The sequence below is a fragment of the Henckelia pumila genome, chromosome 3 (assembly GCF_033568475.1).
Source record: "Henckelia pumila isolate YLH828 chromosome 3, ASM3356847v2, whole genome shotgun sequence".
NCBI lineage: Eukaryota > Viridiplantae > Streptophyta > Magnoliopsida > Lamiales > Gesneriaceae > Henckelia > Henckelia pumila.
Genome location: NC_133122.1, coordinates 144,406,273 through 144,478,361, shown reverse-complemented (window position 1 = coordinate 144,478,361; position 72,089 = coordinate 144,406,273). Strand labels below are relative to the sequence as shown.

The following is a 72,089-nucleotide window of genomic DNA, read 5'->3' as shown; positions in this document are numbered from 1 at the left end:
AGATCACATAGGAGATGACTATGCCAGAAACTAAGGAATCAATCTTAGCAGGAGAATCCCTCAGCGAGATTGGAGAAAGAATGACCACCCTATTTAAAGCACAATTTATAGGGGTAGACTATTTCAATAATCAAGATAAAGAGAAAAAGAGAAGATATACTCAAGCTCTTTATAGCCTCGAGTTACATGATATCTGCTTAGTTGATGAATACATTATGTTATTCACTAAATACAGATGGAATTCGGGAGTCGAGAAAAATATAGCTATTCAGCTATTTTTTGCAAAAATGTCAAGTCTCTGGAGAGAAATGCTGATTCAAGAATATGTTCCAGGCAATCTTGATACATTGGCAAGACGTGCCTCCTTTTTGAAAGGAAAATTAGCAGAATGGTGTCATATGGCAGCATTACAGAAGAACTACAAGAAAATAAGGGGTATAGATAAGTGTACACCTTTGTGTTGTAGAGAAAATGATCTTCCAACGATCATTGAAAACAGATCACAGAGATTTAAAAGGAAAAAATTCAGAAATAATCCCTATAATAAAAGAATGAAAAGTTCTTGGAAACCAAGAACATTTTGGTTCAAACAAAAGGCCAGATCCTATAGATCAGGTAGAAGAAGTGGACCTACAAGAACATCCCAGCAACAGGCTCATCACAAAGCATGGGAAGAACACCATCAAGAAGAACTTTCAGAAGAACTCATACAAGAGCAAGTGAAAGTTTCAAGGATTGCAACTGCTGGACATGTGGAGCAAGAGGACATATATCTACAAATTGTCCAGAAAACGAGAAAAAATGAGTTAAACTCTTTGAAGCAACACCAGATATGGATGATGTGGTCTTCTTTCAAGATCTAGTCCAAGTATATCAATTTGAGGATATCCCCTCAGATGAAAGCATATACGAAGAAAAGATATTGTTTAGTCGAGAAGTTTCTGAAGATGAATCAGAATCAGAATCAGAGTAAAGAGGAAGTGTTTCGCCATGAAACACATGAAAGTTTGGCTGAGTTCTTTAGTCAAACTACGATATCTCATAATATGGTCCAAATGATTATGAGAGAAAATCCAACATTACAGAAGTACCAAGGATTTTTGGTAGGACAAGTTGAAAGAGTCTTAGGAAACCTAGGGCTAAGACAAAGAAGACATAATTTGATTTATAAGGTATCCAGAAGGAAAATGGCGATCCCTATGGAACTAACCAGTAATCAAATTGAAATGCAGTTAATTCCCTTTGAAGAAATTCGAGAAGAATTACAGAAATTAAAAGTAGAAGTAGCAAAGACAATGTCTTGGATTCATATTGGAAAAATCCAGATTATGATCAAGGCTACTTTTAAAGAGGGAATAGATTCACTCATAGATATCGTAGTATGCGATAAAAGAATGGGGAATATACAAGATGCGGTTCTAGGAACTATCTCGGGAAATTTATGTGCAGGAAAAATTGTGGGAGTTATTTATCCAAGAATAGCCTACAATTTAGCTGATAGAGATTTTAGTCGAGCCTTGACTTTGCATCAAAATTTCAAGGAAAAAAGACTAATGAAGGAAGGTAATAGGCCATATTCTATTACGTATCAAATTTCATATGTTCTTTCTAATACTCACCATTTTGAATTATTTATTAGAAATGAGTTCATTGAAATTTCAGAGATCTTTGGGAAAGTTTCTCAAGCAATATACCTAGAAAGAATCGAGTTTCCTTTAATTCAGAAAACAGACATTCAAATTCAAGACAGACCGGTTCTATACAGAGACCTTAAAATAGAACCCCGAAGGTTATCTTTCCAATGAGACAGAATGACAAGCAGGAGATGGGACAAATCACCTATTCAAGAAATTCCACCAGAAAAAAAAAGAGTTTTCTATAATAGGAAAACTTAGATCTCCAGAAGGATGGAAAGAAGTGAAAATTGTAACACCCGGTATTTTTAATTACATAAATCCGCCTGCATAATTAGGATATTTAATTATTTAAATTTATGATTTATGGGTTAAATAATTCTGTGAATTATTTATGCATGATTTAATTTATTTTTAAGCATTTAACCCATAATTAGTGATTTTTATAATTTTTAGTATTTTTATTATTTGATCGCGTAGACGGGACCGTGGACGGACGAGATGACAACTTTCTAGCCAAATTATTTTATGAGTCTTTTTGGAGCCTTAAAATATTATTTTGAGTTTTATTATCTCAAAATCTTAAATATTTAATTTTATATAATTTTAGGAATCCTTTTTATCCAAAATTAGCCAAAATATTGACTTTTTAGTATTTTTAAAATTTCCTTAAATTAATATTTCGAGATTTTCTTTTTGTTATCAGATTTTTAAAGTTTTAATTAGGATTTTAAGTTGTATATTTAATATTTAAAACTTTTATCCTTATTTATTTAACCTATATTTTTAATTAACACAAAATTAAACCTATTCTACCCAAACCCTATTGCCGATCGTTCCACCATCAGCCGCCCACCTCCACTATCCATTCTCCATCTCCTTCTTCACCGAACCAACCTCCAAGAAGACTCCATAGCCGGTTTTCAAGGTTCCAAGCAAGCCAAAGTCGTCCCGTCGTCCCGAAGTCCTTCCTACACGTGTTAAATCCATATCTACGGTGAAAGGCATGAATTCTTTCATATTTTTGTACAATATCAGTATATATTATATGGATTATAGTAAGCATCGAAATTCCTTTAAATTATTTTCAGAAAAACGATTTCTATGTTGTTGTTGGTGCCTTGTGTTTCGATTTCATATGCATAACTCACGTTTTTCCTCTCCATGCTTGGTTCGGGGCTGAGGGTTCGGTCAAGAGGGGTCCTAGGGTGCCTAAGGATCGAACCATGGAGGGGCTTGGGTCTGAGAAGGGCTAGGCCGATCGGTTTAGGGGTGAAGAGTCCAGCTGCGCGCAGGTTAGGGTTGGAAGGGAAGAGCCGTCGGGTTCCAGTTTCCGGGCTGCATGGGGGCTGGGGTTCGGACAGGTTAGGTCCGCCCGGACGTGGGCTACGTCCGGGCGGCGGCGCTCCGGCCAGGGGCGGCCGGAGCCGGCCGGCAGCAGCCATGGAATGGCTGCTGCTCACGGCCGCGGCCATGGGGAAGTAAGGGGGTTCGGGTTTTAGGGTTTCAGGGTACCGGGTCGGGTCGTGGGGGCTCGGGTCGGGTCAGTAGATTAGTGGGTCGGGTTAAGTGGGTCCGGGTCCGGGTTAGGTGAGCCGGGCTCGAGTCTTTTTATTTTTAAAATATTTTATGAAATAATGGGTTTTTGAGTCAATTTAATTGAAATAAAATTATTTGGACTCCCAAATAATTTTATTTGGACTTTTAAAATTTTAATTAAGTTAGTCCATTAATTTTGTGGGCTTTTGGGCCCATAAAAGTTAATGGGCCAGTCTTTGGGTTTTTGGGCCCAATGGGCCAGTTTAAGTGTTATTGGGCTTAGTGTAATTTTAATGGGCTTAATTAATTTAATTGGGCTTAGATTAATTAATTGGACTTAAAGATTAAGATATTGGGCTTAAGTATGTTAATGGGCCAGATTTAAGTTAATGGGCTTGAATGTAAGGCCAGCAGTCCAGAACCATCCATGAGAAAATTGCATGTGTCCTGATTATATATTTAATTATTTTTATGCATTTAAGTTATTTTAATATTTATATGTTAGTAAAAAAATTAAATTAAATATATATGAAGGACACACAATTTATTTAAGTACATGCATTCATGAAATCAATTTTTATGCTATGATTGAACTTCTATGGTTGAGCAAATAAAATATTTTAGGTGGAAATTGAAGTAGTGTGGCCATTTATGTATGGACAGTTTCTGTCATTTATGTATGGGCAGTTTTCTGCCATTTATGTATGGGTGGTTCGCCACCAGCCTCGTACGATGGTTTCTTAGACTGATCAGTCGCACTATGGGTCACACTTACGGATAGGACCACTCGATGTTCAGAAAATAAATGCTCAACAACTTATGTATGTATGATATTATGTATGTTATGTATGTTTATTTATGTAATTTATGTTATGTAATTTTTAAGCATGCTCATTCATGTATATGTATGTATTAGTATTAAATTGATTTAAATTATTTTAAACCCTTGTTAGTATGCATGTTGGGCCTCTAGGCTCACTACACTGATATGGTGCAGGTGAGTACGTAGAGGAACAGGTTACTCCTACCGGTGGTGAGGACGTATGAGCAGCGCTGCAGTAGCCCCGTGACCGTGACAGCTTCTGAGTCACCATGTTTGAGTGTCATGATACATTTTAATATTTTTATTGGTTGAGGTTTATTGGAATATTTTATTAAATATTTTTAGTGCATGACACATTTTATTATTTTATTTATGCAGTATATTTTTAATTCTAGGGTTGACTCAAATGTTTAATTATTTTAAGGATTGCATTTTTCTTAAGTATTTAATTATTTATTTATTTAGTCATGTATTTATTTTAAGTATTTTAATTCAGTGCATATATGTATGGGCATATATGTACATATTTTATTTAGTAGTATAAAAAAAAAAAAAAAAATTTCCGCATATTTATTTATTAGAGAGTTAGGGTCGTTTCAGTTGGTATTAGAGCACGGTCCTTGGAGGGGTCACTACTGCTATGCTAGCTCAGAAATTCACGCTACCGATCTGTAAGTTTTAAATGTTTATAGTATGATTTAATTTCTAGAATTTAAGTTAGCCTTAATTTTAAACACTTAGTTATGCATGGCGATTTACGTAAAGTAATATGTGGTGGTGCAGAATGCCTCCCAGACCAGTGAACCGACGTGGGAGACCTCCACCTCCACCTCCACCGCCACCTCAGCAGCACCCCATGACAGCACTGGAGCAGGCCAGTGCCACGATGATGGCGGGTATTACTGCCTTGCTGGAGCAGCAGGCTGCCCGTCCCAGACTGTCCCACGAGGAGGACGTCGCAGAGAGGTTCCAGAAGAAGGGGCCTAAGGAGTTTGTGGGGACCACCGATCCGTTGGTGGCTGAGGGATGGATTCGCTCTCTTGAGTCCATTTTCGATTATATGGGGATCACAGACACCGACAGGGTGAGCTGTGCGACGTACATGATGCGAGGCGATGCAGCCCTTTGGTGGGAGGGTGCAGTTAGAGGGGTCCATCTACCTACACTGACGTGGGCCGAGTTCAGGCGTATCTTCTACGCCAAGTACTTCACCGAGGATGTGCGCAGTCGCATGATCCGTGAGTTCATGAGTCTCCGTCAGGGGGACAGGTCGGTTGTGGAGTATGTGAGCCAGTTTGAGAGGGGCTGTCACTTTGTGCCCATGATTGCTGATAGTCCGCAGGAGAAGCTGCGACAGTTTGTGGAGGGCCTGAAGGCTGAGATCAGGCATGACGTACGTATGGCAGACGTCTTTACATATGAGTCTGCAGTCAGCAGGGCCTTGCGTTCCGAGGAGGGACGGAGGGAGATACAGAGAGAGCAGCAGGGTAAGAGGCAGTTTGTGCAGACAGGGTATCAGCGACCATCTTCGCAGCCACCTGCGAAGAAACAGTCTACAGGGCCATCTAAGGGCCCGAATCAGCAGAGGCCTCAGGGGAAGCCACAGCAGCAGACTAGGGGCGGGGCCCCTACTCCAGGGAGATATCCAGTGTGTCCGAAGTGTCAGAAGATGCATTCCGGGCAGTGTCTTATGGGAGCAGGAGTCTGCTATCGTTGCAAGGAGCCAGGGCATCAGATTGCCAACTGCCCGCAGAGGCAGAATGTCAGTGGGCGAGTTTATGTGATGCAGGCTGAGGAGGCAGACCCAGATACCTCCTTGATCACCGGTATACCTAACCCCTAGAACTTTTTCAATTCTTTGCTTTTGTTTAATTGCGATTATAACTGAATGCCTGTTACATGAGTTTAATTATCAGCATGCTAGAATAAGAATTTTGTTTCTTTGTGATTAGAATTAAGGATTTTAGTATTTTAACCTTGGGAGCATAGTGGTATGAATTGTTGGGAATCTTCTGCGTGCAGGGAGAATTCTAGTTGGAGGCAACTCCACGTTTGCGTTGCTAGATTCAGGAGCCACGCATTCGTTTATCTCCCGAGATTTTATCAGACGGATAGGCATTTCACCGGAGGTTGTAGACAGTGGTTACGATGTTACCATGCCATCCGAACAGATTATCACTACCACTAGTGTCATCAGGGATCTGGCATTGGAGTTGCAGGGACACTCCATTCGAGCAGATCTAGTGGTTATTCCATTGACTGGGTTTGACTTGATTTTGGGTATGGACTGGCTATCAGTTAATGGAGCTTCGATTGATTTCCGACGTAGGACAGTGTCAGTGAAGCCAGCAGGAGGTGAGATGTTTACTTTCTTTGCATCTCAGTCTAGCAGTATTCCTCAGATGATATCACTTGTTCGTGCGAGGAAACTGTTGCGCCATGGATGTCAGGGTTTTCTTGCTAGTGTGGTCACTACCTCGGATGTTTCTAGCAGATCTTTATCAGACATAGAGGTGGTACGTGACTATCCAGATGTTTTTCCTGACGATGTGGCAGGAGTTCCACCAGTGAGAGAGGTGGAGTTCAGTATTGAGTTGTTGCCAGATACTGTGCCTATCTCTAAGGCACCGTATCGACTTGCTCCTACAGAGATGAGAGAGTTGAAGGAGCAGATTCAGGAGCTGTTGGAGAAGGGCTTTGTTCGTCCTAGCTTTTCTCCATGGGGAGCTCCAGTGTTGTTTGTGAAGAAGAAGGACGGCAGCATGAGATTGTGTATTGACTACCGAGAGCTCAACAGAGTCACAGTGAAGAATAAGTATCCGCTACCGAGGATAGAGGATTTATTCGATCAGTTGCAGGGAGCTTCGGTATTCTCCAAGATCGATCTGCGATCTGGTTACCATCAGCTGAGAGTCAGAGATTCAGACGTGTCTAAGACTGCCTTTAGGACACGATATGGGCACTATGAGTTCTTGGTGATGCCCTTTGGGTTGACCAATGCTCCAGCAGTTTTTATGGATCTCATGCATCGTGTCTTCCAGCCGTATCTAGATCAGTTTGTCATTGTATTCATTGATGACATATTGATCTACTCGAGGAGCATTGAGGAGCATACACAGCATTTGCATACAGCCTTGCAGACTTTGAGGGAGCATCGACTGTTTGCAAAGTTCAGTAAGTGTGAGTTTTGGTTGGAGCAGGTGGCGTTTCTAGGCCACATTATTTCTAGGGATGGGATCGCAGTGGATCAGTCCAAGGTGCAGGCAGTGAGGGATTGGGGGATTCCAAAGAATGCTTCGGAGATTCGTAGCTTCTTGGGTTTGGCAGGATACTATAGGAAGTTCATCAAGGGTTTTTCCTCTATTGCAGTACCCTTGACTTCCTTAACCAAGAAGAACGCGAAGTATAGTTGGAGTCCAGATTGTCAGAGGAGCTTTGATCAGCTGAAGGATGCACTTACTTCAGCACCTGTGTTAGCTATGACAGTGCCACATGAGGAGTTAGTGGTGTACACCGACGCGTCCAAGCTTGGTTTGGGCGCAGTACTTATGCAGAGTGGCAGAGTTATCGCATATGCGTCGCGACAGTTGAAGATTCATGAGCAGAACTATCCGACGCATGATTTGGAGCTTGCAGCAGTGGTATTTGCGTTAAAAATCTGGAGGCACTATCTTTACGGCGAGAAGTGCAAGATTTTCACCGACCACAAGAGCCTCAAGTACTTCTTCACCCAGAAGGAGTTGAGCATGAGGCAGCGCAGATGGCTTGAGCTTGTTAAGGACTATGACTGTGACATTAGCTACCATCCGGGTAAGGCTAATGTAGTGGCAGATGCTTTGAGTCGGAAGTCGTCAGTGATATCATGTTTGACTGTACAGTTACCACTACAGACCGAGATTCAGAGATTTGGTTTGGAGTGCTATCCGAGCGGCCATGCACCGAGCTTGTCAGTGTTGACGGTGCAGCCAGTTTTGAGAGATCGGATTAGAGAGGGACAGTCCACTGATGAGGAGCTACAGCGATGGAGACAGAGAGATGAGGCCAGAGGTAGTCTCTTGTATACAGTGGAGGATGGCATCGTTCAGTACCGTGGGAGGATGTGGGTACCGAACGTTGATCAGTTGAGAGCCGAGATTCTAGCAGAGGCTCATGCATCTCCGTACTCCATTCACCCCGGAAGTACGAAGATGTACCGAGATTTGCAGTTATTGTATTGGTGGCCCGGGATGAAGAGTGACATCGGGAGAGTGGTGTCAGAGTGCTTGACTTGTCAGCAAGTCAAAGCAGAGCATCAGCGTCCAGCGGGACTTCTTAGACCTCTCCCTATTCCGGAATGGAAGTGGGAGAATATTACGATGGACTTTGTGGTTGGCTTGCCGAGGAGTGCCAGAGGGTGCACAGCGATTTGGGTGATTGTGGATAGACTCACCAAGTCAGCTCATTTCTTGCCGGTGAGGACTAACTATACTTTGACACAGTATGCATAGCTTTACATTAGAGAGATTGTTAGACTGCATGGCATACCAGTGTCTATTGTGTCAGACAGAGATCCGAGATTCACATCTGCGTTTTGGAAGAGTCTGCACACGGCTATGGGGACTAGGCTTCTGTTCAGTACAGCATTTCATCCCCAGACAGATGGTCAGTCCGAGAGAGTGATCCAGGTTCTCGAGGATCTTTTGAGAGCTTGTGTCATCGATTTTCGAGGATCTTGGGAGACTAGACTGCCATTAGTGGAGTTTACCTATAACAACAGTTTTCAGTCGTCTATAGGTATGGCTCCTTATGCAGCACTTTATGGGAGGAGATGCAGATCTCCAGTGCATTGGGATGAGGTTGGTGAGAGGATTTTGTTGGGTCCAAAGATTGTGCAGCAGACAGCTGACATCGTGACGCAGATTCGAGATAGGATGAGGACTGCGCAGAGTCGGCAGAAGAGTTATGCAGATGCCAGACGACGCGATTTGGAGTTCGCAGTAGGTGATCACGTATTCTTGAAGGTGTCACCTATGAAGGGAGTAGCGCGTTTTGGACGGAGAGGCAAGCTTAATCCGAGATATATAGGGCCATTCGAGATCTTGGAGCGAGTTGGCACGTTGGCCTATCGTTTAGCTCTACCTCCAGGGCTAGCGGCAGTGCACAACGTTTTCCATGTATCCATGCTTCGGAGATATGTCTCCAACCCGTCGCATGTGTTGGATTTCGAGCCCTTACAGTTGCCACCAGATCTTGTGTACGAGGAGAGACCAGTGCGGATCTTGGCTAGGGAGGAGCGGAGGCTTAGGACGCGGGTCATACCGATGGTCAGAGTCCAGTGGCTGAATCACTCGGAGGAGGAAGCTACTTGGGAGACCGAGGAGGATATGAGGACTCGCTACCCGGAGTTGTTCGGGTAAGTACTTTAATTTCGAGGACGAAATTCAATTTAAGGGGGGGAGAATTGTAACACCCGGTATTTTTAATTACATAAATCCGCCTGCATAATTAGGATATTTAATTATTTAAATTTATGATTTATGGGTTAAATAATTCTGTGAATTATTTATGCATGATTTAATTTATTTTTAAGCATTTAACCCATAATTAGTGATTTTTATAATTTTTAGTATTTTTATTATTTGATCGCGTAGACGGGACCGTGGACGGACGAGATGACAACTTTCTAGCCAAATTATTTTATGAGTCTTTTTGGAGCCTTAAAATATTATTTTGAGTTTTATTATCTCAAAATCTTAAGTATTTAATTTTATATAATTTTAGGAATCCTTTTTATCCAAAATTAGCCAAAATATTGACTTTTTAGTATTTTTAAAATTTCCTTAAATTAATATTTCGAGATTTTCTTTTTGTTATCAGATTTTTAAAGTTTTAATTAGGAGTTTAAGTTGTATATTTAATATTTAAAACTTTTATCCTTATTTATTTAACCTATATTTTTAATTAACACAAAATTAAACCTATTCTACCCAAACCCTATTGCCGATCGTTCCACCATCAGCCGCCCACCTCCACTATCCATTCTCCATCTCCTTCTTCACCGAACCAACCTCCAAGAAGACTCCATAGCCGGTTTTCAAGGTTCCAAGCAAGCCAAAGTCGTCCCGTCGTCCCGAAGTCCTTCCTACACGTGTTAAATCCATATCTACGGTGAAAGGCATGAATTCTTTCATATTTTCGTACAATATCAGTATATATTATATGGATTATAGTAAGCATCGAAATTCCTTTAAATTATTTTCAGAAAAACGATTTCTATGTTGTTGTTGGTGCCTTGTGTTTCGATTTCATATGCATAACTCACGTTTTTCCTCTCCATGCTTGGTTCGGGGCTGAGGGTTCGGTCAAGAGGGGTCCTAGGGTGCCTAAGGATCGAACCATGGAGGGGCTTGGGTCTGAGAAGGGCTAGGCCGATCGGTTTAGGGGTGAAGAGTCCAGCTGCGCGCAGGTTAGGGTTGGAAGGGAAGAGCCGTCGGGTTCCAGTTTCCGGGCTGCATGGGGGCTGGGGTTCGGACAGGTTAGGTCCGCCCGGACGTGGGCTACGTCCGAGCGGCGGCGCTCCGGCCAGGGGCGGCCGGAGCCGGCCGGCAGCAGCCATGGAATGGCTGCTGCTCACGGCCGCGGCCATGGGGAAGTAAGGGGGTTCGGGTTTTAGGGTTTCAGGGTACCGGGTCGGGTCGTGGGGGCTCGGGTCGGGTCAGTAGATTAGTGGGTCGGGTTAAGTGGGTCCGGGTCCGGGTTAGGTGGGCCGGGCTCGAGTCTTTTTATTTTTAAAATATTTTATGAAATAATGGGTTTTTGAGTCAATTTAATTGAAATAAAATTATTTGGACTCCCAAATAATTTTATTTGGACTTTTAAAATTTTAATTAAGTTAGTCCATTAATTTTGTGGGCTTTTGGGCCCATAAAAGTTAATGGGCCAGTCTTTGGGTTTTTGGGCCCAATGGGCCAGTTTAAGTGTTATTGGGCTTAGTGTAATTTTAATGGGCTTAATTAATTTAATTGGGCTTAGATTAATTAATTGGGCTTAAAGATTAAGATATTGGGCTTAAGTATGTTAATGGGCCAGATTTAAGTTAATGGGCTTGAATGTAAGGCCAGCAGTCCAGAACCATCCATGAGAAAATTGCATGTGTCCTGATTATATATTTAATTATTTTTATGCATTTAAGTTATTTTAATATTTATATGTTAGTAAGAAAATTAAATTAAATATATATGAAGGACACACAATTTATTTAAGTACATGCATTCATGAAATCAATTTTTATGCTATGATTGAACTTCTATGGTTGAGCAAATAAAATATTTTAGGTGGAAATTGAAGTAGTGTGACCATTTATGTATGGACAGTTTCTGTCATTTATGTATGGGCAGTTTTCTGCCATTTATGTATGGGTGGTTCGCCACCAGCCTCGTACGATGGTTTCTTAGACTGATCAGTCGCACTATGGGTCACACTTACGGATAGGACCACTCGATGTTCAGAAAATAAATGCTCAACAACTTATGTATGTATGATATTATGTATGTTATGTATGTTTATTTATGTAATTTATGTTATGTAATTTTTAAGCATGCTCATTCATGTATATGTATGTATTAGTATTAAATTGATTTAAATTATTTTAAACCCTTGTTAGTATGCATGTTGGGCCTCTAGGCTCACTACACTGATATGGTGCAGGTGAGTACGTAGAGGAACAGGTTACTCCTACCGGTGGTGAGGACGTATGAGCAGCGCTGCAGTAGCCCCGTGACCGTGACAGCTTCTGAGTCACCATGTTTGAGTGTCATGATACATTTTAATATTTTTATTGGTTGAGGTTTATTGGAATATTTTATTAAATATTTTTAGTGCATGACACATTTTATTATTTTATTTATGCAGTATATTTTTAATTCTAGGGTTGACTCAAATGTTTAATTATTTTAAGGATTGCATTTTTCTTAAGTATTTAATTATTTATTTATTTAGTCATGTATTTATTTTAAGTATTTTAATTCAGTGCATATATGTATGGGCATATATGTACATATTTTATTTAGTAGTATAAAAAAAAAAAAAATTTCCGCATATTTATTTATTAGAGAGTTAGGGTCGTTTCAAAAATAGTATTCGAAATTGCAAGTCATCGGAACTTGTTCCCTTGTAACTCGATTTACTATTTGGAATAACAGGAAAAAAGAACTTACCAAGGAGTGATAAATATTGGAGAATTGGAAGTTCAAATCTGGGGAATTCCAGGAAAAGAAATGGATCAACTCATTCTTGGTCTAGAATTCCTGGAGGACCATAAACCATGAAAACGCCTTGAAAAAGGAATAGAGTTCATGGTAAAAGAAAATACTTGGAAAATTCAATAAGAATTCTACGAAATGGATAACCAAGAGAATTGGATAAGGGAAATCCCTTAATCAGATTCGAGAACTCTGTTCACGGACAGAGGAAGAAGCAACAGTTGAAATTAGTAATTCATGAACATGATTTACTAGAACGCATTGATGAAGTAGAAAGGAGTAACCATACTCTACCTTCTGAGGCCTTACGAAAACTAAAGGTAAATAGTCTTAATCGAATTACTGAGTTACAACACAGTCTGTTAAAAATGGCGGGGCCATTTAGTAATCTCTTTAAAAAATGACAACAAGTCCTTTCTCCATATACATTCCGATAGAGATGTTATATGAACAATATAAGGCTGAGTATTTTGCAGCTTATATTGACTCAGGAGCAGGAATTTGTACAGCAAAAAGAGGAGTCTTCCCTGAAGAATGTGAAGAGGAATTGCCAAAATTTGATGGACGAGATTTCTCTCGAAGAATTTTAATTCTTTGCAAAGGAATAAAACAAGCAGAGATCCTTATGGGAGGTGCAGGTCAAACACCTTGGTACAAGGTAAAAACACCACCAATCTATTTCCATGATACATGAGCTAATATCCTGTTAGGAAATAACTTCTTACAAATGTTTAAGAAGTACACACAAGACAATGAGTCAAGAAGACTTATGTTCACTACAATTTGTGATCATAAAATTATCGTTCAAAGACTCAAGGTTGCTTTTTATCGACAATTATCGATAATATTTCGCAGCCAGTGTGGTGATAAAGGATAATTTTTCACCCAAAAATGAAAGATCCAAGAAGGTTTGGAGAAACCATGTTGAAAATAATAACAGAACAAGAACTTCAAACAGAGGATATAGAGCTTCTCAAGGTAATTCTAAATCACAGAGATATAGAGTTAGAGAATAAAGTATCCCTTGAAGATGTCAAAAAGAGGCTCAAAGAAAGTTACAACGAGCATCCTTTGGCATGGTGGGATAGAAATCAACTCAAAGTCAGTCTTACTCTAAAGGAAAGCAAAGAGTATGAATTCGTCAGATATAAGTCTATCCCGATGAACATAACAGATCAAAAGGATATGAGAATAATTATCAAGGAACATTTGGACCTTGGTTTAATCAAAGAAGGAGTTTCACCATGTAGCAGCCCAGGTTTTCTGGTTAGAAATCATGGTGAAATAAAAATAGGGAAACCCAGGCTAGTTATTAACTACCAAGGTATTAATAAAATCCTGGAGTTTGATGGGTACTTCATACCGAGTAGAGAACACCTAATTAGCTGTGTACGAAATGCTAGATTGTTCTCAAAATTTGATTGTAAGTCTGTATTTTACCAGATTCGAATGAAAGAAGGAAGTAAGAAATTCACAGCCTTCTCTACTCCACAAGGACACTATATTTGGGAAGTTATGCCTATGGGATTAGCTAATGCACCCCAGATATTTCAAAGAAATATGGATAACCTTTTTAAAGATTATTTCAACTTTATGTTTGTTTATATTGATGATATTCTTATAGCATCAAAAAATATAGACGAACACGTTAAACACTTAGAGATTTTCTCTAAAATTTGTAAACAAGAAGGACTGGTTTTATCTGAAAAGAAAGCAGTCATAGCAACGAGGAAAATTGAATTCCTCGGTATTGAGATTGATGAAACTGGAATAATTCTACAACCCCATATTGTGGAAAAGGTAAAGAATTTTTCAGATAAACTCAAAGATGTAAAACAACTCCATAGTTTTCTTGGAGTAGTTAATTTTGCAGGGATGTCATTAACAATCTAGCAATGTACAGAAAGGTGTTCAGTCCTTTGTTAAAAAAGGATGCTAGGTTTATATGGGCCGATGACCATACTAAAGGGGTAAACCAATTAAAAGATATATGTAAGAATCTCCCAAAAATGGCTATACCCATAGATGAAGATGATCTGGTATTATTTACGGATGCCAGTGACGATTGGTGGGCAGCAGTCCTTACCAAGATCACTCCAGATGGGGAAATACCATGCAGATACTGTAGCGATTTTTTTTCAGAATCTGAGGCCATTAGATGACATATCAACGAGAAGGAATTTTATGCAGTTAAAAGGGCTTTTGAAAAATGGCCATTATTTTTACTTGCTAAAAAATTCACTCTGAAGGTTGATAACACCCAGGTAAAAGATTTCCTAAAAAATAAGATTGAATCTAAACCTGAGAAAGCTAGGTTATTAAGATGGCAAGCATTATGTCAAAATTATATTTTTGATATTGTTATTATTAAATCTCATGAAAATATTCTTGCAGATTTATTAACAAGAGATGGAAGGCAGTGACATGGATTCCATCATGAAAATGCAGAGACATCTCAGGGAACACCTTGGGTTGCTTCAAAACGAGTTCAACCAGTTAGCCATTAATGCTGAAATGGCCGGAAGGTTACAACAAGCTGATCGGATCTAAGTATCTAATCGAATTACAGGATATATGCAAGCTCAAACACAACTATGGGCTGCTATTCAAGGGCCAATTATGAAGGCTATAGAGAAACCATTGGTTTCTCATAAACAAGATATGCTAAAACCATTGGTTTTACAAGAACAAGAAATACAACCACCGGTTGTGAAACAAGATGTTGAGGAATCTAAAACTCAAGAAACAAGTGCTAATCTATCATCAGCCTTTGATGATCTGGATGAAGCAACAATTGATGAGGATAACTCATCAAGTCAACCCTCCGCCTCTGGGGTAAAAGAGGAAGAGATCAATCTTAGGCCCAACACTGGCAAGGGAAAATCTAAGATTGATACTAATTCATCTATTATTTCTCCATTTCAGGTTTATCAACAAAGGTGGGAGAAATTGAATACAAGGAGTGAAATCAACCCGAACACTTACAGGGTTGATGTTGCAGGAATATATCCAAAGGTTTGGCTAAAAAACAATGTCAATCCTAAAGATGTAAAACTCTGGTATGAATTTGGGGCTTTGGCCTCAGTTTATACAACATCACCAAGCTTCCCGAAGATATCACAGTTACCAAAATGGATCCAGGAAGCAGTCCAAGAAACATGGGCAAATAATGATCATTTGGCCAGAGGAGATGTGCTTGAGTTATACTTTTTCAGTGCAGCTCCAAAACCAACAGTGAAAGGATCACACGAACCCTTTCATTTTATCAAGCTGAGGAGACCTGATATAAACAGTCATAAATTTATCAAGGATCCTAAAACTGAAGAAATACCCTTGGTGTCCACTTTCGGAGAAAATGAGATCTCAACCAGAAGGACATGGGGTATTTGGGTCTGTCTTACTGAGATGTATAAAGTCAAGTTTCCATTCAAATTTTATCAGAATTTTGTGAATGGATCGTTCCTGTTAAACACAATGACAGGAAAAACTACAGCATTTGCGGAAGAACTCTTCGAAAAAAAAAGAAATTTTTTGTGGAACAACAAGCTGCCGGGGAGTAAAGAAACTCGCCGAAAATTCTGTAACATGGCTCATATTGGACGATGGTCAAAGAATATCTGCCCAGAATGCCCAAATCAGAAGGAGCCAGAATTTGGAAAAACCTTTAGACCCCGAACGATCGTAAGGATTTTTTCGAGACAAGCAAAGGTAGATAAGGACCACCGAAGATGCGTTTTCACAGGGGCCTACTTCAAAAGCAAAAGATGCCCCGACAACAATAAAGCAGACATGTGAGGAGAATAAAGCCAAAAGAAAGTGGCAGACATGTGATTCCTCCACTAGTAAAAGATGTCATCAATAATGGCATAAAAAATTCAAGACAGCTGCCTCCTCCACTAGTAAAAGATGTCATCAATAATGGCATAAAGAAATACAAGACAGCTGTGAGATTCCCTGAAGTTTCTCGGTGAAACGAGTGGAACTACAGCTATAAATACATGCATTTGAGGAAGCTGAAGATATCAATCATTCCCTTCAGTTTTCTTACAAATAAATTGTTGTAATATTTTTCTCTCTTTGTATTAAGTTTTCTTTTATGTATTTCAAGAACAAGGCTACTATGAGTAGCTAAACAAGTTGTCTTCTCCTCTTCAAATGAGTTGATTTATGTAATAATATTATGTCTGAATAAATTTCCTAAATCTCTCGTTCTTTCATGTTCATATTTTATAATTAAATTTATATATCATACGCCTTAAGGTAGAAAACGAATTAAGGCTGTGCTGGGTGTCGTTGAAGGAGCTTGTGCAGAAACCATCTGTTGTGACTGCGTGGTTGGAGTGTGAGGAGCACTTCGTAAAACTCGGCAGGTATGACCCGACGACATTATGGTCAAAAAGGTATTTAAATTTAATTCATCTTACGAAAGCATGTTGGACACAAATCTGGAGTATATCGGCTGGAAACCTTGCGTAACTAATAGTCTTGCATGGCCGGGACTGGTTCGATAGGTATAACAAAGCCACGTACAAAGGATTAGTTTTAATTATATTTTAATTCAAATATGAGGACCATTAGGGAGTAAAAATAAAGAAAGGGGTGGGTAGGGAGTTATTAAAAGAAAAGTTTGGTAATGGGGAGTTTAAAATAATTTGTCATTTATTTAATTTATTTGTTTATCATTTAACAATGATAAACTTAGTGAACTTAAGATAAACTGAAAAAGAAAATATCTCACTCGAAGTGAGAGAACCTTATCTAGTTGGCTCCTCCGTTCGTTACTTGCTGCAATCGACCATTTGCCGCCTCGAGCCATTCTCTGCAAAAATCGAAGATTGTCAAGAAATGGCAAACTCCCTTTGTTTTTCACCTCTCGTTTCCTTGAATACTGTCGAAAAACCTGGTACCCTTTGTCTCAATCTGTCTCTTATTGCGTGTGCTTGTATCTTTTCATGAATTTATTGCTCCTGGTTCTTCAGTCCAATGAACTAGTTTTCTGTAAATGAAGGCGTATTCTTTATGTTTTTTGTGCTGCTTCTGATTCTGGTGTAGATTCATCACTCTGTTTTATGTGAAATTTTCATTATTTTTTAAGGACTTATTGGTCCCAGCTACACTAGTAGGAAGGTGAATTGGACGAGAGACACAGGTTACAGCTCGAAGAAAAATGCTGATTTTGAGTCTTTAAAGGTTAAGGTGAGTGAGTGTCCGTTTATATTTCGAATTTCAGCAATGAAATGATACTTTGAGATGAATGGAGTCTTGTTATCTAGCTGTTTTTGTTAAAAAAATGATGATACTTATATGATAACAACTCACAACTGGCAAGTGGCATCTACATCTACATCTATGTGCGCATTGAGGGGATGATATGTCAAGTAGTCAACTTTTTCAAAAGATTTTAGTTATTCAAAGAGGGTTTTTTAAGCCGTTTATTCCCATTGGCTTGGACATCTTACGTCCGGAAAAATTGTGAAACACAGTTTAGAAAGGCTGAAACAAGATGAGAGAAACAATGGTGGAGCATCTATAAATATGGTGATAGTTTTGGTGTTTGGAATAGATGACCAAGCAAAATACAGATTCCAAGACTTGAGCCTTGTTCTTGTCTCCAAACCTCCATAACGCACTAAAGTGACAAAGAACAGCTTTGCTACCAAGAATCATATTCGTCTTACGGACCATTGTTGCAGCCATATTGGAAACATCTTGTTTACTTTGGGAATTTAAAAATTAAGGCCCATGGTCCTTCAGTAAACGTTTGTTGGCATTAATATAAGAGTGTTCATTGTTAAAAGTTTTTGTTTAATATTTCCTACTACTTCACGCTTTCCTTTTAAGCCATCATTCTGTTGTTAACGCAGGTCACTTGGTCTTTTTCTTTTTTGCAGGCTACAGGCAGTGAACCAAGCACCAAAACGAATAGCATACTTTGCACTGAGTGTGAAGGGAATGGTTAGTGAAACTTTTGTGGTGTTTTAATGAGTTTTAGTTCCTAGAATGGTACGTGAAATGAAAGTAACAAACTTATGTCCTAAATCTAGAGTGACCTATTCATCAGCAGTTCTAATCAAGCTGGAAATGAAAGTATGAAACTCGAGATTAGTTGAGTGAATAGTCAGCTAACTGGAATGGTGTTTCATCAGCTCTTCACTTCTCTCCTTTTGCAGCTCTTCTCTTCCATTTTTGGTCCTCCTAATATCTTCTTGGGCGCATGATACTATTTACATATTTGTAAAGTTTGGGTATAGGTCCATGTTTTGGTTATTTTTTTTAAACATCACTGTGCCACATGGAGAAGCTTTCTCAACACAATTCTGTCACTTAAGCATATCTTTGTCGTTACTTCAATTTGTGGGGGAGCGAAATTTAATTAAGCTTTTCATCTTCTTCTTCTTTCCGAATCCAATCATCGTATAAGCTTAAAGTTTTTCTGTTCTCTGTCTCAGACTATTGATCTTTTTTTCTGAAAATTGAGTAGGTGCTAAACAATGTACCCAGTGTGAGGGTACTGGAATCAATTCTGTTGATCACTTTAATGGGCAGTTCAAAGCTGGTGGATTATGTTGGCTTTGCAGGTATGGTGCCCTTAACTTTTACTGCATTAATCAAGACTGGATAATGAATTTTTGCTTAAAATATCCATATCTATCTGTAGTTCTATTATCATGGTTCAGTCGATGAAGTCGCCAACTTATACATTCGAAGTATTGGACCAAGTTTCGCTGCAAAACTACTGATAATAAGATAAATTTGCTTTTTTAACTGCAAAAGGGAAATTGAATTTTATCATATATTGTGTCGGCCTGCAGATCCTATGTAGAACTTTTTCATCATTGTTGATTTTGAGTAAGCAAAGATGTTTGAAATAATGTCAATAATGAAATATGATTCTTGGATCCCTCAAGCTATCATATTGAATTGTGAAATGAGTGGCTAGTAAAGGAGATATTAATATATTTTGGGCTACAACTCACGCGTTGCAGTGGGAGCAGAACATGAGATTTGTGCCAGGCTCATTGCAAAGGTCGGAAACCGATGTGTTTACTGAGCCTAGGATACAAGGAGAAGAAAGGGTACCGATTTAAGAGCAGGATTAACTTGTAAAGTATGACAATTTGTGTGGCATCATTAACTACCAAAGAAATCCTCTCTGTCTCATATTTATTTTGTCCAAATCGCAGTAATACTCATGTAAACTCGTCTATCTATGTTGATCAATCATGACAGGTTCAAACTTTCTGATATGGTTAAACAAGACTAGTCAAAACATTACCATGTTTTTAGTCCCTTGTTATCATATCTTGTCTTGCAAATGGTCCTCCCAACTTCTTACGTGATGTTTTCTTAACTTACTTCTTGTCGGTAATTCGACTCAACTTTTCAACAGGGGTAAAAAGGAGATCCTCTGTGGCAGTTGCAATGGTGCTGGCTTCCTTGGCGGTTTCATGAGCTCGTTTGACAGTTAGTACCCTTGCAGCTTGGATCATCAGCAAATGCCAATACCTTAATTTTGTCATATAAATTTTGTGAACAAGAATTTTTTTATGAACTTGCTGCTTTGCACAAGTATTTGGAGGGATGTAGTGCAATATTTGTACTTAATTTAACATCTGAATTCTGATATACAAGATGATTTGCTTGAATCAGTAGCCAATGAATGTTTTTGTATGTTCTCAAGATATTTAATTCTACAGTTCAAACGGAGTTCTGTTTTTTTTATTTTTTTATTTTTTTAAGTGAGTTCTAACACACACAAACACACACACACACACACACACATATATATATATATAGAAGAAAAAAAAGCAATACACAAATCAGACACAAATAATCAGATTAAATGTTATCAATTAAATGTATACAAGACACTAGACAGACATTCATGCATATAATAAATAAAATATAAATAAATAAATAAATAATCTGATTATTTGTGTCTGATTTGTGTGTTGCTTTTTTTTTTCGTGTATGCTGAGATCAAAAATTTATTGGTTCAACTTGAAAGAAGGATCATCAAGCATGATTTGTGTCTGATTTGTGTGTTGCTTTTTTTTCGTGTATGCTGAGATCAAAAATTTATTTGTTAATTTGACAAACTTTGCTTTTTAGTCAAAAGTACTATTTTTTCTTTGAAAAATATTATTTTTTATGATACAAGTATTAGATGTATTCTAACGTGACATAAAAAGTATTATTTTTTTTGTATAAAATATTTTTATATGAAAAATATTACTTTTAACGAACGCAAATTTAAATATTTTTTACGTCAAAAATATTAATTTTTTTATAAAAAATATTAGTTTTTATAATAAAATTATTAGTTTTCACGTGAAAATTATTATTTCTAATGAATGCAAATTTAAATACTTTATACATCAAAATATTACTTTTTTATGAAAAAAATATATTAATTTTTATGATAAAATTATTGTTTTTTATATTAAAAGTATTAGTTTTTTCTGTTAAAAGTATTAATTCCACCGTTTGCTAAATTGACATAAAAAATTATGTTTTTGTATTCAAAATTATTACTTTTCATTGAAAAATAATAGTTTTATGTGAAAAATAATATATAGTTATAAATGTATGCAACTCTGACATAAACAATAAGTTTTTTGTTAATCCTATTACTTTTAGGTCAAAAATATTAGTATTTTTTTAAAAGTATTACTTATAATACACGATAATTTGACATAAAAAAATATTATTGTTCCAATCAAAAGTATTACTTTTTTATTAAAAGTAATAATATTTCTATTAAAAGCGCTAATTTGAGATAAAATTATTACTTTCTTAGTTAGATTTTTCGAATCTCTCGTGTTTGGTAACGACGTTCACCCTTAATTCCATTCTGGTCTGTGTGTTTTTGTTTTTGAGTTCATAATATATATTGTTGAATTGTTAATTTATAGGAAAATATATAATATGCGAGGAAAAATTATTTTAATGATGAAGGATCCTGCTGCGCTCAGAAATTCATTATCGGTTTTCCGGCAAGATTGAAGCAAACTAAGTCTCTAACCAATGGAATCAAAATTAAGAAAGCAAGAACCCTTTTTCGACAACGAACGTTTTAACAAGATATGCTCAAGTAAACGAGTAAAGCAAGATAATAAATCACAAACTTGAGTGATTTGGGTCTAAACTATGGGTGCAAATCTCAATCGTCATACTTATATTTTCTGTTTTGTATCTATTGTTGTCGTACATCTATTAGAAACACAAAAACTCATACGAAATTGTCTCGCATGTCAATTTGTAAAAGAGATGTTCTACCCGATCCAACTAAGAAAAAGTAATGTTTTTTTTATGCAATGACATGCATAATCATGCAACAGTGACAGTCATATGCATGATTTCAATATGCATTATCTATCTTGCTCATACTCATTTTCCAATCCTCAACAATATAAATGAGAACTATGCATTGAAAAATATATACAAATTATAGAATTCATGTATCATAAAGCCTGTAAAAATACATCTTCATATGAAATTTAAACTCTTGCACTCATAGATCAAGAGCTAGAGATGTTTTGGCAACATTCCAAATAACTCCATACATGGATAAGAAAACGGGCTACGATTGAATCGAGCTAAGCATATCTCTGATTCTTTTATACAGCTGGAAAGTTGATCTAAAAACAAATTTTGTTATCATAAATATTTACAGGTAACTCAGAAGAACACAGGAAGAAACATGAAAACATAACCTTAGGAAATGGAAAGCTAGAAAAGGGTTACATAAATCACATCAAAACCACGAAGACCGTAAATTACTAAACATCGGACAATTCTTATACCCCTTGTAGCAAGTAGGGGTAACATTATGAGGACTGAAGATAACATTCCCTTTTATCTTAAAAACTACCAATCACCATATCTATTACAAGTCTCATAAATTGTCAGTAATAAGAAAAATGCTATATTCATACACTCGGACGTACTTTACAAAACTATCCAATGAAGAGATCTTTTCATTGATGTACATAGGATAATTTGTAATTTCAAAATTAAAGTATAACCATGTTTCTAACCGAACGTGTACTCATGACATACTCTGGTAATAAAACATAAAAAAAAGTAATTGTTTTTACAATAACCATAGCAAAGGAGCATCTAAGAATCTTTTGTGATGGGTGACCACTGACCATGGATTTCTTCTTCCAAATGAAAAATAATCAAATTATTTAGTAAACTTATTTTAAATACCCAAATCCAAACATAATTTGGTCACTGTCAAAAAAAAAATATATGTTTGAACTCTCTGAATCATAGCAAAATATTTCTGCAATTTCTGAGCCCTCATGTTTCCGCATGTTCTTATCGGATGAAAGTCGATACAAAACATTGAAAATACAGTACTAATACATGATATTTGAACATAAATTATTCCAAATTTGGTTCTAATACATGTTTTTTGAGTACTCAAATATGAAATATTTGTCTTTTTTAATAAAACAACGATACAAAATATTGAAAATATGATACTAATATATGATATTGGAGTATCAATTGTTTTTAGATCTGGTAGTAATACATGATTATTAAATATCCAAATATGTGTTGCAAGTGTGGACATAACCATTTAGTACTCATATATCATATATTAGTACTAGATTTTCAATGTTTTGTATTGATTTTCACGCATAAAAAACATTTGAACTCAAGAAGTGCAATATTTTTGTGTGAATCAATGAGTTCAAACATACTTTTTTTTTCTGACAAAGATCGAATGCAAAAATATGTTTAAGTTTGGAGATTTAAAGCAAACTTGCCCCAAATTATTTTTCCTATCTGTATATTTTCCAGTGTTGGGAAAAATGAAGTAATATTAATTTTTTTTTAAAGCGAAATATTAATTATATTTTAAGTTACACTTGATAGTAGATTCTTAAAGTTCACTTCAATTTCTTCCAACACTACGTTTTCACCTTCAGTGAGCTTAGTTCGCTAATATTATAAGGCAGTATTTGATTCAATTGATGAGATTATTGAATAATTAGTAAATAAATGATAAAAGATCTGATAAATAAGAATTAATAATTTGTGCTGAAAATAATATTGTGTTTGGTTTTATTTTTAGGAATAAAATTAAATAATGGTTTAAAATATCTTTGCCAATAATACCCCTTTATTTTTTATTGAATAATTAAATTAACAGACTACTTTTTTTTACTTCTTCCCCAACGTTTCCTCCATGTACTTCAGAAAAACCTAGCCTATTGTGCAGAAGATTGAATTCCACATATAACACAGCAATTTCAAATCTGATAATGAAATTTAATGAGATTTTCATTTGCACAGAGCGACACAATAAATTAAGCAAAGCAATAACAAACAGATATTTCAGGAAAAAAAAAACAGATAAACGCATTGAATCCAATCAAATGAAGTGAAAAAGGGAGAAAAACGAAATCATGGTTCCTCCGTCAAAACCCAAGAACCAAATTTCATGTTTGCAACACCATATGAAAATAAATTAAATAGAGTTTTTCACAATGATTTGCCGAGACAGAGAGAATTAATGTGTGAGTTTTAGCCGGATGAGGACTCCTCCGATTTCTGAAGATTTAGCAGTTGTTAGAGGAGAAATTTCAACATACACAATTTTTTTTGGTCCATCAATTAGATGTTAGCGGAGAGAACAGCTGAACAGGGGTTTTTTTGGGTTAGGGTAAGGTACATACTTGGAATTAACGTAGATGATTAATAGTAGAAGGGTTTATTTTATCTAGTTGAGTACACCCTTATCCTTCCCGCGACAGATTCAGTTGGTTTAATTAAAATTGTACAAAACGTGAGTTTATTTTTAAAAAAGCCCACAATCACAGTCAATCACTAGTACCAAACACAGCCTAATAGGTTTCTTCAATGCTAACCCAAGGACAAAATCTTTTAGCCCCTCAAATCTAGGGGAATACCAAAATCACACAGATTTTACCCTTATGCCAACATCAAACAAACCTGTTACAACAAAGTGGAACTAGACTTGGTTTTGCCTTTTCCAACATAAACGGGAAACTTGGCCATTATCCTACCATATTGCAACGAGATATCATTCATGAGAAGATGAAATCAAACTCTAATGTTGAAAGTTGCTAATATTGATCAATTTCTGTCATTTGATCCACAACAACAAATTTCTCAATATTTTAAATAATGTTTTCACTTCATCAACAGTGATACTTCTATCCAACAAGATGACCATCAACATTCCCCATGTTACAAAAATCGCATTTTGTTTACGAATTGTATCATTTGAAACAAAACGCCTATGAACAACTACTCCATGTATTGGTACAACAGAGTGAAACTTACAATTAGAAAACAGGAAAAAAAGTCCGGGTCACACCCTACACAGTAAGAATAGGAGCATGACCTCGATCAACAAAATTAGTAATAAATTAGGAGCAACTAAAAAAGGTTCAAGACATCTTTTAAGAAACATTAGGAGGAAAAACAACATATAAGAATAACACAAATGGTAATTAAGACTTTAGTTTTCCAAAATTTGAACTCTATAAAATCAACACACAAATGTAACCACAACAAAGAATTAGTTATTTGGAGAGATACAAATAAAAGAAATTCTAAGACAATGAACAAATAAAAGGGAAAACAAAAGCTTGGTATCACAAATTATTCATAAAAGCCCTCAGAACACAGATGGTTATGGTAACATCTAATGATTTTGAGAAAGCCAATCCCACATCATCAACACCACCAATATGGTAAATTCTTAACAATAATAACAACAACAACAACAATAATAATAACAAGAAGAGTGTTGCTGATAATGATGATGACTATGATGATGACGATGACTACGATTGGTTAAGATGATGCGGGAGGCAATCAACCAAAATAAGAGCTATACTCATAACCTTGTAATATACCATCATTGGGCTTTGATAAAAGTTAATAATCTTCAGGATGTTTAGGGTAAACATAAACTGGTACTCAAATACAACTCAAAACCATCACCATCAAAAAAAGAAAGGACCACAAGTGTCTTTTCCTTAGCCAAATGTGAATAAAAATTATCAACTCCAAAGATTTGAAGGGGTAGAAAAGATGTCAATCTAACGACCTCAGTTCTAATAATTTATGATAAACATTATAGAGTGGAAGAATACTAAATCTTTTTTTTGGTCTGGGTGTATCGATTTCAAGCTAGATTAAACCTATACCGCGAAAGAAGGTCAACTCAAAAGTGGATGACCCAGACAAGGTTAAACATATCGAAAAAATTAGTTCTATTAATCATCTCCAAAACCTTTTGAGTTGCCCTCATCAGCCCTAAGTTGTGGGCAGCTGCCGGAATCGTGATCAAATTAAACCAATGAAATTTTGAACAAATCTAAAAATGTTATGTTTGAAATACCTATGCAATAAATGCTAAAAAGGACTATGTCATTAAAACAAGAAGATAGGCAGGGATGGGAACCTAATCCATACATCTGGAATGTTAACAGTTATATTTTCAATTCTCAGCAATGAGAAATTAATTGTCGTGAAGAGAACCACAACACACAAGCCTTTATCCCACTAAGAAAGGTCAGCTTGGACTTAAAATTCTATCTAAAGCGAGCCATAAAAATCCTAATTACAAATAATCCAAAAATTAAAATAATATAAACAGCCTATAAACATTAATTAAACCCCTAATTTATTTAATAAATTAAACCTAGTGGTTCATTTAATAATTAACTCTAGCATGATGTCATGGTACACCTTGAATCTTCATCTTTCAATATATCAGTGTTCGAGTAAATCTGATTCTAGGAAAGAGTAAATCAATTTTTTTTTAAATGCAACCTTTGAACTATTCACCAAAAGAAATGCTAAAAAGGACTAAATTGTGATTTTTCCAAAAATTAGAAAGCACCATAAAACGAACACTAGCATGCATTTCCAAATCTCAGCAAGTGGGAATAAATTCTTCAAGAGAACGATAAAATGTAAAGCCCTCAGAGCTCATAGCTTTTGGCAAATCACGAGCGGCTAAGAATACTGACGGAGAATCATCAAAGGCCTTCCGCACACCTCCACGAGCAAACAGCCAACCATCACGCAAAAGGACGGGAATTTTTCAAAATAATTAAGGAAAAAGTGGAGGGGGAGGGGGACGCGATGGCGGCTGCTTACTCCGGCGATCCACAAAGGCCATTGATGATTCAGAACCGTCATACCACTTCAATGTGTTAATTTTTTCCATCATTGGGCTTATTTATCATTGTTGTTCCAGCTGTAGATAGAACTCGACAAAGAAAATAGGAGCAAGACTTCTAAAATGTATTATATATAAATTAACAAAATTTTTGGATTATGATCGAGACAGAAAGGGAGTTCGTTAAGAGTAACCACGTTTATGAAATAATTTTAACTTAAAATGACTGCTAGGCGTGCCACATGGACAACTTTTTAAGTGACATTTGAGAAGCTGATACCTCCCTTTGCCGGTCCAGTTATGAAACACAGAAAAAGCACTTAACAAAGCAAATGGAAACAAGACTTCTCTTATGTAGCATAACTAAATTATCAAATCATAAAAGCCAACTAAAGCAAAAGCTCACCCCTCGCAATGGGCTATCTTTAGGTAAAAAGGAACCAATCGTTTTCCATAGATTTCACAGGTGGAGAAATGTATGAGACGCTTGCCATTCTCTGAGCAGTATTTCACCTACAATCCAAACCAATATCATGGTCAAGCAGGTGAAAACAGTAATGAAATCTACTACCTATCCTGAAAAAAGGACCAAAATATTAGGCTAAGTAGCCAATTAGTATTTAGTACTAGTTAAGTCTTCAAGGTATAGATTATGTCCCAACATTGCACAAGTAATCAATCACCTAGCAACCTTGAAAGAACACAAAAAATGGCATGGCTAGCACAAAATAACCAAATTATAAGCATACTGCTCTTTTCATTAGATCAATTTGCCACTGCATAGCATGCCACCCTTCAGTTCCAAATTACAACTAAAAATTATCTAATTCAAGTATTCAACAACAAAAATCAGTATAAACATCGGAGTGCTCCATATTTCCATTGACAAAGCCGTATAGACATATCTGGGCACTAATCCTTTCAGATAATGTAAGAATTTGATTTGAATTTAAGGTTCTATACCTCCTGCACGATTTCATGGCCGAAAGTGTGACTCTGAATTGGATTTGAATTTAAGAAGAAATCGGTGGAAAGAATTTGAATTTGTTAACCATTTTATACCTTCAATTCAACTCCAGCGCCATCCATTAGCCTCTTCCCCATCATCTATCGCATCTGAAGCTAACGTCAATCCACACACCATCCTAATTGCTGACACGAGCTCAGGAGATACAAGTATCAGGCCCTTGAACACACAAGGATACAACAGAGATTGTCTTCGAATTCAAAAGATACCCATGGAGTTGGGGCGAATCAAAAATTCAAGATGCCCAAAGTGGAAAGAAGAGTTTGTGTGTTTTTTCTTTTACGGTGAGGGAAGGAGAGTTAGGGCTTGTGAATTAGGATCTTAATTAAGATCCGGGTAAGTCATAACCGGGTATTTGTTTTTAATTTGGTTCATCCGGCTTGGTCGACCCAGGCTTGGGTCAACCCAAACCATTGTTTATATATTTTATTGTGTAGTATTATTATCAAAAATATTGATGGTTTAGTGGTTAAAGTCTAGGAGGAGAGAGGAGAAAGGAGTGTCAGGTTCGAATCTGGAGAGGGAAGAAAGGAGGGAAAATGAGAGTTGAGAAGAAGGAGGAGAGAGAAAATATTTAAAGCAGGGGTAATATATAGTCTATATCCCTTATTTTTCCATAGCAAAATAGAAAAAAACTCCTGTGAGACGGTCTCAATCATTTTTTTGAGACGGATTTTGTATATGGTTTATTTATTAAAAAGTATTATATTTTATGTTAAAATTAATACTTATTATTATAAATATGGGTAGGGTTGACTCGTCTCACAAATGAAACCGTCTCACATGAGTGTTACTCATTAAATAAATACGTTAAAAAGCAATAAAAAAAACTCATACAAACTTAATAAGAACACGATTAAGAAGATTAAAGATCCAATAACAAATCATAAAATCCATTCTAATCTTGTATAAATCAACGTACATAGACAGAGATAAGAAAGAAAATAAGAATCGTCATACCAAAAAAATACACAACAGTAAAGTACAAAAAGGTGAATTGTAAATGATTTATAAACTCTTTGGAAACATTTGGGTCCTCAGTCCTCATTACTTAAAAAAAAAAGGGGTGAGCCCCACCCCCAAGGGCACCACACACAGCCGCACTACTAAGCCAGCAAATAAAGTGGCCTTCAACCTGCACATGTATCAGTATTTGTAAATTCAGAAAACTATATTCTCATATTTCACAATTTTCACAACAAATGTACAAAAAAAAAGATAGAAGATAAGAAATTAAAAAAAAAATCACTATAATCAGGCATACAAATCGACTGAGAAACAGAAGAGGAAAAAAAATCACCATTTTCGCCTTGCATTCGAATAGAAACTTTCGATCTTTGTTTTGTATTTTGTCTTTCAGAATTGAAAGATAAATAAGAAGGTTGGAAGTTATTAAAAAATTTATCATGCCCTTCGCCGTAACATCGGTGTGTAGTTTGGGGAGAAAACATTTGTTTAGAGACGTAGGAGAGATAAAGAATCGAAGAGACTGAGAATAAATAAGGTTGGGAGTTATTAAAATTTTTACTGTCCTTTGCCATGACAACAGTGTGTAGGGAATAATCATGGGAGAAGAGAGTAAAAAAAAAAAAAAAAAAAAAGAGGAAAGAAAACTTGGTGTCTTCTCGCCATAGTAGAGATAGTAGAGAAGCATAGATTTAAATTGAATAAAAATCAACACTCCAAAATACCCAACGGTGAAAACATTCTATTGAATTAATACTATGAATTCATATAAAGTATTACAATTTAAAATTATATAAGAACGCCATTTCTTACAATTACACATCCGCAGGAGACAAACAACAAAGTGAACGTTACTTCAAAATTTAAATTTGTTGTTTTATTTTTAAATTCAAATTTGTTTATAGTTAGATCCGATTATTACACAGTTTGAATGGCATTAATTTGTCATCGAAAGTGGGTCAAGAAAATGGCTTGATTAGGTAACCACGCTTAAGTTTTTCATACACCAGCATACTTATAACACATGTATACAAGCAGAGTGAATCTTGAAATACCAGAGACTGGAATTGCAAGTTCCCACATCAAGATAGTATTAATCGGAGAATCGTCCCCGAAAATTTAAATGATTTTTCTGTTTCTTCAAGGCAATGATCCTTCTCCTCCCTCGTCCAGTTCTGCAAGAATTTCCGAAGAAAAAACATTGATAAGATGAAATGATATGGTCTCTTAGAAGCTGAAAAATTTTGCGACAAAATTATGAACAAGACTTTACTTGGGCAACATTATTTAGGTTGTCGCGAACATTCTGCAATAGTTGGGAGAGGTCCCCATCCCATTTGTAGAACTCCAATTCTTTGCCATCAAGGATCTTCTCCGCCACCTGATAAGGAAGAAAATAGATAAAAGCGTATGTCAAATGGATACAACATAACAAGAAGTTGTGTTCGAGATGAATCACATCCTCGGCCTCTTATTTTTTATCTTCTTGTAGACCTTTGGACTAATTTTTGTGTTGTGCAGACCAAAGGGAATGATGACGTTGGGTTGTACCAAGTCTGTAACCAAGTGGATTTATTTTGTCTCATACTCCTCCCGAATATCTAACATCATATATCCGTGAATCGATTTGTTCATATTCAGCATTTAGATCTATCTATATACTCCACAACTACTTAGAGAATGACCCTCAAGCATGCGGACCAATGGCACGACAAGCTCCATCATGAACTATTATCCATTAGGACCATTTACAATGGATTTATAAATATCCATCTTTGATTTCACTCTCAACATTCTCAAACTTTAACTCCTAAAGGTTAACAATGGAAGCCAACTTACAATCCTTTAATTTTCATTCCGAAGCTGATCCAATCAGTCCTCTTCTTTTTATAGAGGTTCAACAGGTGTAATTTGCTAGATAATGGTTAAAATGTAGTGTTGTTAAGGTATGACGTGAGGAAGTATAATATCGAACGATGGAAAAGCTAAAATGAATGATAAGATCGTTTTTAAGGTGGTAGTAAAGGGATGCATAGGCTCATATTAAGCACCAAGTTCATCTTATTTTCCCCTTGTTTGAGTCAAGTTATTTACTGATCGATCAACTAATTTAGTCAACAAACATAATGTACAACATATAGAAACGTGCATAACTTGGAACGAAAGAGCATCGTTAGGGACAGACTAGCATTTTGAAGTTCAGGAAATTATAATAATTCACGAATAACCTTTACCTTTCTTCCTATCATCCTGCCACCAGCAGAGTGAGCAAAGTATGTGTTGTAGAAATGGCAAAGGAATGCCTGAGGATCTTTTTCCGATAATTCCTGAAGATACTCAGCATAAGTAACACCTGGGGAGGATGGTTCTGGTATAATATGGCCTTGCTGCCTAAACCATTCCAAGTCTTTTGCAAGGCATTCTGATCTTTCTAGGCCTGTGTTACGGAATTCTGCATCTGAAAATTAAAAGTAATTGCATTTGACTTAGAAATTACACAACACATACAAATTTTAAGCAACTAAAGCTCTCTATCATTATTATAACTACAGAAAAATCAGCCAAGAACATTTTAAAACTAAAGTGCAGTTCGATTTGTTAACTTTTATGCAAACAATTTTTTTTCTTGGAACAGGTTGAGTAACACAGTGCATATTCTTTCTTCAACACAACAAGTACAACCGAAGTTGACAAACAACTATGTAGCTGCAATGATGAAATCACATATTCGGATTGACAAATAAAAAAGTTACGAAATTTGCCCCATTTCAAGAACTCCATAATGTGTTTCTTCCAAATTCTTAATGATTGCCCTATTACAAGCAACCAACTCATATTCTCTCCTCTTAATCTTTAAATTCACTTGAATTACTTGAATGTCAGCAAAGAAACACACGGTTAAGCCATTGGTTACAAAGCTTTCCCCTTTATCAATTATGAAAGTCAAATGCTTAGGCCCTCTCCTATATCATAGAAACAAGAAGAAAATATTAGAATTAATGAGAAAAGTAAGCAACACAGAAGCAGGACATAGCGAAAATGTACACACATCACAAACATCAAACGAGAACAATTGGCACTGATCAGATGTATGAAACATCAATGATCATTCATTTTCCTTCGGACAAGCCACCATTTCTTAAGTTTAAAAGATAAAATTCACCTACTAAAAAGGTTAATACATACATCAAAACTTCCATATCCTAATTCCTCAAGCATCAGCAAATTCAAACTAATAAGACAAGCACAAAATACCACGACAGGCCAAGAAGCAAACAAATGCACAAATAAAAAAACTTGACAGAACATACTCACATTCCGGGAACGAAGCTCTCTCCACAATCTTCTCGAGAGTATCATAAACATACTTACTATCCACCAAGAACTTCAGGTACCCTTCGATGGTGGGGTCCCATTTAGCCACAGGCTGCCCCTCTGGCTCCTTCTCCCCTTCCTTAGCTTGGTCCCTAGTGTGCAGTTTCATAGCCACAAATCTCATTTCCTCCACAAACCCCTTAGCCTCGCCCGGGTATCTTTTCTTATGCTTCTCCGCAGCCGCCGTTGCTGAAATAACCACCATCCTAGCCTTCTTCACGGAAAAAATGGAGATGGGCAGCGACAAAAGTTGAGCGGGAGGTTGTTTGGAGATTGAAATCTGAGTTTTCTTGAAAAACTGGGATTGCGAGGTGGGTGTTATGGAAGCCATCGCAAGAAAAATTAACGGAGTATGGGTGAAAGAAAATGGAAATGGATGTATCTAATTATGCTGTATATATGTATGGACAACAATAGGTAAATGGAATGAATGTATGGTATTAGCTAGCACAAAACCATGTTCTTCCATGGAAATGGATAGAATTCTCCATTTTCTTTCTTGGGGTGGGAGAAGGAGTTATACGACGTCGTTCTGACTTCTGACCATTAGGTTTCCCTTTTAATTAATTAACAAAGTTTAAAATGATTGTATTGTATATTGTATATCAATAAATAAAAAAGTTGGGGAGAAAAAAAAAATAGTTAAATTAAAAATTAAAAAAATCATATTTGAGGGAAAAAAATTGAGATAGTTGAGAGATTTTTTTTTTTCAATTTATTGGTCCTACCAAGAGATCACTCTTACATAATATACAGTGATAGATAATAGATTATAATTAATTAATTATGAATTAATTCGATGTCGAATTTTTGTGAACCGTGCCAAGGATGATGTGTCAGTTTGTGATTGGCTACTCATATGGGTCCCACATATGAGACCCACAAATATAGCCAATCACAAACTGACAGGCCTACCCAGTACCCTCAAGGTGACATCGACTTTTCCAAAAATGAAAATGTCGATGCCCTCAAGGTGGCGTGTCAGTTTGTGATTGGCTATATTTGTGTCACAAACTGACACGCCACCTTGAGGGCATCGACATTTCCAAAATGGAAATATCGATCCCTCAAGGTGGTGTGTCAGTTTGTGATTGACTACTCATGTGGGCAGGGGCGGAGCCATCCTTGGGCTAGAGTGGGCTCCATCCCAACCAATTTTTCAAAAAAAAAAATTTAGTACTTCTAAATTTAAAAAAAAAAAATCAGCCCCATGTAAAAAAAATTAAAAATAAAACAATCAATTATATTTTTTTGGTTGATTTACTGTAGTAGGTTTTGAAATTATGTGATTTGAGATAAATTCGATAATTCTAAAATTTTATCGAATATTTAATTGCGATAATATTGATTTATGATACATATGAATTTTCAAGTTTGAATTTTTACCCTAAAAACTATTGTTTCGAAATTTAGGAAAAAAATTAATTGGTTGAAAATTGAAATATTTGAGCTCTTATTGACTTTGCAATTATTATTGAGTTTGTATTACGATTTTTCTAATTAGAAAAAACTAAAAATTCGATAATTATGAGATTTGAAAAATGACCGTATATAGTAAGTGAAATGATATTTTCGTAAGTGAATTAATCCGATAATTAATTTACGATATATACTTCCCAATTTAGCATAATTTACACCGGCCATAACTTATTCTATTTCTACCGTATATTTTATTTTGGTTAATTATAATTCAGTCCCCAAATCTAAATAAAAATTAATGATCAGTCCCTGTCAGAAAAAAACTTTGTTTAAACTCTCTGGGCCCACATGTTTTGTTTCGGATAAAATTCGGTACAAAACATGAAAAATATGATACAAATACATGATATTTGAGTATCAAATGTGTTAGATCTAGTATAAATATATTATTTTCGAGTACTAAAAAATATTGATATTAATAACACATTTATCTTATTTGGATGAAAATCGGTACAAAACATTGAAAATATGGTACGCATACGTGATTTTTGAGTACCGAATGTGTTATATCTGGTACAAATATATGATTTTTGAGTACTCAAACACATGTTGCAAGTTCACATTAATAAAGATGTTTAGATTTTATACTCAAAATTGTATTTTTTGTACTCGATCTTGAACAATTAGTGCTCAAATATCTTGTATTTGTACCATATTTTCAATGTTTTGTACTTAATTTTATCCGAGTAAAATAATGTGGGCCCAGGGAGTGCAAACAAATTTTTTCTGATAAGAGACTGATTCTTAATTTGCTTTTGGATTTAGAGACTGAACACCAATATTTTATTGGGTGGATGCGAGTCCTTTATGAAATCAGACTATTTTGGGTAATATTTCTTAAAATATACTATTGCACTGGCACACGCAATGCAATGCGTGTGTATGCGATTTAACCAAAACAAAACTTTGGCATCGAGGTATTTGGCATTTGCAAAATCACGAGAAAGACAAAAATTGAAGATGATAGAGTTTTGTCCCAAAAAAAATGCATTCAATCAAAAGTTTAAGAGAAAAGTAGTCTTTTATGACCATTTTGCCTTTAAAATAGGTTCATATCATGATTGGTTGGAGATATTTTTTGTAAAATTATATTGGTGTAATTATATCTGATCAAATTAGTTGCTAAGATGTACTCTTGCTTTTTATAATATAATATTAGTATTTCGTTGCACGCATTGTGTGCTCGTACATTTCGTTTTTTTTTAAAAAAAATAAATAATAAATTGTAAAATTAAAAAATAATAAAAAAATAACGTTTTTCTAAACAAATATTCACAAAAATATATATCTTATAAAGTGAGTATCATTTTTGTAAATAAAATAATATCAAAGGGCACAAAGTGAGCTTTTAATGGCTAGAAAAGAGGAAACCGTATAAAATAACTATTTTGCCCAATAATTTTGATTTAATTGAAAATTAAGTTAGGAGATAATGGTAATTTCAAATAAAGCTTCACCAATTAATTGAAAGTTTGTTAATTAGAGGGTCTCTACTTTAATAATATAGTAATAAATTGTAAAATTAAAAAATAATAAAAATATAACGTTTTTCTAAACAAATATTCACAAAAAATATATATATCTTATAAAGTAGGTGTCATTTTTATAAATAAAATAATATCAAAGGATACAAAGTGAGCTTTTAATGGCTAGAAAAGAGGAAACCGTATAAAATAACTATTTTGCCCAATAATTTTGATTTTATTGAAAATTAAGTTAGGAGATTGGTAATTTCAAATCAAGCTTCACCAATTAATTGAAAGTTTGTTAATTAGAGGGTCTCTAATTTAATAATATAGTAAGATATATAAATATATGTATATTAGTATATTGATGCACGCGTTGCGTGCTTGTATAATATTTTTATAATTAATTTGATTTATATTCAAATAAAAGTAATATCATAGTTGTAAAAATTATCAAAGAACTAAACTGAAATTTGAAATGTCGAAATTTTAAATTAAAAAAAAACCAAAAAAACAAAAAACAAAAGTGTAATATCTATAATACATAGTGTCTAATAGGTAAATCTTTAATAATAATAATAATAATAATAATAATAATAATAAGATATATAGTTTTATGCTTAATAGAGTAGTTGGAAAGGAGCTTTTCTTTTAATTTTTGAGATAATTTATAGGAGAGGTATAAAAAGCATATTAATCTTTTACGTTTAACTTTTTTTTGAAAAAAGAAAAAGAAAAGGAAAAAGTAAAACTAAAGAGCAACTAAACATGATTTATTTGATAAATATGACAATTATTTCTCTAAAACGATTGATATTCAACATATTCATCTTGTTTAATTGGATAATGTATCTTTTGTTTTCGATCAAAAATGGTAGTTAATGAATCTTCGTTTCAATTTTTTCACCATTGGTACGACTAAAGTGAATAGGACGATTATTTCCCAAAAACATATGATATTAACTTGTTCGGCCTTTTAAAAACGTAACTTGTTCTGCTTGTTTTAGAGATATCATAAGCGAATTTGGAAGCTAAACAAAAGCCCCTCCTAATTAATTTTTCATTTTTATCAGGTAATGTTGTTTGATACAAAAATAATTTATCTGGAATGAGCGACGAATCGAAATCACAAAGTTATAATTTCAACATGACTATAAAATATAGTACACGATATTAATCTATTTAGATTTAGTTCGAGGGATTCTACCATCATGTCCACGTCTAAAAGTATGCAAACCTAATAAAAGTGCTTTCAAGAAAAGAGATGCAGGTCTTGTTTGTAGCCATAACAACTAGAAGGTACCCTTGTATAGCAGTGATCTACAAACCGAACGATAGAAAAGACAACGAGCTTGAGTCTGACTTAATTCGTAAACATCGCGTCAACTATGCCTCCATCCTTTCCCAACTCCATCGACGTTGATTCTACTAGTAACTGCAAGCATAAGTTCAAGTTAACTCCATCAGTATCAGGTCATACTTCGTAATGATATTTGCTGGAGTAGGAGGTGGACAAGGTGGAACTCTAGCAACGAGCGACGGTTAGATTCTAAAGGGATATGTTAACAATGGTACAACCGAGACGAATGGTTATAGGTGGTTTATGTAAATTTGATACGATCCATTAAACACTCGCGTAAATCATACATGATCCCTGCAATTACTAACGGATGAACCTTACTTAATCCCAGGAACTAAAGAATGCTCTTGATACCATGTTCCGGTGACACCGAACACTTTTAGTTCAAAGAGAGAGTTTTGCTCACGAACCTTGAACATCTCACAAGTGTTTTAAAGATTTTCCCAAGGGCCATGACTGCATTTGGATGGGTGAATTTGGGGTTACAAAGTTTTAAATTATCGATAGACATCAACTTCCTTCAGAACTGCAATTAACTTCGTCCTTACACTAGCTTCCTACGCGTGGATTAGGCTTAAGAGAATTCACCTCCACAGGCTGCTAAAGGCCCCCACGACGTTGATTTGTCATCTATCACCAGGCTTAAGAGAATTCACCTCACCAGTTCTTTCCAAACATAGTAGCTAGCGAAGAACGATAAACATGATCTTCCAATCAAAGGAACTATAAGTCAACCTTTAAGCTTTATGCTACCTTATTAAAAATTAAAGCTGAAAGGATCATAGAAAAATAACTAGATGATCTTTAACTGCAAAAAACTAAAACAGACAGGGAACATCAAAAACAGACAGGGAACATCACGGTGACCAAAGCTATTGTGTAGACTTGCAAATGGACAGATGGACAGATCAATGGATGCTAACCTGGAGTTCTTGTTCAGAGCTTTTGAGTCTCTCATCATAGTCTCTCACTTGTAGATAAGATTTATGCAACTGCGCGAATGTAACATTCAGGGAAGACGATGACCAAATGGGAAATTGATGCCTGATATATCATGCATTACCTTCGCTAATTGTTGATTTCGATGTGACGTAAGCTTCTTTGCTGTGATTAATGAATCCTCCAATTTCTATATGAACAGGAATATTCTTTCAAAAGGAAACATAGAGCCACCACAACGGAACTTTATAATTGGAAACTCCAGAAAAACAAACTTTATCAATGCAAAAAAACAGTACCTGGCATTTTGCCCGCAACTCGGAAACTACTACTTGTTGGTCTGCAGCCACTCCTCGCATATGAGAAATCTGATCGAATGAGTTGAGCATCATTTTCTACAGTAATATGAAATGTGACATGGATAATAGATTCATAGTAGAAGAATAGATGGCCAACTGACTAACGGTCTCCAAATTTGTTGATCCAGAGCCCTACTAATTACAGATGCAAACAACTGGAGAGAGAAGATTTGGTGATTCATCACAGGTAACAGAATGAGTTTACGCTTTCCTCAAATAACAAAACAATTGCCTGCTAAAGTATGTGTGTATGTGCTATGTTTCCTAGCAGACCAGAGGTTGAGAGTGCTTGAGAATATGTTAATGATACAGGGTTTCCGGTGCATGCCAGTAACTGACTTTAGGGAAACTGGACAGCATTGCTTCACTTGAATATAGCCACAACAAAATCTAAACAATTTTATCAGGTGGGCAATTTTGTGAGCAGGGTGAAGTACAGGTAAAATGATAAACCAAACTCACTAATTCAACCAAATCCATTCATCCTTGTTGAGCAAATACAAAAACACTTAAAGGGGTCTAATTTGGTACTTATGCATCGAATGAAAACTAAATATGCCAGTTATGCCCAAGTTTTAATCCAAGAACCACCAATGGTATTGTCCATTCCATCTTTGATCTACCACCATGACTCTCCTCTACACCTTCTATCCACCACAGGCTTTCTCTCCACACCACAGGCACCATCCACTCCAACCCCCATAGTTTTCTATGGGCCATGGGGGCATCCAACCAATTCACTATCCACCAAATAAAACTTTTAAATGGACGTATTGGGTAATTGCCTATTTAGTTATTACCATTAGACCCATTTTAAAAGCTGCATACAAGGGACGAGTATCAAGGCAGGTTTGAACCCAATATGTTGGATGCATAACATATCAATACCCAAAAACAAAAAAAAATATTTTGAACTTAATCTTACCTTCTTATAGTGAAATCATTACTGTGTAATAGGCCGCCTAACAAAATTAAAAACTTCAACACGAGAGAAAAGCTACACGAAGACTGAACCTTTATCAAATGAACAAGAGCTAATTTATACAATGAAAAATATCCACATTTCCCAATACTCGACAACATGTACACTAAGCATGATTGCTGATATTTCAGGACAAGATATCTTCTGAAATTGAAGCATAGATATATGAGGGATTCCAAAGCACTTAAGGAACACATGACAGTAAAAGACAACCTTATAGCCAGTCACAGTGTTCTAAATGGTGGCCGCTAGGCGGGAGGCGGGAGGCGGCAGTCAACCGCACTACCTTTGCCTTAGGTGGTTCTGTAGGCCGTAGAAGATGAGCAGGGTTGGGCGAGGAGAGAGGCTGTCAAAGTCAACAATTAATAGCCCCACCAGCCCTGTCACCCACAAACCCCGCCTCCCGACTCAAACCACCCCCCGCCTCCGCCTCCGCCTCCGCCTCCACCAGCCCACTAGGTTAGCTCTTGTACATGTCTAATAAATTGTATCGCATGAATCTTTAGGATTGATATGGTGATAAATCTTTATCAATTATCTTGTTCCTTGCATTTACATAATTTTTTCCACCTTGTGTAAATTGTATTCTACGGAACGCCCCACCACCACCTACTGCCATTTACAACACTGCTAGGCCATATGCATATCTCAAATTCCAGAGAATAACTTCCTACGAAATGATCAAATTAGAATGCAAGCCTAACCAGCCAAAAGTAATCATATTAAAATGCAAGCCCAACTACCGACAACATGAGAGCCAGCCTACAGCAATGTCAGAAGCATGATTCAGCATATTCTCAGGTTTAACTCAATTAAGAAAATGCAGACCTCCATTTGAAGTTCTTCAAGATTCTGACTTGAAATTGCCAGTTTGCTCTCGACCTGTGGACACATAAAATTCTATAACTCAAGCAAAGTTTTAAAAAAATTTACTCCTGTAATACATCTAGGCGAAAGAACAAGAAATTTAACCTGATCCTGATCATTGGATTCTGATGAAAGCTCTCTATTCGCATGGTTGTCAAAACCAGATCTGCTTAGGGATACTTCATTAGAACACTAGTTGCAGCTTGCCATAAAATAAATCACATTGCAAAAAAATAGATTCAGCACCAATCACCAAGTGAGGCTCTAGATCAAATCCAAAAAATCTGGCAGTGTATGGATGAATTCCAAACAATCTATTTTATCAAACTAGTCAGTCAATATTATCAACATTAATACAGTTATACCTGTTCACCAAGCGAGGATCTTGCCGTTTATCCTTTACTCCAGTTTTACGATGTCCATTGTTCCTCTGTTCCTCAATATGTTCACCACTATCTTTATCCCACTCACGCTCTCGCTTCCTCTCCATCTCCTTCTCAACACCATCCATATGACTATCATATTCCAGAAATCTCTCTTCATCCAAATAGTGATCCTTTATACGATCATGATCGCGTACATGACTCTGATCTCTATCCTTGTCTTGGTCATAGTCCAAAGACCTTTCCCTATGTACACCCCGATGATTGTGCCTATAGTGACTATCATTTCTTCCATGATCTCTATCTCTATTGCTGGCAAAACTCTGCACATCATGTCGAAAGCTCTCACGGTTTAAATTTGGTCTCCCGCCTCTGGTCCTCACGTCATTTACCTTCACAACTCTTCCATCAATTGTCTAAAAAAGGATTAATTACATCAAATATTCAGAGAATTAATGATGAAAGTTGTATAATTGCAAATAAATGAAAGAAGTTTATTGCGCTTTGTCTAGGAAAATAACACAAATAAACATGATATATCAATCAGAATGAAGGAGAGAGACAAGCACCTTGCCATCCATTTCCTTCATAGCTTGTGTTGCTGATCTAGGGTTAGCAAAAGTGACAAATCCATAGCATTTTCCACCAGAAGAGCGGTCATTGATTATCTGTAAATCAAACTAAATCTTTTATTTTCCACTCCTTTATTTTCCACCAGAAGAGCGGTTTTGAAATTTATTTGATCCACTGATCTGAGACAAACTTCGAGGCAAATAAAACATAGCTATATTCTTAGTTCTTACTGACATTTTGGTAGAAATGTGTCAAAAAGGAATCGATGAAAAACATTAGAAAATTAGAAGGGCTTTCAAAATTTGCCACAGGCCAAATTAGAAAACAAAAGAATAACAGGGCTAAAAAAAAATTCTTTTTCATTTTGCTTAGGGATACAACAAGATTAACCATTTTGCAAATCAATTATTTAGGCTGCCTGGGAATTGAAGATGCAATGGTCAATTATACATGTACAAAGCAGAAATTTGTACACCCATGTCTAAATCAGCCAGTCTACAAACCTTTGCATGACTAATAACAATTTAGTTATCTTTTCCTCGTCATATAATTTCTTCAGTGGTCAATACATTCAGACACTTCAATTCCTTCGGGAATAAATGATGTTTTAAGAAAAGCAAAAACTAGAATTTTATGGAGATTGACTTGGGTGGAAATTGGCATTTTATTCAATATGTTTAGAATATGGTCATGAAAATTTTATGGACAGGCTACGATACAAGTATATAAGCACCTATCGAAAAAACTGAGGGAGACACACCTGAATGGTATGACCATGAACAAAGGCGAGACCATGACTTGTACTCAATGTTAACAAATGAAGAGGGAAACCAAAAAAACCTAGGATTATAATGATTAAGCATGAAATGCATTATCTAAATATAGATGAGGAGATAATAGGAGACAAATCATTATGGCATAAGAGGATCCATATAGCCAACCCCACTTAGTGGGATAAAAGCTAGTGTTTTGTTGTTGAACTTGGGCTGGTGGAAATTGGCATACTATTTCAATATGTTTAGGATATTCTCATGAAATTATCGCCGTCAACTTACCTTCAAAACTTAATCAGAAATCGAATTTCTAATTTAACAAGTACATGGATTCACGTTGGGTAATGAGGCCAACACTAGAACCCACGCTCCACATTTCAGAATATTTTTCATGCTTCTATAGTGCATTTCTAGAAGCTCCTTTGCAAAATCTTAAGCCAGAAACTTTCTTTAAATGGCAGATAAATGAGAATTAAACTTTCAACATACTTTTAAGAGAACGGCACAGATGCGTTAAGGGAAGGATCGCCACGAAGTTAAGATAGCAACATGATCATGCTGGTGGATATACCAGCACAAACAAGCACAGTACACGGCAAAGATGACAAGTGACAACAACAATGTTTACATCAAAAAGCACAGTACCAAACCATGTTCCTACAAACTACTATCAACTTGTCTTTAAATAGAGTTTTTAAATTGGAAATTTTATCAGTATTAAAAAATACAAATCAAGAACAATCTAATGAAGTTTACGTGATAAAAACAACGAAGACAACAAGGGACAGGTTTTCTCATAGTCTAAATTGATGTCAGAGACCAAGTGAGTAAACTACTCTTTTTCTGCTGCTTCATTCAATGCTTTACTTTTACGTGACAGAAAATAAGGACAAAGAGTTTAAATATGAAACTATCACCGGAAGATCACCTAACGGTGATTAATTTGGTTCCTCTTCGCACTACTCGAAATTGCCATAGTGAAAATATATAAAACCATGGCCATGTCGGTCAGCTAACATAATTGCATATAGACTAGATTTTGTAAATGGTTAAATACGTATAACTTCATTAAAAAAATTGTATACAAATTGAATCACAAGCAAAATTGCTCGAGTGTGGCAACAGCTTGTTTTAAGCTACCGACCCGATCAAAGCATCATCTCCGTACATTCCTTCCGTTCAATGTAATCCTCCTAAGAACAAATAATAAAGCAGTTTGGAAAATATGGTTTTCGTTCAATGAAGTTGCAAATTAGCATAGAGATATTGGTCATTAACCTAAAATTAGAGCTCATCAGATGATAAATTTGTACGAAGTACAAAAAAAAAATGCCTGTAACTAACTCAGAAACCAGAATCAAATAAAGAGGAAATTGGGACAGCTGAATGAGTGAGTAAAGAAACGCATAAAATGAGGTGGCGGAGGAAGGGACCTTGACGGCAACAACGGCGCCGAATATGTAGAATGCTTTGCGCAAGGCCTCTTCGTCGATGTCGTACGGCAGGCCGCCGACGTAGATGGAGCTGTCGTCGTCGATCGTCATCGCCTCCTCACTGGCCAACGCCGCCCACACCGATTATGATTAGGCCGAATAATGGAAAATCCAACGGTTCAAATTATATCTGAGTTTATCAACATAGACCCCAAGCTGCTGTTTTTTAATTAAAACGTGACATGTCCAGTGAATATATCAAATGCAATAAATATCATGGATGGAAAAAATATCGAAATGTTGAAATATCAAAGATATCGTATCGAAAAAATATCGAATTTATCGAATTTTTGGTATATCAAAAATTTCGGTACGATACGGTATTGATACCGAATTTTTTGGTATGAAAATGTCGAAATACCAAAGATATCGTATCGAAAAAATATCGAATTTATCGAATTTTTGGTATACCGAAAATTTCGATAAGGTATGGTATCGATACCGAATTTTTCGGTACGGTAACGGTATGACATTTCAAAATTTCGGTATATAAGGTATATCGAAATACCGAAAATTATTGTTAAAAAATAAAAATATATAATATTTATAAACAATAAATTTAATTTTTTAAAAAATATAAGATTTTTTTCGGTATAAAACGGTATATCGGTATACCGTAAAATTTTGGTATAATCGGTATGTTATTTATATATACCGAAAATTTTGGTATGTTATTTTCGGTATGGTATCGTATGCATTTTTTTATACCGTAATTTTCGATACGGTATACGATATGCGGTTTTCGGTACGGTATGTCATCCCTAGTAAATATGTTTATAAATGTGTTTATATAATTATTTATTCTATAAAAATGTTTGTACAATTAAAAAGTAATATGTTTTATTTTTCATCTTTATTTTCAATTCTAATATAACTAGAAACTTGAACGGAACAAACAATTAAAATTTTTTATGAAATCAAAAATTACAATTCTAAAAAAAATCATTTATTGCAATGCAAGCATAAAAAAATAAAAAAAAACAGCAAGAAAAATATATCTTATAGAAATGAAAATAATATTAAAAGACGGAGATTGATAGAGATGAAATTAAATTGAATCAAATCTATCAAGAAGACAAGGAAGAAAAAGCCCAATTTTGAAATATATGGGCTACTTAATTTTTTTAATTGGGCTATATGTGGGCTATTTAATTTTTTTTAATTTGACAACCCGGACTAATATAGCATTGGTCCAAAAATAACACACAAAATTATTTCTAAAAATATATATAACATATTAAAAAAATTTAATGGAGCCCGGGTGGCCATTAACGTGCCTCCTCCCTTGTTTTGAAGAACATTTTTAAAAATTAGTTTTAACAAAAAATTTGGCCAAACATGTATTTTAAGTTTTTTAAATTATAAAACAATAAAAATATTTTTAAAACAATTGTTCAAACGAACTTTTAATCAATAAATATTATGACGGATCTCGACAAATAAATATTATTATTTTTCCATCTATACATGAAATATAAAATTTTAAAAAAAATTATGACACATGATGTGTCCCAAATATTTATGTTTTTTTTTACCCAGATTAAGAAATTCATTCATAAAACAATTTTATATATGAACTTCTTATTTTATTTCTAAATATTTCATTCAAAAAATACATTTTCTAAAACCTAATTAGTTTAAAGGTATATGACTATATGTAGTATTATGTACAAGTTACAACCAAAATATCGCACGGAGAAAGTAAACTATAACCGGGAAAAAAAACTATATAACTTATATGAATATAGTCTATATTATTCGCATTTCGATACCAGATTGTCTCCATTTTTTCCATGACTTTTTCTGTTTACTACGCTCAAGGACTTTCATATATGATCTCTAAAGCTGTGGAGCGTCTCGCTTGATTAGGGGACCTGTTTTTTGCTGACGACGGCTTAGTTTTTTTCAGAGCAACGAAAGGGAACAACTTACAAGTTCGCAAATGTCTCCAAACTTATGAAAGTTTGGACAAATGATAAACTTTGATAAATCGGCCCTCTCGTTTAGTCCAAGTACATCACCCCGGTGGATAGATGAGATCAAGCAAGTGCTTACAGTGACAATGGTCAGGAGTCATGAGGTATACTAAGGTCTACCGACCTTCTCTTTGCGTAAGAAACGTCTCCAATTTGATTATTTGAGAGAACGCATATGTGGCAGAATTCAAGGACAAGGATGGACTTCCACAGTTTTTTTCGATGGGGGGCCGAGAGGTTCTAATTAAGGCCGTGTTACAAGCCATTCCCTCGTATGTTATGTCATGTTTCAAATTGCCGGTATCTCTTTTGCAGAAGTGTCGAACAAGCATGTGCTAATTCAAAAGTGGTTTAAACTCAATGGTAGATCATTCATCCAAGGTGGCCAGATTCATTACAAACAGGGGAGAATGTAATGAACAAGCTTTACGAAGCTCATTCCCTCGTCATGAAGTTGAGGCAATCTTAAATATCCAGTTGAACAGAAGGGGCAGTGAAGATACAAGATATTGGCATGGAAGTAAGGATGGAATATATAAGGTCAAAGCTGGATATTTTATAGAGTCTAATGGTTCAACACCTCCTTCATTTCAGTCAATGCAGGCTTTCCATTTTTGGTAGAAACTAATCTGGAAAATGAAGCTGCCTCCAAAGGTACGAATTTTCTTATGGCATGCTTCTTGGAACTTTATTTCTACGTCGATGAATTTGCTAGCACATCATGTCCCAACTAATGGTATTTGCAAGTTGTGCAATGTTAATTATGATACCCCACTAGTCATGCCCTCTTGTTTTTGTCCGATGGTGAAAGGAGTGCGGAAGAATTCTATGTTTTGGGGTCTTTTAAAAAAGTTCCGAGCTGGGTCTTTTTTATTGAGTGTGCTGTAGCTTTATCTAAGTGCCTGCGTATTGAGGATTTTGAATTATTTGTTATGATAAGTTGGGCCATTTGGAATGAATCGAGGAAGAGAGTGCATGATAAGGGGAGACAGAACCATGATTTTAACATTGATTGGGTAGTGGCGCTATTGGAGTCATATCGAAGAGCTACCACAGTCAATGCATCTGTATACACAGACCCTCAGCTCTCATCAAAAACAGATTGGAAACCACCACTTCCAAACACACTCAGACTAGACGTCGATGCAGGTTTTGATGCTGTGGGAAATCGCTTCAGCGTTGGAGCAGTGGTTAGGGATGAAAATGGCACAGTTCGAGGTGCATCAGCAAGCATCATTAGACACCCGGGGTCTGTTAAAGGAGCGGAGCTAGTGGCCATCAGATTCGGAATGGATTTCTGCTCGAGTTGTGGGTTCTCGGATGTGCACATATTTTCAGATTCATCTCATGCTATCAAGGCAATTAAGGAACCTGCAGATGAACTTGGACCTCATGGAGTTTTAGCATTGGAAATACAAGCAATGATCGGGTCTGAATCATTCATCTCATTACAAAATATGAGAAGGTCAGCAAATAGAGGGGCTCATAGTTTAGCCCAAAAAGTTATCTTATTGTCTTCAAATTTCGAGTGGATAGATGGAGCTATACCACATTGGCTTCAAGATATTGCATCAATGGATATTTGATTATGATAATATAATATCTTACTTCAAAAAAAAGAGATTTCCATTTCACCAAACAGTGCCTTTTGCTTGATTCAGTACATATCATTTCCTTCAAGACTTGTAGCAAATAGCATCTCAACACCGATGGAGAAGTTCAATAATTTGATGCTGTAAAAAATGAGCCAGAAAATCAAAATTCCTGTAATTACACAATACAAGAATATTCTAACAGAGATTGATTTTATACATTTAAACCTCTGCGGTTGTAAGTGTCGTAAATGCACAATAATAAGAAACAAAAGTCAGATCTAAACATCAATCTTAAACAAGGGAACAATAATGGAGACATTGTCTATATCACTACTTAGCAACTTGTTGCATAACAGGAACTCTGTCCAAAGCACCCTCGAGTCCACTTATTTGCAGCGGCGGCAACGAAAAAACGCTAACAGTCGAACTCCCACTTCGAATTTCTTTCAAACCTCGTAATGCAATCAGGGTGCTCTTCATATATAAACTTTCCATGTACTCTATCTCAGCTAGTTCCTTCGGGCCTTGAAGTAGCCCATCCTTCTCACCGGCGGAACTAGTTGATGGTTCATTTCCGTCGACTGCCTCGAGAGCAGAGGGGCATTCATTTGCAGGGAAGAGGCGTTCTAGCATCAGCTCACACTCTTCCACGAGCTTGAATAGCAAATCGGTGGTAAAGAAAGGCTGTTGCAGAACTTTTTGAATGAAAGGCAAACGAAGAAGAGCGCCGGTTCTCTTGTCGTATTTCTTCAATATTTTAGCCAATCCTGTTGAGCATTCATCGGGTCAAAAGTCTTAGACTTTCCAAAGTTAATTCAAATAGTATAAATGTGCAATGAAATACTTCTTAGGCATTAAAAAACCAGCAGATAGAGAGGAGATTGATCAAGTAATCCTGGGTTAGGATATTATTTAATGATGTAAGGCTTATCCCGGATATCTCAACGATAGGATACACCAAAATGCTAGACAAAGACCTCAACAAAACTCCACTGGAATCATTGTGAATCTCAGTACAACCTATATTAGACATTTCGACTGAAATCAATACTTGCATAATCTGTAATCTGTTGGCATCATCGGGATTAGCTAGCTAAAAGGTTGCCTTATCTTAGAATGATACATTTAAATTTATAGATGAAATTCATATTCACCAAAGAAACGGAAAAAAAGTATTTCGCAATTGGGATTCCGATTAGAAAATGAAACAGGCCACCGTTGTTTCCGATCAGTGATCATGAACTTCATATGATCAGCCTTCCAGGAAAAGAATTGAAATACAGATACAAATACGTAGAAACAACGGCAGCAAGAAACGGTCCAAGATATCTACCTGTATAATTGAGAGCACTATAGTTCTCCAACAAAACCATCTCCCCATGAAAGTCCACAATTTCTTTCCAGATCCTAATCATCTCATCTTTACTATTCCTAGCCATTGCCACTCTGTCCCGAAGTTCCTGTAAACAAAAACGACGCCGACTTACGAACTCAACCACATACAAATCTGAACTCACACACATTTTAGCTCCATAACTTGATAAACACCAATGCCTACAGGCTCAATAAGTATATGATCTTTTCCCACACATCTAAAGACTAAAACCCAAACGGGGATTTACATATATAATCACATTACGTTTACTTTCCATGTGTGCAAGAATTGATGCTGTATTTCGAAATTCGAATCATCAAGATGAACACATATATACTAAACCAAATCGTTGCAGTTTTTTGTGTAAAAATTGGAATAAAATTACAAAATAGATTAACATACATCCATGGAAAATATCGCCAACAAGAAAACGAGACAGATTCAAGAATTCACCAACAAATGTCGAAAATTTGCACGACAAAACAAAAATAATTAATCTTTTTTAAAAAAAAAAAAAAGAAAGAAAAAGAATACCTTTAACCTGATGATATACTCCTCCTCCTTCTCGACGAAGAAGGCGTTAAATTTCTCGAGCTCGTCCTCCAAAAGCTTGACGAAATCGAGCTCCTCCGCCGTCATGGTCTCCCTCCCTCCGCCTTCGTCGTCCACTCTCCGCCTCTTGGGAGACCTGGGCTGCTTGGGCTCGATCATCTTGAGGCGCTTCTTCAATTCCTTGTAAGACAGGAACTTGTCCCTCCATTCCGGCAACGTCTCCTCAATCTGGTTGCTCAAACTCTTGCCAAACTTCATGTCTGCTCGCGAATCGCAACACACACAAAAAAAAGGGGGAAATAAAACAGAGAATCCAATCCAATCGTCGAAGAATACAAATTATACTATATGCAGGCGTTTTGGTTTTGGTTTTGGTGTAATGTAATGTAATGTAAAGGAGGAAAAAAGAATATCCGAAGGGCTAGAGTTGGGAATATTCTTTTGTGCCGTGGAGATATATTGGTTTTTATTCCCTTTCAGACGGCGACGTTTTTGTATTTTAACATATCCTCTCTCTAACAGATGCCACGTGGCCACTTTCGGTGATCGTTATGATACGGCAATTGGCGCGGCCGGGTCTGCGTACATACACAGACATTGTCTAGATATAGATTTAACGGTATATAGAATTAATTGTTCTTTAATAGATCCTGTATATATTAATAAATAAAAATCTTTAATTATGAGGATATATAATACCTGTAAAGATTGGTTGAAATGAACTATAGTCTCTTTCTTTAGCTGATAATAATATTTTCTCTCTCATGTACACACACTATATTATGAGAGTGTTCTATGAAAATGATATTGATATGTTCACTTCGAAATTACAAAATTACTCTTGGTTTTATTTTATTTTACTAATTGTTTATATCGTAAATTATTTGACAAAAATTAAAAAGAATTCTCACAAAATTAGGAAATTTATTTTAAATTAAAATTTTTGGATATATATATCCCAAAAAATTTGCACATTTTTTTAAAGGAAAAAAAAAAATAATACAAGCAGAGAAGAGCCGCCATAAAATAAAGATCAATTTTAAAAAATATATGATGTGAAAATACAAATTTCAACAGGTGAAAGATTATTATACATCAAAACACGATAATATAAGCATATATCACATGGATAATTTTGCTAATATATATGATTAGAATTCCACGATATTTTTCATACATAAGTAAATCATACTCACGTACGCAACAATTCACATGCACATATTTTTAACATAATTAATGACATTTTAAGATTTTTAACGTCATGTTAGAATTTTTAGTAAAATAAGATTTATAATATTTTTTATTGAATGAAAGAAAGTATGGTGCAATTTTCTCCATCTATTTAAATGAGTCAAATGACCCGGTTAGTAAATCCAATTGGTTGATGCATTAATTATTATTATTGTTATTATAAGTTTGTGTGTGTAATTGTGTATTATCCCACTAAATCAGTAACGAACAATTAATCCAAATAAACAATCCACATTAAAAAAACAAAACCAAACAAAAAGAAAAACCACAAAATCCTTCGTTTCTAGAATAAATACCCATAAAAAATCCGCACTTACTATTCTAGAACAAATACCCATAAAAAAATCCGCACTTACTAAAACCAATATATACGTAATAGCATAAGCATGCTAGACAATATGACGTTAGTATTATATGTGAATATAACGTATTTGAATATGAATATTCACCAATAAAAAATATGGTTGAAGGGTCAAATTATAATTAAATAGAAATCGAGCCAAGTCGAGCCGAACAAAGTCAAGCCAAGCCGATTGACTTTTATTTGTCGTAATAGTCTTTTTAAAATTAGTTTGTGCGGCAAGATTTTGGCACAATTACAAGGAATTTGGGATATGCCTGGTTTGCCTTTAATTTAATTTAGTGAAATGACATGTGTGGACAATTTCATAGCTCCCCAGAGTGACCAAAGCTAAGGGTAACTTTGGAATATAATAAAGGCATATGGAAGAAGATTCGGATCCGAACGTAGGATATGCTGAAGGAAGAAAGTCAACGTTAGAGTAGACCAGGGATGCTGATATATTTATTTTTTAAAAACAATATCCAAATATGATTTCATAAATACTAATATTTTGCATATAAATATAAATAACGTGATTGTTATGAAGTTAGACTTGGACCTAACTCGATTTCAAAAATTAGCTCAAGTGATGAGGATTTTCTAAATCAACACATGAAACTCCTAAGAAATCTATCCAACCGATGTGAGACATCTTAACAGTGTTTTTAAGTCATATATTGAGTATGTTTAATTTCATTTATTATATATGTGTGTGTGTGTGAGTCGAAAAGAGGCGGATATACTTTGTGTATGAAAAAAATTGGATAAACTGTGTTTCTTTCATAAATATCTGAGTTGCTGAAATAAGTAAACATTTAACGAATGACGATGAGTTCAATTCTTCATATGGTCTGCCAACATTTTATTGGATGAAGTTGTCATAAAGACTTTGTCTAATGCGGCTAGCATGAAGGTTTGCTAATACACCAAAAGGAAGCAGCTCTCGATTTCTTCATCATAAAAATTATATATTGGATAAATCATAACATTAAGGTACCATTTTAGTTCAATATATGAGATGGTAGATGATGTATGATATATGAATGTCAAATGTTTGATAAAACAAGTGTATGTAATTATTTAATGTCTTATTAATTATACCAAACAATACGTAAAATCTTGGTGTTTGTAATTAAATTAAATTAAAATAGAAAAAAAAATGGTCGCTTATTACTATAATTACAGTGTGTGAATAAAATATAATGATTAATAATTGTCAAAGAATATTGGGCTTATACATCAGAATTGGACCCAAAAAGGCATGTTTCGTATAGATAATATCATTCATGAACACAAAGCCCAGCTCAATACCATTGGGGTGAGAGAAAGCATTCATGGTACCTCTTTTTGGTCTTATTACCTTCAAAGTGTCCCTTGATAATTTATAATCAATCAATCACATTCCCTCGGTTATAAACATTCATGTTGTATAAGTATTTTGTGCAAAATATATAAGACCATTTTTAGAAAAGTTTTGGTTTAGTCGAAGATATTTGAGCTCTTTCCTGGTTTTGTAAGTCTCGTGTATAATTTGATCGAGACAGTCATTTCATCAATTTAATTTAATGGTTAAAAATACAATGTAAATAGTCATGTGTAAGTTAATTATATCCTATGATATCCCATGAGTGGGTTCATTATATGTTTAGGCCCAATTCGAGTTCATACTCAAGAATCAAGACTTGGGTCCAACTCTAGGGGGTAAGATCGGCCCATGAGAATAGGTAAGACATGTTGGAATTGGAGTTGCACCAATAATAGTCAATAGAGGTGACAAGAGTGAAGATGAGCTAAAATATGTGCTAGAGAGTTAGAGATGAACTTGGGAAGCCAAGGATGAGCATAGGAGTTGAGGATGACGATGTCGGAGGAGAGTAGCTAGGGTATAACATACCTGAGATGGGTGAGCCTAGCCTAAGCTTCATCTCAAGGGCAAGACCTTTTAGCTTCAGCCTCGCCTCAAGGGTGAGGTCACACTTTGGACCGTTTTAGAAGGACGAGTCTCGGATGAACAAGCGTGTTAATCTCACTCACATGGTTCCCTAGAAAATATGTGTGGTCCCCTACCTGCTCTCATGTAAATCCGGGTTTGCTCACTTCATTTGCAACTGATTACTTTCATTTTTTAGGGGCGCCCAATCTCTCATCTTCACTTATTTTTCGACTCTGACTTGAGCATCAGAGGAGCTACGTCGGGATATCCTCTCGGTCCCATTTAACATTCTTTGCTTGGTTTTAGGTTCACTTCGAACTTGAAGCTTTGGGAATACGTTAGACTCGGACCTTGGATTGGACCCTCCAATTTCAGTGAGTATCATCCTAAAAATAAAAAATCCCAAAACCCAAATTAGAATCCCTACTTTCAATCCAATTTCGTGTTTCTTTTTCTTGTCATTGAGAATCTTAAATATGAAACTTGATTCTACAAAAATGTCGATGACAAGGTAAAAAAAAAAAACAAATAAACAACAGGAACACAAAATCCAACAACAGATAACAACACATTATCCATAAAAATCAATCTTATAAAGAAAACACTAATTCTAAAGTTGTACAAAAATTCTCGAATCCAACAAGAACAAGAATGTGGTTATCGTGCATGAGAGGAATTCAGAGTTAACTATTAGAAATTAACAGCAATGTCCATTTCATTCCTCAAACTGGAAACAAATTTGCGAGTGTGATAAATTAGAAAAAAAAAAACTCCGTCCCACTTCCAGAAATAAGGAACAATTGGATTGGAATTACAGATTATGATTTAGGTTTTTGAGTTTTAAACTTGTTGGCATGACTGATACATGGAAATTTCGAACCTATCCATGGGTGACTGATCTAGTTCGCGTAGGAGCTATTAGTTTAAAAATAAGATTGTATCTCATTTTGTTTCTTTTCATCATATATAGCTCATAAGTACATGAAAAAAGTTTCTATATAAAAAAAATATTTGCGACATATATTTTATTTTGCTCCGTATATTTATGACGATATTCCGTATATTTATGATGCATAACGTCACAAATTCGTGACCTCTTGAGTCTTGATTGACTGACTACTTGCAATTAGAGCTGAGATACCGAACTAACATATCGATTTTTTGGGATATTGTATCGAAATTTTTTCGATATATAGACATTTTTTTGGTATATCGAAATTTTTTTCGGTATCTATACGGTATGAATATGGATTTTTTCTATACAAAAATTTCAGAATTTCGATATCGGTACCGGTATAAATTTTTTTCATACCAATATTTTTTATATGATATACCGAAAATTCACCCCTACTTGCAACTTCGCACTTTTTGTGTGTGATATATATAGTATAAATGGAGAAATTCGAGTAATATATGTGTAGATTTCTTCTCGTACGTCTATCATTTAACCTTCATTTTAAAAGGTTTCGATCGAGTATTCGCAAGCGTTGACTGTAAAATCGTATAATAATAGTATTTTGTGATAGGAACCTTTTATTATATATAAAAACTTAAAGCAGTATTTTAAGTTACCATTTTTATTTATAGCTTGAAGTATTATGATGTTTCAATATATACATGGTTTCCAAGTTTGTGGTCACCGCAAGCGTATCACATTTTATTAAAATAAATTAGACAAAATGGTATAGTGTGGTTTGAATCGGTCGATTGTGAAGTTTTTTTAGCAAATTTTTCTACCCGAGACCCCTCATTTGGCATAATTTCATATATACTGTCGTTTGGTTTGGGTAATAAGATACATAATATAGAGATAAATAATATAATATAATAAATAATAAATGATAGTTAAAATATTATTTATTTTGATTTATAGATTATAGTTTAATTGATTTGATTGATTAAATTTTAGATAAAATGATAAATTACCATTTTTATTTTTAATAATTAATAAAATATAAATAATATATTATTTATAAAGGGTAATATAGTAATTTAAATTAAATGATTTGATTGATGTAAGATAAATAATTATAATTAGATTGATGTAAGATAAATAATTAGTATATAAATAAATAATATGACAAAAAAACTTAAAATTGGATAAGATAAGTTTTACATAGATTAATAATATCAAACCAAACAGTAAATATAATTGATAATCTATTGTTCAGTGTTGCAGGTAAATGGTAAAAAACTTAAAACATGTGTTGTAATATGACGATGATATATACGTGATATAAAATATTTGGGAATATAGCCAAAATAGTCATGTAAGTTTTCTCATTGTGTGTTTTCATCTTTTAAGTATTCGATTTTGGGTTTTCGTCCTATAAATTAAGTTATATTTTGGATTTTAGTATTTTTTTCATGGAGTGTTAACGTAACATCAGAAAATACTGATGTGACAGCTGAAAATGCTTACGTGATACTGAGATATGATTATGTGTTCGTCTTCACGTTAGCACTCGAAGGAAAAAAAAATACTGAAAACCATAACATAACCTAACTTACAGGATCAAAACTCAAAATTAAGTATTTATAAGACCAAATTAAACACAAAATAAGTAAAATTACAGGACTATTTTGGCTACTATCCCAAATTATTTTACACAAAAGATCTTATAAAAAAATTTCGCGTGTCAACTTCGTGAGACATATATTCGACTCGATACATGGAAAATATGTTTATTTTTCATTACATACATTAATTGGATCGACTCATCTCACGGATATAAATCCATGACATCGTTGCTCAAAAACCCTAATCGTCATTGTATTATTCCTAAAAATAAAAGTTTATATTCATTTCACACAATCCAAATAAAATTATCAGAAGTTTGGTGAAAGTGTTAGAAAGGGGATAATTAATGATTATGTCCCTAAAGTTTCCTAACTTTTCCAAAAATATACTAATACTTTTTTCGGAGCCAATTACATCCCTCTTTTTAAAAAAAATTTCCCTGATATGTCCTCCAAACTAAAAATTTCTATACTACTCTTATATTAATATTTTATATTAATATTTTGTATAAAAATTTCCCAATGTAAAAAATGGTATCAGAGCCTAGGTAATTTTATTCAGATTTTTTATTATTCATTAAATCATACTTTTTTTTGTTGAGGAAGAGATTTTCAACAAACCATGGTTTCAAACAAGAGTTTGAACCAGAAGAATTTCATTTATATGAAATCTCAAAAACAAGTGAATCTATTTAAAATAGATTCGTTACAAAACTTAAAGAGACTTAGGTCTTATATACTCTCTGAAGAGATTAAGAAATATGATTTCTAATTCTCAATTTCTAGAGATCACACCAGATTCCTCTAAATTCTCCGGAGATCTTAGAGAAATTCAAAAGACGGTACAATATTACAGTAATCAGTTGTACGAAATACCTCAGCAGATTGGAGAAATCCTCAAAAAACAAGAAAAAATTCTTGTAACTATAAAGGATCTTCTAACCAAAATCGTAAATCTAGAACACACCTCTAGTTCTAGAAAGGAAAATACAGGAGGACGATTACCACTCTCGTTTGGTACCGAACCTCTGTTATATCAGAAAGGTAAAACCAAAATGGTTCAAAAACCTTTAACTGATGATGAAATGATGATTAATCTTATAAAGGAAGTATCAGAGAAAAACACTATCTGATGACTACTTTAGAAAGATTAAATCTCGAGGATCTACAAGATCTTGCGGATTCTTTTGCTAATCTCAAAGTAGTAGATCTAAAAATGAATTCTCCTGAGGGTGAACAACCCATAGGGAATCCCCCTAGATATGTGGTTAAAACAGAAAAACCACATAGTGAGTTCCATGTTGGAAAAAATTCACATCCAGCCGGAACCAAATCAAGAAGGAGTAATATACCAGTACATCAAACTCCTTATGGAAAAACTGTTTTAGACCCTATACATCCTTATGGGGTTATGTTAAACCTGGATGTTCTGGACTTCAAAAACAGAGAAGATCTTATAGATGATTGGACATCAGCAATGAGAATAGCAGCAGGAATTTTAGATCTCAATAAAGAAGGATTTATCAAACTTCTGGAAATGAGTCTAATGGGATCTGAAAAGATAGCTTGGGAAATGAAAGGAATCAATCTTAGCAGGAGAATCACTTAGCGAGATTGGAGGAAGAATGACCACCCTTTTTAAAGCACAATTCATAGGGGTGGACTATTTCAATAATCAAGATACAGAGAAAAAGAAAAGATATACTCAAGCTCTGTATAGCCTCGAGTTACATGATATCTGTTTAGTTGATGAATATATTATGTTATTCACCAAATACAGATGGAATTCGGGAGTTGAAGAAAATATAGCCATTCAGCTATTTTTCGCAAAAATACCAAGCCCCTGGAGAGAAATGCTGATAAAAGAATACATTCCAGGTAATCTTGATACATTGGCAAGACGCGCCTCCTTTTTGAAAGGTAAATTGGCGGAATGATGTCATATGACAGCATTACAGAAGAACTACAAGAAAATAAGGGGTATTAATAAGCATACTCCTCTATGTTGTAGAGAAAATGATCTTCCTACGGTTATAGGGAATAAATCACAGGGATTTAAGAGGAAAAAATTCAGAAATAATCCCTACAATAAAAGAATGAAAAGTTCTTGGAAACCAAGAACATTTTGATCCAAACAAAAGGCCAGAGCCTATAGATCTGGTAGAAGAAGTGGACCTACACGAGCATCCCCAGCAACAAACTCATCACAAAGCAGGGGAAGAACACCATCTAGAAGAACTTTCAGAAGAACTCATACGAGAGCAAGTGAAAGTTTTAAGGATTGCAATTTCTGGACATGTGGAGCTAGATGCCATATATCTACAAACTGTTCAAAAAACGAGAGAAAATGAGTTAAACTCTTTGAAGCAACACCAGATATGGATGATACGGTCTTCTTTCAAGATCTAGTCCAAGTATATCAATTTGAGTATATCCCCTCAGATGAAAGTATATACGAAGAAGAGATATTGTTTAACCATGATGAATCTGAAAATGAATCAGAATCAGAATAAAGAAGAAGTGTTTCGACATGAAACACATGAGAGTTTGGCTGGGTTTTTTAGTCAAACCACGATATCTCATAATATGGTACAAAGGATTATGAGAGAAAATTCAACATTACAAAAGTACCAAGGATTTTCGGCAGGACAAGTAGAAAGAGTCTTAGGCAACCTAGGGCTTAGACAAAGAAGACATCATTTGATTTACAAAGTATCCAGAAGGGAAATGACAATCCCTATGGAGTTAACAAGTAATCAAATAGAGATGCAGTTAATTCCTTTTGAAGAAGTAAGAGAGGAATTGCAGAAGCTGAAAAGTGAGGTAGCAATAATGATGTCTTGGATTCATATTGGAGCAATCCAAATAATGATCAAGACAACTTTTAAAGAAGGGATAGATTCACCCATTGAGATCGTAGTATGTGATAAAAGAATTGGGAATATCCAAGATGCTGTTCTGGGTACGATCTCAGGAAATCTATGTGCAGGGAAAATTGTAGGAGTTATTTATCCAAGAATAGCCTACAATTTAGCTGACAGAGACTTTAGTCGAGCCTTAACGTTGCATCAAAACTTCAAGGAAAAAAGATTAATGAAGGAAGGTAATAGACCATATTCTATTACCTATCAAATTTCATATGCTCTTTCTAATACTCATCATTCTGAATTATTTATTACAAATAAGTTTATTGAAATTCCAGAAATCTTTGGGAAAGTTGCTCAAGCAATATACCCGAAAAGAATCGAGTTTTCTTTAATTCAAGAAACATACATTCAAATACAAGATAAACCGGTTCTATACAGAGATCTTAAAATAGAACCCCGTAGGTTATCTTTCCAAGGTGACCGAATGACAAGTCGAAGGTGGGAAAAATCTCCTATTTAGGAAATTCCACCAGAAGAAAATGAGTTTTCGATAATAGAAAAACTTAGATCTCCAGAAGGATAGAAAGAAGTCAAAATAGTATTCGAAATTACAAGTCACAGGAACCAATTTTCTTGTAACTCGATTTACTATTTAGAGCAGCAGGTAACAGGAACTTACCAAGCATTAATAAATATTGGAAAATTGGAAGTTTAAATCTGTGGAATTCCAGGAAAAGAAGTGGATTAGCTCATTCTTGGCCTAGAGTTTCTAGAGGACCATAAACCATGGAAACGCCTTGAAAAAGGAATAGAGTTTATGGCAAAAGAAAAGAGTTGGAGGATTCAATAAGAATTCTACGAGATGGAAAACCAAGACAATTGGATAAGGGACAATCCCTTAATCAGATTCGAAAACTATGTTCACAAATAGAGGAAGAAGCAATTGTTGAAATTAGTAATTCATGAACATGATTTACTAGAATGCATTGAGGAAGTAGAAAGGAGTAACCATACTCTACCTTCTGAAGCCTTAGGAAAACTAAAGGTGAATAGTCTTAATCGGATTACTAAGGTACAACATAGCCTGTTAAAAATGGCGGGGCCATTTAGTAATCCCTTTAAAAAATGAAGACAAGTCCTTTCTCCATATACATTCCGATTGGTATGTTGTATGAACAATATAAGGCTGAATACTTTGCAGCTTATATTGACTCGGAAGAAGGAATTGTACAGCAAAAAGGAGAGTTTTCCCTGAAGAATGTGAAGAAGAATTGCCAAAAATTGTTGGACGAGATTTCTCTCGAAGAATTTTAATTCTTTGTAAAGGAATAAAACAAGCAGAGATCCTTGTGGGAGGAGCAGGTCAAACACCCTGGTACAAGGTAAAAACACCACCAATCTATTTCCATGATACAGGAGCAGACATCCTGTTAGGAAATAACTTCTTACAAATGTTTAAGAAGTACACACAAGACAACGAGTCAAGAAGACTTATGTTCACTACAATTTGTGATCATAAAATTATCGTTCAAAGACTCAAGGTTGCTTTTTATCGACAATTATCGATAATATTTCGCAGCCAGCGTGGTGATAAAGGACAAATTTTTCACCCAAAAATGAAAGATCCAAGAAGGTTTGGAGAAACCATGTTGAAAATAACAAGAGAACAATAACTCCAAACAGAGGATATGGAGCTTCTCAAAGTAACTCTAAATCACAGAGATATAGATTTAGAAAATAAGGTATCCCTTGAAGATGTCAAAAAAAGGATCAAAGAAAGTTACAATGAGCATCCTTTGGCATGGTAGGATAGAAATCAACTCAAAGCCAGTCTTACTCTAAAGGAAGGCAAAGAGTATGAATTTGTCATATATAAGTCTATCCCAATGAATATAACAGATCAAAGGGATATGAAAATGATTATCAAGGAACATTTGGACCTTGGTCTAATCAAAGAAGGAGTTTCACCATATAGCAGCCCAGGTTTTCTAGTCAGAAATCATGGTGAAATAAAAAGAGGGAAACCCAGGTCAGTTATTAACTAACAAGGTATTAATAAAATCCTGGAGTTTGATGGGTACTTCATACCCAGTAGAGAACATCTAATTAGCTGTGTACGAAATGCTAAAGTGTTCTCAAATTTTGATTGTAAGTCTGGATTCTACCAGATTCGAATGGAGGAAGGCAGTAAGAAATTCACAACCTTCTCTACACCACAAGGACATTATATCTGGGAAGTTATGCCTATGGGATTGGCTAATGCACCTCAAATATTTCAAAGAAAAATGGATAATCTTTTTAAAGATTATTTCAACTTCATGTTTGTTTATATTGATGATATTCTTATAGCATAAAAAAATATAGACGAACATGTTAAACATTTAGAGATTTTCTCTAAAATTTGTAAACAAGAAGGACTGGTTTTATCTGAAAAGAAAGCAGTCATAGCCACAAGAAAAATTGAATTCCTTGGGATTGAGATTGATGAAACTGGAATAATTCTACAACCCCATATTGTGGAAAAAGTAAAGAATTTTCCAGATAAACTAAAAAATGTAAAACAACTCCAAAGTTTTCTAGGAGTAGTTAATTTTGCAGGGATGTTCATAAACAATCTGGCAATGTACAGAAAGGTGTTCAGCCCTTTGTTAAAAAAGGATGCAAGGTTTATATGGACCGATGACCATACTAAAGGGGTGAACCAATTAAAGGAGATATGTAAGAATCTCCCAAAAATGGCTATACCCGTGGATAAAGATGATCTGGTGTTATTTACGGATGCTAGTGATGAATGGTGGGCAGCAGTGCTTACTAAGATCACTCCAGATGGAGAAATATCATGCAGATACTGTAGCGGTATTTTTTCAGAATCTGAAGCTATCAGATGACATATCAACGAGAAGGAATTTTATGCAGTTAAAAGGGCTTTCGAAAAATGACCATTATTTTTACTTGCTAAAAAATTTACTTTGAAGGTTGATAACACTCAGGTAAAAGTTTTCCTAAGGAATAAGATTGAATCTAAACCTAAGAAAGCTAGGTTATTAAGATGGCAAGCTTTATGTTAAAATTATATTTTTGATATTGTTATTATTAAATCTCATGAAAATATTTTTGCAGATTTCTTAACAAGAGATGGAAGAAAGTGATGCAGATTCCATCATGAAAATGCAGAGGCATCTCAGGGAACACCTTGGGCTGCTTCAAACCGAGTTCAACCAGCTTGTCCTAAGTGCCGATATGGCGGGAAGGTTACAACAAGCTGATCAGATCAAAGTATCCAATCGAATCACAGGATGTATGCAAGCTCAAACTCAACTATGGGCTGCTATTCAAGGACCAATTATGCGTGTCATAGAAAAACCACTGGTTTCTCAAAAAGCAAAAAATGTTAAAACCATTGGTTTTACAAGAACAAGAAATACAGCCACCGGTTGTAAAACAATATGTTGAGGATTCTAATACTCAAGAAACAAGCGCTAATCTATCATCAACTTTTGATGATCTAGATAAAGCAACAATTGATGATGATAACTCATCAAGTCAACCCTCCGCCTCTGGGGTAAAAGAGGAAGAGATCAATCTTAGGCCCCACACCGACAAGGACAAATCTAAGATCGATACTAACCCAGCTGTCATCTCTCCATTTTAGGTTTATCAACAAATATGGGAGAAATTAAGCACAAGAAGTGAAATTAACCCGATCACTTGCAGGGTTGATGTTGCAGGAATATATCCAAGGGTTTGGCTAAAAAACAATGTCAATCCTAAGGATGTAAAGCTATGGTATGAATTTGGGGCTCTAGCCTCAGTTTATAAAACTTCACCAAGCTTCCAGGAAATATCACAACTACCAAAATGAATTCAGGAAGCAGTCTAAGAAATATGGGCAAATAATGATCATTTGTCCAGAGGAGATGTGCTCGAGTTATACTTCTTTAGTGCAGCTCCAGAACCAATAGGGAAAGGATCACACGAGCCCTTTCATTTCATCAAGCTAAGGAGACCTGACATGAATAATCAAAGATTTATCAAGGATCCTATATCTGAAGAAATACCATTGGTGTCCACTTTTGGAGAAAATGAAATCTCAACCAGAAGGGCATGGGGCATTTGGGTTTGTCTCACCGAGATGGATAAGGTCAAGTTTCCGTTCAAATTTTATCAAAATTCTGTGAACGGATCATTCCTGTTAAACACAATGACAGGAAAAACTACGGCTTTTGCGAAAGAACTCTTCGAAAAGAAGAGGAACTTTTTGTGGAACAACAAGCTAACGGGGAGTAAAGTAACTCGCCGAAAGTTTTGTAACATGGCTCATATCGGAAGATGGTCTGTAACGCCCCGAATTTATCTTAATTGAGCTTAATTGAGTTAACCGGAGATTTCAGAGTTCAAAAGCCGACTTGATTTTGATCAGGATCTTTTTTGCAAATTTTGGATTTTTCAGGGACTAAAATGCAAAAATGAGATTGTTAGATATTTAATGGGCTTTTGACTTTTCTTCTCCATTCCCTCTCCTTCTTCTTCCTCTCTCCCTCGCCTCTCTCCTCCATAGACGACGCCCCAAACCCATTCCAAGCTTTGTGATTTCGATTTCCGGTCGATCCGTCCGTTGGAATTTAATTCTGAAGGCAGATTAGCGATCACGGCAGCGAGAGCTCCGTTATACCGTAAGTATTTCTCCGATAAGATACGTTTTGTTTTTCGGATGTTGTTAGAATCGACTGAGTTTCGAGTATGTTATTCTTGGCAGAGTTCTGATCGTTTATTCTCAGTCAGTTTTGAATTTGAGCGTCGTTCGGAATTATTTTGATTTTTGGAAGATTATTCGAAATTTGGGTTTTGGAGATTTGTTGGGTTTGAGCCATTTTTGGGTTTGATAGTTGATTTGAGTTTATTGGATTGATATTATACTGTCTGTATTTTCGGTTTGATCAGTTATAGCCGTTATGCCGCCAGTTTGAGTTTTGGAATATCAATCGTTTATATTGATGAGATTTTGGATTTAGGAGTTGAAATTGAGTTTGAATGGTTGATTTGGATGGATTGACATTTGAATTCTTTTATATCTCCTTTCAGATTCAGTTACAGATTTTGGAGTCCAGAAATTACAGAATTCGAATCGTTGACGAATTGATCGAGGTTTGATATCGAGGTTACTTTATTTTTTTGACTTGAATCGAATGATGTTTGATTGAGCCTTTTGTGCTTGTAGCTTGTCCGTATTTCAGCTACGTCAATCAAAGAAGAGGTAAAAGACGACTTTGGAATGGTATATGACAATTAACTCGAATCCGGAATGATTCGAGTGTCCTAGGAAAAATCACATACTTGCATGCTTCTTGAATTATATGTTATTTATTTTACTGGAATTAGTTGAATGAGTTTTGATTTGCATTGCATTCATATTGAGCCAATTACCTTTGTTTTGCGGGCAAGAGAGGCCCAGAAGAGTTAGATGTTCTGTGGACTATAGTTGAGTGACATTGGTTAGCAGATTTTTACCAATTGTCGAGAAACACTCTCTATATGTGCCCAGATTCTAGAGGAGAAAAATATGCACCATCCACCTCGATTGGGAGAGTCGGTGTGTTGGTGATATTTTGTCCTCGGGATCCCAATTGAGAAAAGAGAACTTTTACCTTGTGATTATCCAGACTTGATAATCCTTGTTTTAAAGACATGCATTGCACTTTATGCAATTGATTTGGAGTTATTGACATGCTATTGGAACTATTGTTTGGTTATTTCATATATCGCGTTCGATATATTATTTGATATGCATGCTTTGTCTCTTTTACTTAGAAATTATATTTCTAACCGGATTATTCCGGCTGTTGTTTTTGTTTTGTATGTGTAACTTGGCAACAGGAGGATCAGGAGCTGGACCGAGTCTTCCTGGTTAGCTTGGGGTGAGATTGATAGAAGTGAGACTCCGTGTCGTAGGGTCGAGTCTATTTGAAATTGTATTAGTTTTGTTGAGTCGGTGGAACTCATTTATAAAACTCGACTGGTTATTGTATTTTGGGCAGAACCTAGATTTGGCATGTTCTAAATATTGATTTGTATTATGTTTGAACTTGAAATGTTTAGAATTGCCTTGTTGGTTGTTTTTTGCAGGCTCCTCGACCCCTCTGCCCATTTTGCCTGCGCGCGGGCGAGGCATCACCTCGCGCGCGCGCGTGGAGATTGAAGAGGCTCGGGAGATTTTGCCCGCGCGTGCGCGAGCTCCCTTCTCGCGCGGGCGCGAGCATCTCCGCGAGCCTCTGCTCGCATAGCCTGCGCGCGCGCGAGGTGATGACCTCGCGTGGGCGCGAGGCTCAAAAAAAAAAATAAATAAAAATTTTGATTCGTTTTCCGTGGCTTATTGTGTTCGATTATGTTTAATTATTCGATATTAGAGGATTAGAAACGGGGTCTCACATTAAGTGGTATCAGAGCGATAAGTTTCTTGGACTGAATTAGAGTGAGCAGGGTAGATCGAGTTCGCATGAATTGAATTCTCGCACGTGATTGAGTTATTTAATTGTTTGTTTAAATACCATGCAAGCATGCTTTATTACGTGAAGATTATTTGGACTGCATGATTTTGAGGTTTAATTTGTGAAGCATGAATTATCTGGAATATAAACTGTAATTGTTTCTCAATTGCAACTGAATATTTCTGAGATAGAAGAAAATTATTGAATAGAGATTATGGACACGAGATGATTGAGTTGAGATTGAGATGTTGTGTCCTAATGCTCTCGAATTTGAAATATGCGTTCCTCGATAAATTTTTGAACAGGAACATTTCGTATCGAAATTCGATTGAACGAGGTTGTTCTACGACCGAAGAATGGACGTTACTCCAACACCGATGGAAGCCTTGTTGATGAGGTTCCAGACCTTTCAACCCCCAACCCTGAGAAGTTCAGAGAGTGCAGTGGAATGTGTGAATTGGTTAGAAGAAATCGACCAGTTATTTGATTCTCTTGAATACAACGATGACCGTAGAATTCGGTTAGTTATGTACCAACTGCAAGGGACTGCCAAAATTTGGTGGATTTCTAGGAAGAAGGCATTAGAGAATCAAGGTTTGGTTGTTTTGTGGAGTTTGTTCAAAGCTGAAATTCTTAGGCAGATTCCGTTCCAAAAACCGACCGTGTACAGAGGGAGTACCACTAGAGATCATTTGCAACCGAGAGGACGGTCATTCAAGAAGTATGGGAGTAATTCTTCCAGCTCTAGCGGATCGAAACAGTCTGGTTCCGGACATAGTTCAGGATCTTTCGGTGTATCTTGCAATAACTGTGGAGGTCAACACCTCAGTGAGCATTGCCTTGGGATTTCTGGATGCTGCAATATCTGCCATCTGCCAGGACACTTTGCTAGGAGATGTCCTCAGCGTTATACCAGGGGGTCTCAGTCGGGGAGTTCTTTTAGACCGATGGTTCAACAGGAGGGATAAGCTCGTGTAGTTCCCTCATTTCAACCGCCGCACGAGAATCGGCCTAGAGGCTCATTGAATCTTTCTCTCCATTAGGATCCGCAGACTTGGGTTGCACCCGATGATGACACAACAGGTAATTGTTGAGTATGATTTTATGCTCTTATTCTGATAGTTCTGTTACGCTCCTTGTTCTTAACTGAGGATATTACTATGATGCATCCTCTGCCTTTTGAGCTTTTGCATTCCATAGTTGCTTTTGTCTGTTGTATGATCGCTTGATTTCAGAATTGTACGGAGGAATTCTCTTTGTATACAGTTGATGTCTTAGAATCTAGCCCGAATTGGTTGATAAATCAGTGGTTAGAGAGTTTGCTAGTATTGCCAGATGAGATTCCGGGATTGCCTCTGATTTATGAAGTTAATTTCAGTAACGACTTGAGATCAGACATCGTTATTTGAAAGTAGTAAGAAAGAGGTATGGAAGAGTGGATTCGGAATGAGGTATGGCCGCTTTGATTCTGTTGTAGTACCGTTTGAATTGTAAACTCGTCTTCAGTTTTATAGACCCTTTGAACTCAATCTATCAGAGATGTTAGATGAATTCGTAAGTTTTCGATCGGTGGATTTCTCATCCATTTGAAGAGTTGTACTGATCTTTTAGATTCTTGGTTGATGATCGCTGATTGCATGCTGAGCAGTGATACACTATTTTACCGACGGAATTTTGATTGGTTTGAGGTGTTCTTATCAACCATGTTATCTGGAGGTGGAATTTCTGTTGATCACCTTACGACCGGCACAAAATGAATTGATCTGTATCGACGTCTTTACTTAGAATTTGAAGATGTTTGAGTCCTATCGCAGATTCTGTGAGAAATTCTTATCGTTCGTAAAGCCGATTACTCAGCAGGATATATTCTTATGTCTGGACTTAATCTTATGATACCAGTTCTTATAGATTTGAATAAGAGATTGACCAGCGCTTCAAAATTCTTTATTCTTCTGTATTGCATACCTTACGGTGCTTTGCACTTTTTCTTATTGAGATTTGAGGTTTATTCTTGTTTGGAAGAATCATTTATTAGCCTGAGCATCGAGACAGCTGAAGACGCTCGAGACTCAATGTCTGAATCTGGACTTTGATCTCGTCGCGATCTTATTGATTAGAAGATCTGTATCGCTTTTCTTATGAGGAAATTTCCGTAATCTTCCCTGATGTTGGTAGCTGTAGTAATAATTTTCCGTACAGACTGAGTATAAGAAAGAGAAGATGATTAGAAGTACTGAGGAATTTCTGATTGGAATCTTTTCATTCCGGGGATATCGAATGCAGCAGCTGTTGCTCTAAGCCGAAAGATATGTTTTTATTTTATCTACTATCGGTAATTCTCTTAGAGTAACGATTGATACAGTTTCGATTTTGAGTTTGAAGCAGGTATGAGAATTCATTGAAGAAATTCAGATTGGGTTACAGTTTGAGTTTCAGTTCAGTACCGAGATCATATGTTGGGAGTAATTGTTTTGTTACGTCAGATGTTTCGAGAAAGCAGAGTCTCTAGAGATCGGAACTTTTGAGTTATTCAGTATTCTTTCAGATGACAGACGGATATTCAGAGAATTGAGGGATTGATCTTTTCAGAACAGATGCAGAAGTAAGTTTAAAGAATAACTACTGATAATCTGGACTGTCCACAGCTGGTAGCTGAGAGAGAGATCTGATTTCGGTGGTACAGTTTATTATTTCAGAATAGAATTGGGAACTTTCGACAGGTGTTGTTGCAAAGCTACCGGTCAGTCTGAGTTTGAATTGCCATCCGAGTTTGATTGACCGATTGATGAATCTGCTATTGTATTCCCTACAGAATGGTTCTCAGACATGATCAGATGTTAGTGTTTCTGTCAGAACTTTTGTCAGATTGATTGAATGTCGAATTTGGTCATTTTAGATAGAGATCTTGGTTATGGCCTTTCTTTTGGTATAGTCTTCGAAGAGACTTTTGTTATTCTAGTACACCTGAGTTCAGTGATTATCCTCAGAACAACGGACATCCAGAACAGATGATATGGATTAGAGATTTGCCTCTTGTTTAGGAAAAGTTTTTGTATGAGCAGTCGATGCCCTCTCTTAAGCTCAACCTTAACCAGACTTGGTAAATCATGGTACCGATCCTGAAGGTCCATGGTTCGAATGAGAGGAAGATATTGAAACTCTCTGATCCTGGGAGGGGAAAATCTGAAGCATGGTGCTTGACTCTTGCGCTAGCTGGCGAGTGTCGCTAACTTTTATGAAGTTCTTGTACAAAAAAAAACTATCAGATGATTATCTGCATGGAATCTTTTGACGAGTTGTACGAGCAGAATTGAAAACCTCCATTGTATTGGGATGGTTCTTCTTTTGAATCACCTGTTTTGGGACCAGAATTGTTTCGAGGTTTTGATCAGTTGATGATTTTGTGTCAAGAATGAAGATGACTTGGACTAAGCGATCGGAGTTTTTAGATTTTAGATGCAGAATTTTTTTATTTTGGTCGGAAAGATCGAATATTTCGGAAGACTCCGAGTTTCAGAAAGATTTGTCAGAGATGAGAAGAGAGATAAATAGTCTCTGAGATTGTTTGAATATCATTAGAGTCCGGAGATGATGGGCGATCTTTCCTACAGACTTGTTTATTCCGTCTTTTTCTGGTTTTCACGTAGTATTTTCCGTCTTTTGATGCGGATTATCACCGAATCCTTGTTGTTGGGTTACCAGATCAGAATTTCTTTAGCTCTTTAACTGATGAGGCCGGATTTGTTGAGATGACAAATTGCTTGAGATGACTAATTCAGAGTTTCGACCTGAATCAGAACAGTTCTGAGACAAACAGTTTCAGTTTGTATTAGTGCAGTGAAGTTGCTACGGATTTGAAGAAGCAGTTAGAAGAACAGAGTTTTTTTGGAGCAGCAAATTCAGGGTTAGTCCTGAGAGAAGAATCTTTATTGCAGTCTTGACTCTATCTAGTTCTTATGATATTGAACCGTTTTGATTTCGAGGACGAAATCTATTTTTAGAGGGGGAGAATTGTAACGCCCCGAATTTATCTTAATTGAGCTTAATTGAGTTAATCGGAGATTTCAGAGTTCAAGAGCCGACTTGATTTTGATCAGGATCCTTTTTGCAAATTTTAAATTTTTCAGGGACTAAAATGAAAAAATGGAGATTGTTAGATATTTAATGGGCTTTTGACTTTTTTTCTCCATTCCCTCTCCTTCTTCTTCCTCTCTCCCTCGCCTCTCTCCTCCATAGACGACGCCCCAAACCCATTCCAAGCTTTGTGATTTCGATTTTCGGTCGATCCGTCCGTTGGAATTTAATTCTGAAGGCAGATTAGCGATCACGGCAGCGAGAGCTCCGTTATACCATAAGTATTTCTCTGATCAGATACGTTTTGTTTTCGGATGTTGTTAGAATCGACTGAGTTTCGAGTATGTTATTCTTGGCAGAGTTCTGATCTTTTATTCTCAGTCAGTTTTGAATTTGAGCGTCGTTCGGAATTGTTTTGATTTTTGAAAGATTATTCAAAATTTGGGTTTTGGAGATTTGTTGGGTTTGAGCCATTTTTGGGTTTGATAGTTGATTTGAGTTTATTGGATTGATATTATACTGTCTGTATTTCCGGTTTGATCAGTTACAGCCGTTATGCCGCCAGTTTGAGTTTTGGAATATCAATCGTTTATATTGATAAGATTTTGGATTTAGAAGTTGAAATTGAGTTTGAATGGTTGATTTGGATGGATTGACATTGGAATTCTTTTATATCTCCTTTCAGATTCAGTTACGGATTTTGGAGTCCAGAAATTACAGAATTCGAATCGTTGACGAATTGATCGAGGTTTGATATCGAGGTTACTTTATTTTTTTGACTTGAATCGAATGATGTTTGATTGAGCCTTTTGTGCTTGTAGCTTGTCCGTATTTCAGCTACGTCAATCAAAGAAGAGGTAAAAGACGACTTTGAAATGGTATAGGACGATTAACTCGAATCCGGAATGATTCGAGTGTCCTAGGAAAAATCACATACTTGCATGCTTCTTGAATTATATGTTATTTATTTTACTGGAATTAGTTGAATGAGTTTTGATTTGCATTGCATTCATATTGAGCCAATTACCTTTGTTTTGCGGGAAAGAGAGGCCCAGAAGAGTTAGATATTCTGTGGACTATAGTTGAGTGACATTGGTTAGCAGATTTTTACCAATTGTCGAGAAACACTCTTTATATGTGCCCAGAGTCTAGAGGAGAAAAATATGCACCGTCCACCTCGATCGGGAGAGTCGGTGTGTTGGTGATATTTTGTCCTCGGGATCCCAATTGAGAAAAGAGAACTTTTACCTTGTGATTATCCAGACTTGATAATCCTTGTTTTAAAGACATGCATTGCACTTTATGCAATTGATTTGGAGTTATTGACATGCTATTGGAACTATTGTTTGGTTATTTCATATATCGCGTTCGATATATTATTTGATATGCATGTTTTGTCTCTTTTACTTAGAAATTATATTTCTAACCGGATTATTCCGGCTGTTGTCTTTGTTTTGTATGTGTAACTTGGCAACAGGAGGATCAGGAGCTGGACCGAGTCGTCCTGGTTAGCTTGGGGTGAGATTGATAGAAGTGAGACTTCGTGTCGTAGGGTCGAGTCTATTTGAAATTATATTAGTTTTGTTGAGTCGGTGGAACTCATTTATAAAACTCGACTGGTTATTGTATTTTGGGCAGAACCTAGATTTGACATGTTCTAAATATTGATTTGTATTATGTTTGAACTTGGAATGTTTAGAATTGCCTTGTTGGTTGTTTTTTGCAAGCTCCTCGACCCCTCTGCCCATTTTGCCTGCGCGCGGGCGAGGCATCACCTCGCGCGCGGGCGAGGAGATTGAAGAGGCTCGGGAGATTTTGCCCGCGCGCGCGCGAGCTCCCTTCTCGCGCGGGCGTGAGCCTCTGCTCGTGTAGCCTGTGCTTTCGAGGTGATGACCTCGCGCGGGCGCGAGGCTCAAAAAAAAAATAAAAATAAATTTTGATTTGTTTTTCGCGGCTTATTGTGTTCGATTATGTTTAATTATTCGATATTAGAGGATTAGAAATGGGGTCTCACATGGTCAGAGAATATCTGCCCAGAATGTCCAAACCAGAAGGAGCCAGAATTCGGAAAAACCTTCAAACCACGAACGGATCGAAAAGATTTTTCCGAGACAAGTAAAGGTGGACAGGGACCACCAAAACCGCATTTTCCCAGGGGCCCACTGCAAAAGCAAAAGATGCCTCGACAACAATAAAGAAGGCATGTGAGGAGAATAAATCCAAAAGAAAAAGTCAAGCATGTGACTCCTCCACTAGTAAAAGATGCCATCGGGCATGTGACTCTCCCACTAGCAAAAGATGTCATCAATAATGACATAAAGATTTCAAGACAACTATAAGATTCCCTGAAGTTTCTCGGTGAAACGAGTGGAACTTCGGCTATAAATACAGGATTTTGAGGAAGCTGAAGACATCGATCATTCCCTTCAGTTTTCTTACGAAATAAAAATTATTGTAATATTTCTCTTTCTGAGTTTGTGTTAAATTTCTGTTTTATGTATTTCAAGAACAAGGCTACTATGAGTAGCTAAACTAGTTATCTCCTCCTCTTCAAAGGAGGTTGATTTATGTAATAATACGTTGTCTGAATAAATTTTCTAAGTCTTTTGTTCATCCATGCTTATATTTTATAATTAGTTTTATATACCATACGCCTTAAGGTAGAAAACGAATTAAGCCTGTGCTGGGTGTCGTTGAAGGAGCTTGTGCAAAAACCATCTGTTGCGACTGCGTGGTTGAGTGTGAGGAGCACTTCGTAAAACTCGGCAGGTATGACCCGACGACACTATGGTCAAAGAGGTATTTAATTTTAATTAATCTTACGGAAGCATGATGGGCTTATGCATAACTTTAATAAAATTGGGAAATAAAGGGCAGAATAGATATTATTTAGTTTCAAGGACATGTTCGAGACATTTTTTAATTGAAAAATAATATTTTCAGGATACGAAAAACAAAAGGAATATAATTGACTCAATAACGAAACTAAAAAGATATATTTAAAAATTATCCCTGTTAGAAAGACAGAGATGGCTACTTGATTACCAAGTGGCTCACCCTCATTCGTAAAACAGTACTAGCCTCTCAACTAATCAAAACGAGAAGACTACTCAAATTATTGAATTTTAAACCATATATATCTTTCCACGTGGAACTTTGTTTTTGGTGGGTCATAAATGCTTTGAGAATACAAATGCAACCTTTAATAAGAAAGATTATTGAATTACCGTCAAAAAAAAAAATTATTGAATGAGTAGTCGGTAGTGTCCAAGAAACCTGTGTGATTGGTAAATGAAAAATATGCATTTAATATTTTCATAATGAATTGAAATTTTGAACTTTAACATTATCAAATTATCCTTAAAGAGTTAGTCTACGAGAAGCGTTACTGTATTTCAATATTATTAGATTATGTGAGTTTTTATATAGAGCAGAAATACTTCATATATAACATAAAATAATGATTTTTAGAACATCTCTCTAGATTTAAGAATTACATAATTCTAAAACCTTTTGATTTGAACGGATATTTATCGTACGGTTAGGTCGATGCTACCCCAGGGTAGTGCCTTGGAGGTAGCGTGGCGGATCATGATTTGTCAAAATCAGTGGACCCCACATGAGACCCATTGATTTTGACCAATCATGGGGTTACACGTCACCCGCAGGATACTACCATGCAGGTGGCATGAACAAAACTCTATCGGACATAGTACTTTCAATTATAGTACATAAATGCCAGAAGATATTTTGAATCTTTTACTAAACTAAAACATCTCTAATTAAAAGAATCTTATTCCGTCAAGACTTATGATTCATCTAATATAAATTCGAAACAAGATATTAAATTCGAGATCGAATAAAACTTCATTCCTCCAACAACACGCCGACAAAAACCATCACCATGGAATTTGAAAGCCCAAAGACCACGAGGAGAAATTTTATTGGCTTTCCCCAAATTATAATATCCAGAAAACCCCCAAATTTATTGGACAAGTGTAAGTCGTAGGGACCCAAATACAATAACGAACGTTCATAATACAGATGATGTGTTCTCCCACTTCATCACAAAAATCTTAAGCTTCAATTTCATATGAATCTTTATAAAAAAAATTTGTCAAAATCAAAATTTAAAGAATAAGTTGAGGTTGTATTTGGATGAAACCGGAAAGGATTTTATTTCGAGTGAAAGATTAGGATATTTCAAATGAGACTCAACATAACAAAACTATTTAGGTAGTGTTTGAGAGAGTTTCTAGGAAGCACTTCTCAGTCTTTTCTTAATAAAAATTCATAAAATTTCAATATTTGTGAAGGAAAAACTGAGAATTATTTTCTAAAAGTTCTCCTAAACAATACCTTAAAAGAGCAATGCTACATGTACAACCAAATTTGTACATCAATTTGTACAATACAAAAAAATCAATACAAAAATTTCATTTATCAAAATCTCATGAAAAATTGAATGTAAAATATCGCGATATAATAGCAAAATCTCACGATATATTTGTTGTAAATATCGTTGTACACGATATATGTTGTACCTATAGCATTATTCACCTTAAAATGCTTAACTTGATAAAGAGTGTCGGTTAGATTTGAAATTGAATAAAAAAAACCATGTATTTGAAATCATACATATGTATATATACTATATTACTATT

At 35.6% G+C, this 72,089-nt stretch overlaps 4 protein-coding genes and 1 long non-coding RNA gene across 6 annotated transcripts; 1 reads left to right on the top strand and 4 right to left on the bottom strand.

The window, feature by feature from the left end:
• The first annotated feature begins 16,966 nt into the window (after positions 1 to 16,966).
• LOC140891948 (protein BUNDLE SHEATH DEFECTIVE 2, chloroplastic) lies at positions 16,967 to 19,918 on the top strand. Its single transcript, XM_073300657.1, has 5 exons — positions 16,967 to 17,139; positions 17,332 to 17,432; positions 18,128 to 18,191; positions 18,718 to 18,814; positions 19,627 to 19,918. The coding sequence occupies exons 1-5, from the start codon at positions 17,082 to 17,084 to the stop codon at positions 19,703 to 19,705; spliced, it is 399 nt and encodes a 132-aa protein (XP_073156758.1). The 5' UTR covers positions 16,967 to 17,081; the 3' UTR covers positions 19,706 to 19,918.
• A 1,722-nt stretch (positions 19,919 to 21,640) lies between these two features.
• LOC140886920 (uncharacterized) lies at positions 21,641 to 27,742 on the bottom strand. Its single transcript, XR_012151730.1, has 3 exons — positions 27,475 to 27,742; positions 26,819 to 26,925; positions 21,641 to 21,877 (listed from the first exon to the last, which is right to left on the bottom strand). It is a non-coding gene; the product is annotated as an uncharacterized lncRNA (long non-coding RNA).
• A 708-nt stretch (positions 27,743 to 28,450) lies between these two features.
• On the bottom strand, positions 28,451 to 32,311 carry LOC140891394 (heme oxygenase 1, chloroplastic). 2 transcript variants are annotated; one of them, XM_073299858.1, is made up of 5 exons: positions 31,721 to 32,311; positions 30,640 to 30,863; positions 29,679 to 29,786; positions 29,461 to 29,580; positions 28,451 to 28,574 (listed from the first exon to the last, which is right to left on the bottom strand). In XM_073299858.1, the coding sequence occupies exons 1-4, from the start codon at positions 32,109 to 32,111 to the stop codon at positions 29,488 to 29,490; spliced, it is 816 nt and encodes a 271-aa protein (XP_073155959.1). In that variant the 5' UTR covers positions 32,112 to 32,311; the 3' UTR covers positions 28,451 to 28,574; positions 29,461 to 29,487. The 2 variants fall into 2 exon arrangements, with proteins under 2 accessions (XP_073155959.1, XP_073155958.1); XM_073299857.1 differs by lacking the exon at positions 28,451 to 28,574 and having other exon boundaries at positions 29,365 to 29,580.
• Positions 32,312 to 35,804: 3,493 nt separating this feature from the next.
• On the bottom strand, positions 35,805 to 42,589 carry LOC140887701 (uncharacterized). Its single transcript, XM_073295134.1, has 9 exons — positions 42,395 to 42,589; positions 40,185 to 40,283; positions 39,598 to 40,031; positions 39,338 to 39,398; positions 39,194 to 39,247; positions 37,324 to 37,392; positions 37,149 to 37,214; positions 37,009 to 37,077; positions 35,805 to 36,160 (listed from the first exon to the last, which is right to left on the bottom strand). Exons 1-9 carry the CDS (start codon positions 42,503 to 42,505, stop codon positions 36,089 to 36,091), a joined length of 1,035 nt encoding a protein of 344 aa, XP_073151235.1. The 5' UTR covers positions 42,506 to 42,589; the 3' UTR covers positions 35,805 to 36,088.
• Positions 42,590 to 46,165: 3,576 nt separating this feature from the next.
• On the bottom strand, positions 46,166 to 48,354 carry LOC140891659 (SPX domain-containing protein 1-like). Its single transcript, XM_073300258.1, has 3 exons — positions 47,935 to 48,354; positions 47,359 to 47,485; positions 46,166 to 46,792 (listed from the first exon to the last, which is right to left on the bottom strand). Exons 1-3 carry the CDS (start codon positions 48,208 to 48,210, stop codon positions 46,356 to 46,358), a joined length of 840 nt encoding a protein of 279 aa, XP_073156359.1. The 5' UTR covers positions 48,211 to 48,354; the 3' UTR covers positions 46,166 to 46,355.
• Between the last annotated feature and the right edge of the window lie 23,735 nt (positions 48,355 to 72,089).

Excerpts from the sequence above, each read along its gene's own strand:
- LOC140891659 (XM_073300258.1), bottom strand. The coding sequence starts at position 48,210 with ATGAAGTTTGGCAAGAGTTTGAGCAACCAGATTGAGGAGACGTTGCCG. Across the intron at positions 47,486-47,934 it reads AGTATATCATCAGGTTAAAG|GAACTTCGGGACAGAGTGGC; the intron begins GTATTCTTTTTC and ends TTTTGTTTACAG. Across the intron at positions 46,793-47,358 it reads TAGTGCTCTCAATTATACAG|GATTGGCTAAAATATTGAAG; the intron begins GTAGATATCTTG and ends AATGCTCAACAG.
- LOC140887701 (XM_073295134.1), bottom strand. The coding sequence starts at position 42,505 with ATGACGATCGACGACGACAGCTCCATCTACGTCGGCGGCCTGCCGTAC. Across the intron at positions 40,032-40,184 it reads TGAAGGAAATGGATGGCAAG|ACAATTGATGGAAGAGTTGT; the intron begins GTGCTTGTCTCT and ends ATCCTTTTTTAG. Across the intron at positions 39,248-39,337 it reads AATCCAATGATCAGGATCAG|GTCGAGAGCAAACTGGCAAT; the intron begins GTTAAATTTCTT and ends ATGTGTCCACAG.
- LOC140891394 (XM_073299858.1), bottom strand. The coding sequence starts at position 32,111 with ATGGCTTCCATAACACCCACCTCGCAATCCCAGTTTTTCAAGAAAACT. Across the intron at positions 30,864-31,720 it reads GAGAGCTTCGTTCCCGGAAT|ATGCAGAATTCCGTAACACA; the intron begins GTGAGTATGTTC and ends TTTAATTTTCAG. Across the intron at positions 29,787-30,639 it reads GCAGGATGATAGGAAGAAAG|GTGGCGGAGAAGATCCTTGA; the intron begins GTAAAGGTTATT and ends CTTCCTTATCAG.
- LOC140891948 (XM_073300657.1), top strand. The coding sequence starts at position 17,082 with ATGGCAAACTCCCTTTGTTTTTCACCTCTCGTTTCCTTGAATACTGTC. Across the intron at positions 17,140-17,331 it reads GAATACTGTCGAAAAACCTG|GACTTATTGGTCCCAGCTAC; the intron begins GTACCCTTTGTC and ends TTATTTTTTAAG. Across the intron at positions 17,433-18,127 it reads TTGAGTCTTTAAAGGTTAAG|GCTACAGGCAGTGAACCAAG; the intron begins GTGAGTGAGTGT and ends TCTTTTTTGCAG.